At 41.6% G+C, this 59,526-nt stretch overlaps 1 protein-coding gene across 1 annotated transcript; it reads right to left on the bottom strand.

Moving 5' to 3' along the window:
* Positions 1-12,915: 12,915 nt before the first annotated feature.
* Positions 12,916-57,982, bottom strand: LOC311314346 (meprin A subunit beta-like; the record flags this gene model as incomplete). The annotated part of the gene is made up of 14 exons (XM_084444683.1): positions 12,916-12,960; positions 13,129-13,375; positions 23,404-23,412; positions 23,693-23,791; positions 24,602-24,700; positions 37,863-37,985; positions 38,844-38,916; positions 41,213-41,386; positions 41,555-42,007; positions 55,072-55,290; positions 56,117-56,275; positions 56,427-56,645; positions 56,757-56,935; positions 57,867-57,982. 14 exons carry the CDS (start codon positions 57,980-57,982, stop codon positions 12,916-12,918), a joined length of 2,214 nt encoding a protein of 737 aa, XP_084300809.1.
* Positions 57,983-59,526: the final 1,544 nt, after the last annotated feature.

The following is a 59,526-nucleotide window of genomic DNA, read 5'->3' as shown; positions in this document are numbered from 1 at the left end:
AACAGGCATGCTCTATGTAAGCACAACTAGCGATTCATCAAGACAGATTGTATGAAAACTGTTTCGCGGCAGAAAATAGATTTTTAGAAACTGCATTCTAAGTGCCCCGACCACCGCCATTACATGGATATACTGGTTCGCGCTGGATTTAAAATTTCTTCTACATGCCTCCGAACTACACCAAAGTGATCTCGGTGAGTCAAACGTCTTATAATATGTCGTAAATAAGGTCCAGGTTGTCAAAAACGAGCATTGTCCTTTAACACCTTACAAGGCAGAGTTATGGTTAATGTCACAAATGTAATGCTTCCTTTACCTAGGCTGCTATCCAAAACATAGGGTACTGGAGATGTCCAAAGCTGTGACGTGTCCACAATGCCATTCCTTTGGATTCCCGGGAGCTAGACCATAAGCAGAAAACAGATACAGATGTGGGAAGTTAAAAATCCCCCCTCCTGCAGCATTTCACCATTGCGGTATTTGGCAGGGAAATCCCGTTGGAAATCCTGTATGTGTAATGGTAAGACGGTAACGAGCTCAGAGGCCTCTTGTAAATGTAAAGACTATAAAGAAACATTACATATGATGTGAGCTGTCACCTGTAGTATGTCTCCATCAGGCAAATTCAGCTCTAAAAGACCAATGGACAAATAGTTCTTGAGAAATATTGGGGCATTATTGTATGTATAAATTACATTTAAAAATGTTTTGTTATTGTTGGTGGAAATTGAACTTTACCTTTGTTTATGTCACTTATGTCCTTTTCTTGATCAATATCTGGAAAAATAAGAGAAGAGAAACTTCACAATGTGCTGCCAGACAAGGTAAGACTTTTATATATAATAATGTATGAGAGTAGCACTTTGATTATAGACCATATTTTTGCGTGGCTGGAAGCCAGCGCACCATAGATAGCATTTATCCGGTTGTCACTCCCTCCTTCCCTCCTTCCCTCCCTCTGTCGTGTTGTTGACCTGCAGTTCTATGTTGCCACCACAAGAAGCAGTGGTCCCAGCACACCAAAATAAATATACTGTGACACCGCACATTTGCCAGATCCTCTGCGGTGTAGTGGATAAAGCGCCTGAGTCCCATGCCAAAGGTCAGGGGGAGTGTTTCAGATTTTCCCGGATTTAGCCAATTTTAATTCCTGGGAATTTTCTGACCTCTTCCCGGGTCATCCCGGGATTTCCCGTAGAAATTGGAAGTGCTTTTTAAAATTGTATTTATGCTATGTAGACAAATAAATGCAACAGAATAGTGATATTGTATAATAATGTATCACATTAAATGTTTTATTTATAAAAATCAACATGTGAAAACGAAAAAGAGCTCAAATTCGCAATTTAAAAATAGGCTATGTGAAAAAAAAAATCCCTTGCGCTTACATTGTAGGCTACACTAGCCCTAAGCCTAAACATTTAAATGAACCAAATTCCTATCCCATCTCGATTAGGCTATTTCACTTTCCTCTGTTTGATAAAGTGGGACTTGAGGAAGCAAAGAGCATTGATGGAGCGGTCACTCAGCCAGTTTCTAAGCTTAGTGACAAACTGTCCGCACACTGAGAAGGCTCGCTCGGCTTCTAGCCTACAAACGTTGGCTGAATAGTGCCAAGAGCCGCGTAGAGCGCAGTTGTGTTACCTTGAAGAGTGCATATTCCTTTGACACAATATTCTGCAGGCTCATTCCCACACTTCTCCTTTGGCTCGGGACTTTTCATGCACGCATCGATTGCTTGCTGCAGTTCAGCCTGCAGGCTCAGGGTAGTTTGAGTCTGTTCGGTTGATTCCGTTTCCTGATCTGGTGGTGGTTGGACTTGGGAAGGCTCCTCAGTGGCAACAAAAAGTCGCTCGAACAGACTGAGTGCCGTCTTCGGTAGCCTAGCATAGATCTGGAGACTGGAGGGCATAGCCAAGAGCTCATCTCCGGGATTGACTAGGCTATCACCAGGTTGTGGAGATACCTAGAATAGGCTATATAATGCGCTATCATGATATTTCTTAACCTGTATTCATAAGCAAGCTATTGGTAGGCTATTATTGTTGTACATTTATAATTAGATCATGGTTAATATGCTACAGCTATTCTAATAGTCTAGCCAACATTATTATTATTATTATTATTAGCCTATGTGAGACAGTGACACTGCACACTATGCAGTACATGTTTGCCTCTGATCCACCGCTGTAGTTGGCTAATGCCTATGATCCACCGCTGTAGTAGGGCTTAAACTAACCGGTGCTTCATTTTTTCAGAATCGGCGCGCATAACTTTTAACAAAAATTAACATAACTCATATGCCCACTTATTTAATAAGAAAATAACACACAATATATTGAGTGTTTATTAATTGTTTTAGGCTACTAATGGTTAAATTTCCAGCCCAAAAAAACAACCTCCGGGAAGGCGTGTCCCGATGCCATTTCCCGGGAGGGAAATGACAGGTGCCCTACCCGGGATTCCCGGGATCCCGCCTGAAACACTAGTCAGGGGTTCAAGCCCTGGTGTGGGAGACTTTTTTTTTTTGTCACTGGATGTTATAGAAGCTATGTAAAAATGTGGTTACCTGGTGGTGCTAGGTCAGTTATTGAATTCATGTGCAGTAATTGAACATTTGAAATACTCCTGTTTTACAGTATAGGTGTCTCAGTAATTACCCATTATATATTAGGCTATACTTTGCATGTATTTACCAGGTAAATGTTTAGTTTTTTCAGATGGATGGGAGAGATCCCATTTGAACAAAACGTTTTTATTTTTTATTTTTAAGGAAATGTACAGTCTGTTTTGCAGATTAATTAACTGTGTCAAAATAATTTTGCCACCACAAGAGGCAGTGATCCCAGAACATCAAAACAAAAACACTATGACACCACACATTTTCCAGATCCTCGGTGGTGTAGTGGATAGGGTGTCAGCCTCCCATGCCAAAGGTTGTGGGTTCAATCCTTGGTGTGGATGATATTTTGTCATTGGATGTTATAGAAGCTATGTAAAAAGCAGTATCAAGTTCCTTGGTAGTATATGCAAATGGCCAGGAATCCATTCGGCCAGAGGTCCACCAGCTCATCCATCGGGGACCCGCTGTAGGTCCGCTAGCCTTGTGTTATCTGGGTTTATCACTTACGTTTGTCCAGAAACAGAAGTTGAACCAATTGCAGCAAAAAATCTAACGTTACAGGAATCATCAATGTAACTGCTTTAACCACTGACCGCTACCATTAATGTTATGGAAGCTGCTGCTAGTTGTTGTGAGCTAATGAGCTAACTGGCTCTCCCGCTTTTATTGTGCTGGATTAGCACTGGAAGCATTGGAACTGATGTGTCCAGGCGACAAGACCTATCTTAATTTATTAGACATTATTTCATGTCATTTCAATTCACAGCTATTTCAGTGGCATGACTAGCTTCCATCCTACCACTCCTGAACAGAAACAAGCCAGCCATGCACATAAGCCAGGCTAGACCTGGCCTGGTTTCATCCAAACAAGCTGTATAATCACTTAGATATGTGTGAACCTGAAATCTGTCAAATTCCTGTATTTTGGATTGGAATTATATTTTTTAAATAATCTAGTAACATCCTAGATCCAGATTAAGGATCGTATTATAGAATATTATATTTTATTTTGATCAATTGAGAACTTGAATGTGCTGGAAAGGCAGTGGGCAACATTATTTTAAAACATGCTGTGAAATATATATATATATATATATATATATATACAGTAGGACCCCACTTATCCGAACCCAACGGGACCGAAGGTCGTTCGTATCTCTGAAATGTCCGGATGACTGAAATTTATGTTAAAATGCACCAAATTCAATAAGTGGTATACTTGTTTCATATAGACTCATAATAGACCAATGAATACCCTTAATTACTTGTGAAAATGCATCAAAATTGCAATCAAATAGCCAACTAAACTCATATAGCCTAGCCTATAATAGACCTACAGTAGCCTATAATAAAATAACCGAATTTCCACTTGAGTGCGTGCTTTGATCAAATACAGTACTTTATTCTCAAATGAGGCTTACGCTGCATCGATAGGCTACTGTATTCGCAGAGCAAAATGGTATAGCCCAAAAACAACCCAACATTAGAACAATTAGAGCAAATGATAATCAAGAAATAAATGAAATGAAATGACAGACAAGTTGTCGTGTCTCTAAGTCAACCGATGTAGGCTAACGTGGGCTGTAGGCCATTATTTAACAAATACAGTAGGTCTAGTAGGCTAATCTACATGCCCACAACACGTCTGTGTTCCTGAAGTCCATTAACTGGGAACGAAAAATGACTTGATGCTGATTCAGGTTGCTGATGCGCTTTCTGGCTATAGGAATGCAGCTCTCGCGCAGCAGACTCGTTTGCGTTTTGCGCTCGACATTAGAGTAACAAAGAAATTAAACGTGACAGTAGGCTACAGCCTTCAGGCAACATGTAGGTCTACATACAGTTCTGTTTTTTTTTCACAGTAGGATACAGTACTGTAATGAAAATCCCACCAGTAACCAGATAGCAGGCAAAAAAACACAACGTTTTTTAAGCCTGTCCGGTAGACCAGGAGGTTCGGATCTCTGAAGTTCGGATGAGTGGGGTCCTACTGTATATGTATATATATAATTGGTAGAGTGGTGCCAGAGTATATCCTTAGGTCATTTGAGAAATATCAAGCAAATTGGCCACAGGGTGGCACTATGACAAGCAAAATGGCTGAAATTCAATCGATTGCTGTAGTGCCCGCTTTATGTAGAAGGGATGTAGGGATGGGAGGAGGTGTAGAGGAGGGGGAGGTGTAGAAGTTGGAGGAGGTGTAGTGTGGGGAGGTGTAGAGGAGGGTGGATGTGTAGGGGTGGGAGGAGGTGTAGATTAGGAGGTGTAGGGGAGGGAAGGGGTGTATTGTTTTTATGCAACAACACCCCCTTGCACTTTCATTGTATTTTCATTGACACCAATGGCCGCGTAGCTCAAATGTGGCTATGGCGTGTTTCGCTTTTTGTCTTTGATGCGTAAGGGCCTGGCCCCATTCATTGCTGCTTGCAGCTATATTTATTATTATTATTATTATTATTATCCATCCATCCATCTTCATCTGCTTATCCGGGGTCGGGTCGGTATATTATTATTATTATATATTTAAAAACATAGTCATTTTCATTATGTAATTTTTGTCCTACGTAAAGTTAAAAGTTGGGCCAACTTATTTTTGGATAAATGCTTACATTTTAGACTAAACAAAAATATTACGGGCCTATCATCTGACATTCAATCCGCTAGACGTCCTTTGTGTGCCTGTCTGACACTGTCTAGATGAAGTGGCCTATAGCTCCCTTTGGGCTGTCTTGTCTGATCGAAACCTGTTGATTGGCTAATGTCCTATAGCGTCCTATAGCGTACTAGGCCGAAACATACGATCTGCGCATTAAATTACCATCTTCAGGTATACTTTTGATATCATGTACAGTAAAAGATAAAGATTCAAGTAAAATACAGTGTAAGAATGCCAAATAAGCCTAATAAAATGTGGTACTGGAGATGTACATTTACATTTAAAAAATATAAAATAAAAGAAAAAGAAAAAGAAAAAAGAAAGAAAAGTACAGTAGCCCTCAAGTGCAAAGGGAGCTAGTTAAAATCTTAAGTGAAGCGATACCTTTTTAGATTTCTTTTAAAACTATTCAGAGAGCTGGCTTTCCTGATGTCTATAGGTACAGTATTGTGTTCCATAGGTTTGGGCCATAATTCTTACCCTTGATCATGGGTCCAGGCTTTGGAAAAAGAAAATGTAGACATTTTATTTTTTGCTTGATTATGTTCAAATAATGAAAATTGGTAATTGATTAATTACAAATTAGTTAACATGTATTCTAATTGTTATTCAAATATACCATAAGCAATTCATATAAAACTCTTACCAGTGGTAGCATTTGTGAGACACCCAGGCTCACCACAAGAAAGGTAATGATATACATGATCTTCTCCAGAAGTGGTGTGTCCCTTATTATTTACACAGAAATGTACACACCATTTGTTGAAATGCAATAATATTTGAAATGACATAATTCAAGAACAACAATTAAAAAGATCACTGCATCTAATCTGTAGTGTACAGGTAAAAGCAGTCACTACCAAAAATAGTTGTCATCTAATCATTTATATTAGAGCAATCCTTCCTATTTGTTTGTCTTGCACTCATGTACATGCATTCCACGCGCACAAGCGTTGTCCAATTAAATGATTCCAACAACTTCTCGCTTAATAATAATTAATAATTCAAACCAGAGACAATAGTAAACTACATATAAATCAACAGTGCATAATCAACAAAGTAAATAATTTGGATCCAAACCACAATATTTACTAATAATTCATAATTCAATTCATAAATTTCATAAACTTCAACTCCATCAATTCATCATAATTCAAATAGGAAATAGGATCAAGAAATCAGTACGTTCAACAACTTAAATTGGCTCCAACAATTCTTATACCACAGTACCACAATATGAACCATACTCTTACCTCAAAGATCAAATGCTGGATAAACACCCCTGATCAGCGAAAAGATTACACTTGTACTGTTTTCCTCTGTGCCTCAAGAAGAACAGGTTCTCAAGCCACATTCTAAAGATTATGATGGTGCATTGCTGCATGGCATTGCTATGCTTTACCCGAATGGGACTAATTGTAGTTATGAAGTCTTGCATGACTGCTGGAACCATACTTTTGAAATCAGTGCTCTGGAATAATTGTACTATTTGCTATTTCACACTCATTTACCCATACCATGTACAGTACATATGACTAATAAACCTACTTGAATTTGAACTTGAATACAATGTGAAGAGGGGGCTCTGGTGCTATATTAGCACTCCTACTCTGATAAATTCAGACCCACAGTGATATCAGGTGCACTATTCTAGCCTTGTGAGACAATCCTGATTTCGCGAGCTCACATTCTGCAGCAGCGAGAACAGTCCACAGCCTGGGTGGCTGTTACATTACATTACATTACAGTCATTTAGCAGACGCTTTTATCCAAAGCGACTAACAATAGGCTGTTGTCTTTTACCATTTTCCGTGCTTTCTTAAGACATTCTGTGTGATAGATATCTTGTATTACTATACAGGGAAGTGGATGTATACCCATTTATCCCTAGCCAGAATGTTCCATAAACACTATAGATCGATCTGCAGAGGAAAATAACAAACAGGAAAGAGTTGGCAGTTTGATGTAATCAGTAAGATAAAGACTATATTCTCGCTCCTCTGTCCTGTGATTAGCCTTCCATTCACCACTTTCCACATCCGTACAGCAAATTTAGCTTAAGGGCATAATTGACGCTCGTATCCAGATGTTGACCAATCACATCCTTGTACTTTGGGCCATCACCATTGCTGAAGCTCTTCTTTGAGTAGTGCATCAGGTGTAGTCATGGAGTTCGCAGGGTGGTAAATATGCTTATTTATTCATATAATATTTAGAAGATATTGCTGCGGACTAGATAAGGTGTGTTTATTAAGGCATTTCTTAATAAGCCAATAAGTTGAGTTGTTAATGGTTCATCAGGTTGTTCATAATTTGGAAGTTGATGACTGACAAACTATTTATTCATGCATTTATAAACAACCTGATGAACCATTAACAAATCAAGTTGTTTGTAATTGATATGATACGTAATTTACAAATGGTAAATAAATTGTTTATTAAGTATGAAAAGTGCATGGTCTTGCTATGATCTACCTGGATATAGATATATTAAGACACCGTATTATGAAAAAAAGGGGTTGGAACAGATAATTGCTCATGTCAAGTCAACTGTACATATTGTTCAGTCTGCAGCAACCGGTTTCAGATCTTAACCTGGGGACAGGTACAGTAAGAACCAGTGTTGGGGGTCGTTACTCAAAAAAGTAATGTATTACATATTACACATTACTTAAACAAAATAAGTAATGCCTTACTTTACTTGATTACTCCCTGGAGAAAGTGATTAGTTACACTACTCGTTACATTACTCGTTACTTTTTTTTTAAAAACTTACTGTGTAAGATGCATTGTCACATAATTTGATGTGGTTCAGGAATAGACTTCTCAGACAAGCCAGGAAAATGCAAATGACTAGCTGTCGTCACCTGCTAGCCGTCCTTACTAACTAGCGAACCCCATTTGCTACTACAACAATAATTTATACTGTACCATTAAACTACATACAGTATACCCATATGAAAACAAATCTCTACCGTAACAAGGTCTTCTTTAGGCTCTTTAATAGGGCTCTCCTATGGGCGAGGCGCATGCCGCTTGTGTAGGCGCTGCCATCTTTATCCCTTGGCGTGATGACTCTGCCTGAACCTAACCAATTGGCAATCGTTATCATCCCTTGTGCCTAACCCGAACCAATCACTGCTCTTCCCCGTCCCTCCCATGGATGGGGAGGAAAAAAAGTAGAATCAATTGTGCAATAGTCAATCTTGGTGCCACAACTGCACTGTCTTTTTTTTTACTGAGTATTCAATCCAATCATATGCTTTGTATAGCTGGGTATTGAATCTTCTCCCATTCCTAATGGGAAACTGACATAAAGGTTGTACCGGAGAGGTGTTTTTGGAAGTACTAATGTCCATGCCTTCATTGCTACACTGAACTGGACTGGTCTCATCATGGTCACTGGCACTGTCACTGCTGTTGCTACTGCACTTGCTGCAATCTGTTTGAGCAGGTGGACCTGGTTCAGTCTTCTTAGAAACAAATTATCAACACAAAACATTATAGATTTAGCTACTCAAATCCATAAATTAGGCTACTCACACAAGTTAGTGGGGGGGGGGGGTCATTGATTGAAATGATTGAGAATAGAGGCAACATGGTTGACATAGACCTAGCCTATGTAAATTAGCGATTGATTACCCTAACGTTAGTTAGATAGCTCGATTCGCGCGTGACGTTAAGTCAGTTTTTTCACTAAAATAACACGTGTTCTTATAATATAGTGACAGACAAAACATGACATGGACTTGTTCATGTTACATTTTAATCAACCCACCTGAGAATGACAGACGAACACTCACGTGGATTTGTAGTTATGTTTGGTGAGGTCGGACTGTAGACTATTCTATTCACGCACTACTCGCCCACAATACTAATGAGTCAGTTGGAGGTGTGGTGCAAACAAATGTATGCCTGTATGTGTAGAGCGGATAAAATCCCATAAAATGACAAAACATATTTCAGATTAAAAATTTAAATTTGTCTAGAACTCAAGGTATAGCGAATGCCATAGCTTGCCATACCCAAACGACGCCCCTGTCACTGACGTTCACACCCCATCGTATATTCTATTATTTGGTTTGGTTTAGTTGTTTCAGTTGTTCTACTTTACTTTAATTTCTGTTCAGCCCACGGCTGTACTCCAGGTTGTGTAGGAGCTATTTTGGCCTGGCTCTGCGTCTGGTGTCTGGTCAGTATGATGACCTGCTCCAGTGGCCTTGTCCTTGGAGGCAGGTGACCTTCCTGTCTCTGGACCAGAACTCCCAAATCCAGCTGCAGATGTCCAGGCAGTTCAGCTTGACCACAGACCCCTCTGAGACAGAATCTGATGGTGAGCTTCATGAGCAAATAGGACGTCAGAATAGTAATATTACAGTCCAATAACAACATTACATTTCTACTGTGCAACAGTTATTATGCATAGTATATGCATGTTATATATGCATAGTTACGCTATGCAAACCCCCTAATGCACATCATGTATTCCAGGGGCTAATCCAGATTATGATCCAAACATTAGTGGTGCCAGAATGTTAATAGGGTCAATATGAAAATATTAATACATGATAACCTCTCCAGCCTTGTAGCTTCATTTCAATTCATTTTATTTATTTATTTGAACAGGGACAGTACATATTAATCAACCACAGGGGTAAAGGTGTCAGTCTAAGCAAAAAAGCTAAATTTCAACTGCAGTCCATGAGGCCAGAAATAATAAGACATTGCTAAATGGAAAAAGGTTATAGTTCAAAACATAGCACACACTATAAAGTTTAATGACTTTTGTAAAATTCAAAATCGTGCTTTACTTGGAATTCACACAGGAGAAAAGCCATATGAGTGTCATGTGTAACGAAAAGCGTGTACAGTGACATTAGGGCGCCAATACTTAGAGGCGGCAAATGTCAAAAATATACTGGTGATGCATCACCGTTGCAGTTTATGAGCAGCTTGGTTTGACACAGCTGGGGTCAGCTGAACGGGTGCTCTTTGGCTCTGCTCTCTGAGCTACCGAGCTAGCTAGATATGACAGAACCAACAGCAGTATTCTAGCTAGCTATGAGCATACAGTAACTATCTAATTCAAATCCATGATTAAACAAGTCCAAATGAATGGAGGTGAGTGGGCAGCCATGTGTGGGCGGCTCTGAATGGGTTCTAAATTGGCCCATGCAACGATCTGACTCCCAAATCAGAAACCTGAGTTTATGGCCCAGAGGTGGAGTGCCTTTGGGTTATCTTAACTAAATTGACCAATTGTGCTGTTGTTTAAAGTTTGTGTGTTAAAAGATGTGCTGTGAATGAACAGAAGAGAAATTGGGAGGATAAATGCTCAGAGTTCATCCAAATGACAGGTGAGAGTATCAAAGCACTGTGTGCCTGTCTGTCTGTCTTATGTGTCAATAAAACGAAGGATTCATCATTTTAACTCCATTCCCCTGTTCTCTTTTTTTATGTTGGAGATACTGTATCTATGGGTTCGCTTTCAAACAAACACTTCTGAAGATAGAAACCAGATACCAGCCTCTCTACTTCCTTTTTGATCTTGTCATCACCTGTTGTGACCTTTCATTCCTTTGGGTTTAGGAATGTCTCATGAGGTACTTTTAGGTATGACACCATTTTAGATATGAGGAACTGCATTTGATCATAATGTCATCTGTCAATCATATCTAACCTCAACTCCTCCCACTGCTGCTTTTACCAGTTGGTCCAGTTTGTTACATTCCTCACATATAGGGCTTCTGTTAGCTTGTTTTGGTTACTGTAGTTCACATTACTCCTAATTCCAGTGGATTAAACATTGATTATTCTATATTGTATTTTGCTCTGTTGATATTTGTGTATCTGTGTGAACTCATCAACCCTGTAAATGAGGGAAACCTCAGTGCTTTATGAGTATAAATAAACGTTTGAAATTAAATTCCATGAGGTAGGTTTTTAATATATGGATGGAGCTAACGTTTGTTAACATTTAGTGCTAGTGCCTATTGTAGTGAAGGTGGGATACTGGGGTGTGGGTGTGTTGAGATAATGTATTTTGATCCAGCATTAAGCTACTAGATAGGCATGGTTATCATACCAAAATATAAACTACAGACATGTTGGAAAACAGAAATACCAATATTCTTTGGTCACCTTAGATAGGTGGTACCAAAATCTGTATTGGCTCTGGACTAAATAGTTAGTTTGTAAACTACCTGGTCAGCCTTTTCTATTTATTTTGCCTCTTTCAGAATTGCATATTATGCAAATTAGTTGATTATGTCATGTAGCTACTTTTAGCTACTTTTGGGAGAACCAACAGCTACTTCTCTTAGAGGAGCTTGAAACACTATCGGTATGACACATACAGTATACCCGAACCGTGCGCTATGACACAGCGATTCGTCAACTGTACATAACTCTACACAGGTGCAGTAAGGACGGCAAGCAGGGCCACTAACAAAGAAAATATGTCCGACACAATAATCTCCACAGTGACATTTGTGCCTTTGTTAAGTGGTGGTAAGATGATAAGGAAGTTTAGTGATAGCGGTTAGATGTTTGATCTTCTCTTTCATGTCATTGGCTGTTGTGTAATGACTGAGCACAATACAGATTTTAGATTACTTGTATATTGTTTTTTATAATATTTATCATTACTATTTTTGCAGTTTAAGTACTTTCTGTAGCCTACTCCCACACTTTCTGTACTTAAATCTCAGAAAGGTTTGTTTTATATTTAAGCTGGCTGTGCTAATGTTTTCACATTAAATTCCACTCACTTATCAGCTAAAGCAATTTAGGTTCCTGAGTTGAGTGTTCTAAGACAAAATCACAACATGTGTAGATCCCTCTGTGTTGGCCCTCTGTGGTGCCATCTAGGGACATGTTGCTGGGTGTGAGTGTTGACCATCTTAATTACTAATCTGCCTCTCATCCCCGGCAGAGCCAACCCGGTGCACCTGGCCCGGTGCATTGGTGGGGTTCAAAGGCCACGCCCCAGGCTCACAATGGGTCTCTCACGCTCTTGCTGCCACTCTGCTTCTCTTTTGTTCTACTTTACAGGCACCTGTTTGTTTTGTTTAAACATGGTTGGAGGTCTGCTCGAGGGCACATTCTGTAACCTGGTGGGGTTGCCAGTTACCAGAGAACCAAGCCCCCAGGGTTCGAACTCAAAAGTGAAGGCCTATTGAACTGCGCCATCTTGTCAAATTTTCATTGTATGACGTATGTCCGGTGCCTTTTGTACTTGCGCAGTTGTGCTTTTCTGGCCTACGCGCGTCCACGAACAGATTCACTATCATGTGTAATGTAGATGGGCGTTCCCGGTTCTCCCCGCGTTGAGTTAGCAATGAAAACCGGCTTGCATATTAACCTGTTTTTGTCAAATATATCCATTGGAGACATTCTTTTTTTTATCCAGGCAAAAGGCACCGGATATACGTCAAACGATGAAAAATTGCCAATATGTTGCGGTTCAATAGGCCTTCACTTTTGATAGCGGCCAGTGAATGGAGTGGCTGTATCCAGTTCTATTAATACATCCATGCAGAGAACTGACACCTGCCTGTAGGAAGGGCCTTGTTGTGGGCCAAGTTCTTTGGTCAGTGCATAAATAACCGCCATTAACAACACTTCACTCCACAAATCATACAGAGACGAATCCTCCTTCTGAGCCTTCACCCAATCTTCCCTAGAAACAGATGGAGGAAGATCAGGCAGGGAACCGACATACTCCGGCACCATACTGGAACCATCCCCCAAAACAGGCAGGCCAGGGGCAGACAGTTCGCGGCTCTGTGCTCGTGTCACAGCGCAGGCTGGAAAACCCTCTGGAAAACCTAGACCACTTTCATCCCACCCTCCGGACGGCAGCGGCCTGGACACAACCACTGTTGGTTGGTGGCACATCGGCCCACACGGCGTTAGCAGCCAGATCATTGCCCAGAATCATATCCACTCCTTTGAGTGGCAACGCAGGGTGCACCCCGACAGGAACAGCACCCTGCACCAGCTCCCAATCCAGCACCACAGTATGATGCGGCACAGGAGTCAAGCCCATCTCCATCCCCTTCGCTTCCCATATATTTAAGCAGGTATTACGGCAGCTGGGGGTGAAGCATTACCATGCCTCAGTATACCTGAGGGAATGTTTCCCCCGTGGACCCCATTTGGATAGCACGATGTATTGACCGTGGACAAATGTGGCCTCAAATGAAATGAGGTGTCCGCTTCCACATGCGTTGAATGGTACACTTCGGGAAACTTGTGTCCATTTTGTTTACTTACTTGTACCGAAGTGTCAATTCCAGTAGATGGCAGTCTCGTATCATTAATCAAATGGGAAACTTTCAGTTCATTCCAGAAGGGAGGTTTACTGTTCAATGGCCCAAATGGGAAACTTGTCCATTTAAGTAGCAATTCATTCCAGAAGGGGGGTTTACAGTACAATGTCCCAAATGGGAAACTTGTTGTCCATTTGAGTAGCAATTCATTCCAGAAGAGGGGTGTACTGTACAGTCCATCCCTGCTGTCCATATAGGGCGGAGTCTCACCAGATTTGTGGGGTGGCGTGCTCTAGAGGGGAGAGGCCCCTCACAGGTGTTAGGTGGTGTTCTTAGTTCACCTCTTTTGATTAGACTTATAGTCTTTCAGGTGGATGGTCTACCCATTGCTGGATGGCCTACGGGTTTCTTTGGCCAATCAGAACACTTGATTTTTAACTTTCTCCGATCGGCATGAAAATCGATGAGCACCTAGGGGGATGCTCCCTTAAGACAGCCATGTTGTTTGCAACAGCCAATCAGGAGGCTTGATTTTAAACATGCTCCGATTGTCACGAAAATTGGTTTACTACTTAAAGGAGTAGTAAAGGTAAAATGCATGTTTAGCCCTGTTTTAAGGTTACTTATGATCATATACAATGATTCAGATCAAAACATTGACAAACCTAGCATTTTCGAGAAAGTTGATAATTGCTCTACCACCGTTTTGGTCATACAATGGATGTGGATGGGCATCTTGAAAAATCATTCAAAAACATGTTAAACTCTCGATTTCAAAGACAAGAAGCTCACCGAGGGGGTAATTGGTGTCCGTTGGTGTTTTGACATCAAATTTGCCACAACGTATGAATCCTGTAGGGTTTTATTTATCATTTTATGAAATCCATTGACTTGTATTGACACGATCGTTGTAGATGTGTAGATCAATCCGCAGATGGGATTCAGGAAGCGGAACTACTTACGGTAGCTATTGTTGTTGTTAATGGTTCATCAGGTTGTTTATAACGTGGAAGATAATGATTTGTAAAACTTTAAGTACTTTATGCATGCATTTATCCATGAAATGAATTAGACATGCACACATGGTTAGTAAGTGGGTTAATAGATGCTTTATAAACACTTAATAATGCTGTAATTCGTGATGAATTCAAGTAGTTATGAAGCATTTACTAGGCCGTTGGTAAAGTATTTTGTGGGAGTTGATTTAAAGTGTAAACTATCTATGCTTTACACAGCATTTACTAATGTAAAATGTGTTTAATTCAGTGTTTCTTTTCATACTTCATAAACAATGCATTTACCATTTGTAAATGACGTATCATATCAATTACAAACACGTTTTTCATGAGTTGTTAATGGTTCATCAGGTTGTTTATAACGTACTTTAGATTGGTATTCTTGCACTTTGCCTTCAGCACTAGATTATGCTTTTAGTCACTTGTTTTAGAAGGAAGATGCACTTGTGAGTTCTGGCAAGTAGTAGTACATTGGCTTTCCCTACGTTAAATGCAATTATTGTTAGTCGCTGTGGATAAAAGTGTCTGCTAAATGACTGTTATGTAATGTTATGTAATGTGGAAGTTAATGATTGACAAACTACTTATGAGTACTTTATGCAGACCTGCCAACATGTACGCATTTTGCGTAGCGGGCACGCATTTTTACTGTATGGTACGCTGGTACGATTTGTCACTGTAAAGTACGCAAAAAGCGGTGGTTGTTTGTGTTTTTATTTTTTAGTCGGCTTCTCAAATCTATGCCAATAAGCATTTAGCCTCATTTGAGTCGTTTGAGTTGGACCAATCATAGCGTCGGGTGATTTTTGCAAACGGGAATGCAACAGTCAGTCAGCAGTTGCCCAGCTCGCAAGCGCAAATCGTTCCTAGATCGTTCCCCCTCATCGCTGCGTCTGGCTGAGGATGGCTCTTGCAATTCTGCTTGGCAAAGGTAACGTTAAACGGACTGGGGGAATGTGTAGCCTACAATTCACGTTGAGGTAGCTAGACGTTACCAGTGTTTCCCAGTAAGTTAATGTCGGCAGCACAGATTTAGCTATGTGTCTACCGCCACAGTTTCATCAAATATGGAAAAGTACAATCTCAACACCACTAGCTAACGTTTTATGCTTTGCATCAGTGCACCCTGTTATTTCAAGCTGTCTCCCCTCACTAGCTGACAGCCTCGTTAGTTAGCTAGACTAGTCCCACTTGCTACGCGCACAACTTCTATCACTGGCTAGCTACCAGTGTTTCCCGGCAGCTAAGTTAAACTGTCGGCAGCACAGTTAAGCTACGAGTCTACCGCCACAGTTTCATCAAATATGGAAAAACACAATCTCGATACCGCTAGCTAACGTTATATGCTTTGCAGTGCACCCGTTATTTCAACCTGTCTCCCCTCACTCTAGCTGGCAGCCTTGTTAGCCCCCCTTGCTACGCGCACAACTTCTATCTCTGGCTAGCTACCAGTGTTTCCCAGTAAGTTAAACTGTCGGCAGCACAGTATAGCTATGGGTCTACCGCCACAGTTTCATCAAATATAGAAAGGTACAATCTCGATACCGCTAGCTAACGTTATATGCTTTGCAGTGAACCGTTATTTCAACCTATCTCCCCTCGCTCTAGTTGACAGCCTCGTTAGCTAGCCGCGCGCGCGCGCACACACACACACGCACAACTTCTCTGGCTAGCTAGCGAATGTCTTACAATGGGAAACACTGGTTATGTAGTTATGTAGGCTATGTGTTTGCAAGCTTAGCTAGCTTACTTATTCACTAGTCATGTAAAGGCAAAAAAGTAACCAGCAGAGTGGTGGGACAGGTGAGAGAGGAGAGGATAGAGGTTGTTGAGAGGAGAAGGAAGGAGACAGGAGAGAGTGAAGATGAGAGATTAGAAAGACAGTCTGATCAGGGGTGCAGATTTGACACCTTTAGGTGAAAAAAGCCGTTTTTAATCCAAAATAGGTCATTTGTTTGATCTATGTATGGGTTTGCATGTTTGTCACCTTTTTCACCTGTGATCGGTTTGCACCTCTGCTGATGATTTAGACGGTATGAGTATGCAGTTAAGCATCAATGGGCATCAAACATACATTTTTATTAAATAAAACATTCTATCTATTATTCTCACCCCATAACTCAAAATTAAAGAAAGAATATTTCATGTAAACATGCTGTTTCAGAATACTGTTGGCCTACGTTTCACGATTTTGTTATTTTCGTTCTTTAAAGGTCACCAGAATACAGGAATCTTTTTTTCTGGGGGAGGGCCCCCAGATCCCCGCATTGATATAGAAATCCTCTCTAATTTGGCGTTCTTGAGCTTGGCACCACCACACCAAGAGATCAATTCCACAGGAAACACTGAGTCAGCTATCCGAAATATACTATGTGTTATGTACGTTTTTGGCCGTACAACATGTACATGCGCTGAAAGGTTTTTCGTGATAAAGTGGTACTCAAAAACATTCTTCAGGGTTGGCAGGTCTGCTTTATGCATGCATTTATCCATGAAATGAATTATACATTGTCATAGAATTTACATCTGGCCTCAAGACCTTTCTATTCCAAACACCTTAAACCTTTGTTCTCTCTCTCCTTTTGTAATTCACCACCTCCCTCAACTGTTCACATAGACAGGGTGGCCTCCAGGAGGTCCACACACCTAGAAATGTCTACTCCAGAATAACCATCCTTTGTCCCTTTGTCTCCAAGAAATTGCCGCCTTTTCTCATGTCACATGTCTGTATACTCGGCCACGCCTGCCATTTCATATGACGTGCAATGAGTTAGCCAATCACATCCTCAAAGCCCTGTACCTGTGTTTTGCTTGAATATAAGACTGTGCATGACAAGCTTTGAATTCACTTCCTTGGATGAACCACTCTTGTTGCGTTGTCCAGGAAGTCCTTGCGCTCGTATTGTTTTCTCAATAAACCAGACTTAACCTTTTGAGCGAATCTTGGTGAATCCTTTTTGACTAGATCAGTTAAAATCCATTACAACATGCACACACGGTTAGTAAGTGGGTTAATATATGCTTCATAAACACTTAATAATGCTGTAATTCGTGATGAATTCAAGTAAAGCATTTACTAGGCCGTTGGTAAAGTAGTATGTGGGAGTGGATTTAAAGTGTAAACGATCTATGCTTTACACAGCATTTACTAATGAGATATTAAGGCTGGCAATGCAATTGCGATTGATTTCAACTAGTCTGCAGTGTTGTTGTTTTTTATTGCACATGGGTCGTTTTGATCCCTGATCTACTGCAGTGCAAACACCTGTCGAGACCATTAGGCCACCGAAAACAGTGATGCAACTTGACTTTATTTAGTGCCTTTATACAATCCAATTGGTTGCGCAATATCGGAAGCAGGCTTGAATTTTGGATTTTGACCATTGGCATGTGTTACGTCCCCTAGAGGGTGTGGTGTGCTAGGCGTAGTGAGGCAGGACACAGGAGGCAGTAGACAGAATAAATATATAAAAAATATATTTATTACTAACACAAAATACCTACTCCACAGGGAACAAAGGGACTAAGAACGGTGCCAAACAAAAGAACACAGTAAAATCCACTTCCCTAACCCCCCTAAACAAAAACCTTCCCTAACTATGAAAACTTACACAGGTGGCACACGCTCCTAACCTGGTGTACATAACAGGAGGTAAACTACTTGAGCTGTGTATACCCATGGGTAGCTTACCTGTCCTTTGCCCCCTGGGCGAGTGACGACACTAAGGAATAATTAACAAACTTAACAGAAAACTAATATACAAGTATAAGGACCATAACATAGACAAACGACTAAGAAAAAATATAAAAAGTACAAGGATAGTGTGGCTACTAACTAAGATTAACAAACAGTCAACTAATTTAACAAATAGATGATGGGCCGAAGCTGGCTATCTGCTCTAGTTTCTGAAAGTATCGAGATTCGCCAAGAGTAGCTGATTTTTTCACATAAAGTACGTGGCTTTTAAAAAAACATGTTTCCGTTTGTTGGCAATCCCAACTCGATTATAGTTTTATGAAAATTACATTTAGCCTTACGAAGTTAGGATGTACGGCGGACTACAACGAAAGGGGCCTGGCTGTAGAACCAACCAAAATTCACTAAAGTGTCACGTGACTTGACACTCACCAATGATATTCCTCTGAATCGAAGAGTAGGAAGTTAACACCGGTTCTTTCGTGTCCTTTAACTTGTAGTTGTGGCTAATTATATCGATCTTCTTCAATGTTCCATCCACAAGATGAAGATCAGCGTTCAAATTCAGCGAACACAGCAAACGTTTGCGAACGTTAGCAAAGTATTTTCCGTTAGCTTTGTGTTAGCCGCAAACGTTTGCTAACAGAAGCTAACAGTCTGGAGAGGTAGTTCGCCAGTAACAGAACGAGGATCACAATGGACCCAGGCTTACTGGAGATGTGCTCCCATGGAGATTGTTGCGTTTATGCAAACTATTTGGAACGTTCATTAAAAGCCGTTCAAATGTGACCGTTTGGAGAAAACATGTTTGCGACGAACGTTCACCTCTGTTAGCTGAATTTGAACGCACCCAAGGCTTGTCTGCTTTGAGTACTATCTCCCAGCCTCTCACTTTGAGTACCTTGAGGTTGCTATGTCATTGAATATGTTTCGTTTCCTCTTCTTCATTGGAGCAAGAAATTCAAGGGTTCATGACATGTTCCTTCCATGCGGATAGCTAACGTTGTGACTACACTCAGGTAAGGTTTCGCTTAACTGTAATATTAATTATTGATATATGATCTGTTGTTAGTCCTAACTGATCGTTGATGCAGTATATTTAGCACTAGTATAAGTTTTGGTTGCTGAGGCACATCCAGGTTAGCTAACAAGAAGCAGTCTAATAGCTAGGCTGTAGCAAGATACTAGAAAACAACAAATGTCATCACTAATTTAAGTTGCTGCCTATTCCTGCCCGGTGTAGCATGTTGTAGTTGGAAGTGGTGGTGGAAACCAAACCACCACAAACATACAACACCCAAGACTGTACGTTAGTGTTGTCACATGCCTAGCCTATAATTGACCACACCACTAGACATAGATTGGCATAGAAGAGAACATTTATTACATAACAGGTTAGAATCATTGCTGTTTACAAGCCTTATAAAAAATAAAAACAGAAATAAAAATGTGTGTATGGGTCTTGATCCACTGGTAGCATGTCAGGGGTAGCCTACTTTTTGTAGTGATAATCATGCAGTGCCTAGGTAATCATCCAGATATGCAGGTACTTCAGCCTGCTTTACTACACCTACAGTAGGTAACAGTGTTTTGGTAGTCCAAACAAAGACACATGTCGGTACATGGTAGGTCGCTGGATTTACATGTGCATCTTCCTTTCACACATTGTGTTTTTTTGAGGAGCAGTACACAAGCTCCAAGATTCCAACTGGGGCTGGAGGAAGTGACATCCAGTCGATCTCAAAGACGTCTCCCTCTATCTTCCAGCCATAGTTCATTGGTGGAGGGATGTATGGCTGGCTCTACAGGGACCTCCTGTATATGGCTGCCTGGTAGTTTGCCCGCTGAGTGTGTTCATGCGATGCGTCCTAATTTGGAGGTAGACTTCTGTCATTGCACTTTCCGCTCTTAAACATTTGACACCTTGCAAAATTGACATCCCCTACAGCCTTTAAGGTCATATGGGTCACAGGTTAATGCCTCTGTTTGTTCAAACAGCTCTTCTGGTAGTTGGAAAGCTGTTCCCAATGTTTGGAATGTGACACAATGCTCTCTGCTGGACTCAAGTATCTTTACTGCCTTGACTTTTCCATTACCATAGAACACACTCACTGCATCACAGCCTGTGAAACAGTGGAGGCCAAGCAGTGCATTACAGACTTCATCACCAAGGTGGCTGTGTATCCTATGGACAGATATGGTGCGTGCGTTTGCCCCTTTCCCTGTGTGAAAGAACAGGTTTGCTCCTATTTCCTTGCAGAGAGCGATGGCTAGTATGAACACATCAGTGTCGGGACTGCTGATCACAACATGTGAACTATACTGTGAGGCATTGGCACAGTGAAGCAACAGTCGGGTGTCTGCTTCCTCCTGTATTGAGAACAGTGTTTGTAGTGGGAAAACCTCAAGCTCTGTGCCACTGCTGTTGACTCTGATCACATGACACTCAGACCCATGTCCAACTATCAAAGTGATGTCTTGAAGTTGCTCTTTGCTGGACTTAGACCATGTCTCAAAGAGAAACTGTTGGAGGTTTTCTTTGTTGTCACCACAAGCCAAGAAATGAAATGATCATGTATCATGTTTATGTAATAAGATTAAATTTGGTACAAACCTCTGGTCTTCTGTATTGTCTTTTCTTTCCTTTCGCAGGCTCTTTCTATGTTTCTAACATTAGCATATTGCATGTAGCATTCTCTGTGGTACCCTGCATTTGCTGGCCCATCTGGAATTTGACTGTCCTCTTGCAAATTATTGTTTTTAACAGCCCTTTCTGCAATTTCACTTTCTGGGCACTGTATATTAACCCACTGTAAAGAACTATTTACACATTAATTTTATCCAACTTGCCTCTGAAAATGTTATAATTTTGGACTCTCTACAACCATGAAAATGCATGCAGCACTCCATATTTCTCCTTAATGACAATGGGGGGGGTTGAAGAAGAGGGCACCTGACTGGGATGTTTGAGAGACGTAAGTTACCAAGACTTGCCAGTTGACACTGATCTGTTTTATAGAGGTGGGCACCTGTGGGGCAGAGAATAAAATGGTGCCAGTTTGGATAAAAGGAAGACTGCCCTCTTGACATTGCTTCATGCTTGCTAGAGCTTTATAGAGCGATATAGCACTCAATGGTTCAGTGCTAGCAAGCTTTTAGCATCACAATATAAAGACATCGGGAAGAGAAAATATACCAACATCAACATAAATACAACAAAATGAAAACATTACACCGGGAGTTAAGAGTTTTAATAGTGTCAAAGAGTAGAATTTTCGACTTTTCGATCTCAATGTGATGGCTTATTTATGTAAATTCCCTGCCACGGCTTATATAACCTTTATTACCAACTCTCACCAGGTTTTATTGTTATCCGTGGTTCATGAAGCTTATATGTTACTGCTTTAAACTACCATCACATGAGTCAAACAGTCATAGCCTCTCTTAAAATGCATCTCCCACATGAGTTTGTCCTCTAATGCTCTCTCTCTCTTTATCAGAGCAGTACCATTTAATTCAGACCTCTGTTCAAGCTTTTCTCTCAGCTCAGAGGTGAATTCTTTCAAAGACAAAACAGACACAACCTTCTCCATAAGCCTGGCTCCTTGTAGCTGGCTTCGGCTGGGGCCCAATTGCCCTGCTGTAAAACCTGTTATCTACATTTCAATCATTACTTCAATTACTCAACCAAAACATTTTGACACTCACCAAATCAATAAAGGCAAGAAGAAAATATCTGGTGTTGAAGTAAGAATCTTTATAAAACTTTGTGAGGTTATACAAATAATCCAGTTTACATGGAAAATACATCCCAGGTTCTCAGCTGCTGACTTCTCCCAATCCTCTGGTGATGGAAAGAAAAAGTGCCTCCTTCTCCTTCTGCCCCTTTTAATCCCATGTTTAGCTCTCACTTTCCTTTCGTCACTCTCCCCTCCTGATTGGTTAACACTTCTTGCATTCAGGTTATCTCTCTCACACCCACAGCATGGAAAATACAAGTTACCATTCATCAAAATGAATTGTCTAACTAACAACTTATTAAACTCTGGTTTTAAGCATTACTTATATATCCAGACAGTTAATACATGAATACATTTTCTAACTATTACATGCTTGTCATATATTTCTACAAAGTTACATAGTTGATTTTTGACTAACACATACATGTTGATTAATAGTCAGTTCTGTCTTGTCTACATTTCCAATAAATGATATTCAACTGTATTTTTACTAATGGATTATACTGTTATTGTCATCATTACACATTAAGGACAGTTAGTTCCCTCTAAACATAGCTTCTTTGTCCTCTTCTGATAAACGCCAGACCTATCCTATTAAGGGGGGGTCACAGGGGCTGCCTCTCACCTTCCCAGGCTTAGAGGCTGATAAGGAGACTTAGCTAAGAAGGGATCCTTTCATATGTCTTATTGCCATCTCCCTCTGGTATGTGGGGAGGTCACTTCGTATCCGCTATGTCTCAGCATATCAACCATTGATTTAGTGGACTGCCCTCCCTCTCTACTCCAATCTCTCCCATATACTCTTCCTTGGTCCCTTGGTTTATGATGATAACCACCCCTCCCCCTCCTGTATGGCGTCCAGCTGGACCCAGGCCTTGCTTCCTCCGTCTTCCTCCTATCATTGCTGGCCCTAACGCCTCTGTTCTGAGACAGTCCATCATTATGAATCACATTCGGGATTGCTACAAATAGCATTTTAGTTACTGCCTTTACCAACGATCTTGACATCCTAGCTTGCATTCTTAGGTTCCCAGCGGCACCCATGCTGTCTGGTGTTTACATTTTGGGGGCCTTAGTAAGCCGTATGCAAATTCTGATTGGTTTATCAGCGGGAGCTGTCCCGCGATGTGCCAGAAGAACAGACGATTAAAATGTAAGTTTCCGGAAAACTATGATCACATCAGAGCTGCCAACAAATTTTATTAGACTTATTAGAAATACTAGGTATCACACGCAAAAAATCGTGTACTCTGTCGATACAGGTCAATCAACTAAACGAAAAACACGGTCGGCCCACTGTCTAAAAGGGTCAATACTAAACAATACTAAGGTGGTGAGGTAGCAGCTGATTGGTCAACCGCAGCTGGATGGAATGAAGGATGATTGGACTGGACTCACCAACGGCACCTGAATGGAGTGAGAGTGGGGGGAGGGAACAGAGGGAATGAAACAAACACACACGCACACACAAACCCAAGCCAGACCAAGGGCCGTAACAGCATGCGTTACTTAAATCAGACATTTTAATCAGTAGCCCTGTGCATACCATTTTGATATCTTACAGAACATATTACAATTAATGAAACCAACGTCTGTATACTAGGGAGATTCCTTCCAAGAGTTTCTCAGAGTTTGTCTATTTATGTGCAAAACTAGTGGCTGGCAATAATCTGGAGGTTGTCAGTACCCGTTATCTTCATCAGTTGTTGTTGTAGGGGGCAGCTTGGTGGTTGTTAGAGGAGGATGAGTGGTGGTTGTTGGAGGAGCCAGAGTGGTGGTAGTGAATCTACAATGAAGGATAGAGGAATGTTAACAAGATTACCAAAAGTAGGTTTAGGGTCCCCATACTTAGAGGCGACATCCAACATATACTGGTGGTGTATCACCATTGCAGTTTATGAGCAGCTGTGTTTGACACAGCTGGGGTCAGCTGAACGGGTGCTCTTTGGCTCTGCTCTCTGAGCTACCTAGCTAGCTAGATACGACAGAACCAACAGCAGTAGCTAGCTATGAGCATAACGTTTACACTTTATAATAAGTGCACACTATAAAGCATTTATTAATACTTAATTCATCATTCATAAAGCGTTATTCATTCATTATTACACATTATAACGACATGTATTCATACATTTATAAAGGTTTTATTCTTCATTAATAAGTTAATATTAAATGTGTTTATTCACTGTTTTTTCCTACTTCATAAACAATGCATTTACCATTTGTAAATTACGTATCATATCAATTAAACAGGTTTTTCATGAGTTGTTAATGGTTCATCAGGTTGTTTATAACGTGGAAATTAATGATTTACAAACTATAAGTACCTTATGCATGCATTTACGCATGAAATGAATTAGACATGCACACAGCTAGTAAGTGGGTTAATAGATGCTTTATAAACACTTAATAATGCTGTAATTTGTGATGAATTCAAGTAGTTATAAGGCATTTACTAGGCCGTTGGTAAAGTATTATGTGGGAGTTGATTTAAAGTGTAAACTATCTACTACGGAGCTTCCTTCCAAGAGTTTCTCAGTTTGTCTATTTATGTTGCAAAACTAGTGGCTGGCAATAATCTGGAGGTTGTCAGTACCTGTTATCTTCATCAGTTGTTGTTGGAGGGGGCAGCGTGGTGGTTGTTAGAGGGGGATGAGTGGTGGTTGTTGGAGGAGCCAGAGTAGTGGTAGTGAATCTACAATGAAGGATAGAGGAATGTTAATGAGATTACCAAAAGTAGGTTTAGAGCGCCCATACTTAGAGGCGACATCAAAAATACACTGGTGGTGGATCACCATTGCAGTTTATCAGTAGCCAGTACATGAGCAGCTGGGTTTGACACAGCTGGGGTCAGCTGAACGGGTGCTCTTTGGCTCTGCTCTCTGAGCTACCTAGCTAGCTAGATACAACAGAACCAACAGCAGTAGCTAGCTATGAGCATAACATTTACACTTTATAATAAGTGCACACTATAAAGCATTTATTAGGGCCCGAGCACAGGCGGTGCGAGGCCCTATTGAAACTCGAAGGATTATTATTATTATTCTACCTTCTTGTTAGGGCCCGAGCACTGGCGGTGCGAGGCCCTATTGAAACTCGAAGGATTATTATTCTCCTTCTTCTCCTTCTCCTTTACTCCAAACAAATGCCTTTTAGGCGGCCTGAACATCGATGAAAACGGATGAAACTTTGCAGATACGTCAGTCCCGGTGAAAAATTTGATAATTCATGGGTGACGGAAATGGGCGTGGCAAAACGGCTCAAGAGCGCCCCCTGGAAAGTTTAAAATGGCGAGCCCCACCTTTCAGTTTGATGTAGGCTAACGAAATTCGGTGGGCATATGTATTTCATCGAGCCACACTTAAATGTCTCTTGGAGCTATACCCAACATGCAACAGGAAGTCCGCCATTTTGCTCTTAATGTGCCATTTTGTCCTTGTTTTGACCATTTCCATGCCTCGTACTTCAACGAACTCCTCCTACAGATTTCATCCGATCAACTTCATATTCGGTCAGCTTCATCTTAAGACCCTTGTGATCAAAAGTTATCAAAAAATTGAGTTTTCACCACACACCCTTGCCGTGGCGCCCCGCCAAAGTTTGACATTTCGCCAAAAAACACGAAGTCCTCATAACTCCTCCATACATTATCCAATTTGTCCGATATATCTCACGCTTCATGACGGTTCTGTCCTGAACACATCTATGTGTCAGTATTGCGTCATACTTATAGCGCCACCTATTGGTGAAACAGGAAGTCCTCATAACTCCTCCATACATTATCCGATTTGTCCGATTTATCTCACGCTTCATGACGGTTCTGTCCTGAACACATCTATGTGTCAGTATTGCGTCATACTTATAGCGCCACCTATTGGTGAAACAGGAAGTCCTCATAACTCCTCCATACATTATCCAATTTGTCCGATATATCTCACGCTTCATGACGGTTCTGTCCTGAACACATCTATGTGTCAGTATTGCGTCATACTTATAGCGCCACCTATTGGTGAAACAGGAAGTCCTCATAACTCCTCCATACATTATCCAATTTGTCCGATATATCTCACGCTTCATGACGGTTCAGTCCTGAACACATCTATGTGTCAGTATTGCGTCATGCTTATAGCGCCACCTATTGGTGAAACAGGAAGTCCTCATAACTCCTCCATACATTATCCAATTTGTCCGATATATCTCACGCTTCATGACGGTTCTGTCCTGAACACATCTATGTGTCAGTATTGCGTCATACTTATAGCGCCACCTATTGGTGAAACAGGAAGTCCTCATAACTCCTCCATACATTATCCAATTTGTCCGATATATCTCACGCTTCATGACGGTTCTGTCCTGAACACATCTATGTGTCAGTATTGCGTCATACTTATAGCGCCACCTATTGGTGAAACAGGAAGTCCTCATAACTCCTGCATACATCATCCGATTTGCACCAAATTCCTGATGCTTCATGAAGGTGACATTCTGAACACATCTATGCGTCGGTATTGAGTCACACTTACAGCGCCACCTACTGGTGAAACAGGAAGTACTGATAACTCCTACATATGTTATCCCATTTACTCCTAATTGCTCAGGGTTGATGAAGGTCACATCCTGAACACATCTGTAGGTCAGTATTGAGTCATACTTATAGCGCCGCCTACAGGTCAAGCAGGAAGTCCTCATAACTTCTACATACGTTATCCCATTTACTCCAAATTGCTCAGGGTTGTTGAAGGTCGCATCCTGAACACATCTGTGCGTGAGCATTGGGTCATACTAATAGCGCCACCTACTGCTTACAGGAAGTCATCATAACTCCTACATACATTGTCTGATTTACACAACATTTCTCACGCTTCATCAAGGTACTGTCCTGAACACATCTATGCATCGGTATTGAGTCACGCTTAGAGCGCCACCTACTGGTGACAGGAAGTTTCTCTCAGTACTGGACACCGAAATAGCACACCCTTTGACGGCGCCACACCCCGACCCGCATGGGGTGCGAGGGCCCGCTCACTGCTGCTCGCAGCACTAGTTAGGGCCCGAGCACTGGCGGTGCGAGGCCCTATTGAAACTCGAAGGATTATTATTATTCTCCTTCTTCTCCTTTACTCCAAACAAATGCCTTTTAGGCGGCCTGAACATCGATGAAAACGGATGAAACTTTGCAGATACGTCAGTCCCGGTGAAAAATTTGATAATTCATGGGTGACGGAAATGGGCGTGGCAAAACGGCTCAAGAGCGCCCCCTGGAAAGTTTCAAATGGCGAGCCCCACCTTTCAGTTTGATGTAGGCTAACGAAATTCGGTGGGCATATGTATTTCATCGAGCCACACTTAAATGTCTCTTGGAGCTATACCCAACATGCAACAGGAAGTCCGCCATTTTGCTCTTAATGTGCCATTTTGTCCTTGTTTTGACCATTTCCATGCCTCGTACTTCGACGAACTCCTCCTACAGATTTCATCCGATCAACTTCATATCGGGTCAGCTTCATCTTAAGACCTTTGTGATCAAAAGTTATCAAAAAAATTGAGTTTTCACCAAACACCCTTGCCGTGGCGCCCTGCCAAAGTTTGACATTTCGCCATAAAACACGAAGTCCTCATAACTCCTCCATACATTATCCAATTTGTCCGATATATCTCACGCTTCATGACGGTTCTGTCCTGAACACATCTATGTGTCAGTATTGCGTCATACTTATAGCGCCACCTATTGGTGAAACAGGAAGTCCTCATAACTCCTCCATACATTATCCAATTAATCCGATATATCTCACGCTTCATGACGGTTCTGTCCTGAACACATCTATGTGTCAGTATTGCGTCATACTTATAGCGCCACCTATTGGTGAAACAGGAAGTCCTCATAACTCCTCCATACATTATCCAATTTGTCCGATATATCTCACGCTTCATGACGGTTCTGTCCTGAACACATCTATGTGTCAGTATTGCGTCATACTTATAGCGCCACCTATTGGTGAAACAGGAAGTCCTCATAACTCCTCCATAAATTATCCAATTTGTCCGATATATCTCATGCTTCATGACGGTTCTGTCCTGAACACATCTATGTGTCAGTATTGCGTCATACTTATAGCGCCACCTATTGGTGAAACAGGAAGTCCCCATAACTCCTCCATACATTATCCGATTTGTCCGATATATCTCACGCTTCATGACGGTTCTGTCCTGAACACATCTATGTGTCAGTATTGCGTCATACTTATAGCGCCACCTATTGGTGAAACAGGAAGTCCTCATAACTCCTCCATACATTATCCGATTTGTCCGATATATCTCACGCTTCATGACGGTTCTGTCCTGAACACATCTATGTGTCAGTATTGCGTCATACTTATAGCGCCACCTATTGGTGAAACAGGATGTCCCCATAACTCCTCCATACATTATCCGATTTGTCGGATATATCTCACGCTTCATGACGGTTCTGTCCTGAACACATCTATGTGTCAGTATTGCGTCATACTTATAGCGCCACCTATTGGTGAAACAGGAAGTCCTCATAACTACTACATACATTATCCAATTTGTCCGATATATCTCACGCTTCATGACGGTTCTGTCCTGAACACATCTATGTGTCAGTATTGCATCATACTTATAGCGCCACCTATTGGTGAAACAGGAAGTCCTCATAACTCCTCCATACATTATCCAATTCGTCCGATATATCTCACGCTTCATGAAGGTTCTGTCCTGAACACATCTATGTGTCAGTATTGCATCATACTTATAGCGCCACCTATTGGTGAAACAGGAAGTCCTCATAACTACTACATACATTATCCAATTTGTCCGATATATCTCACGCTTCATGACGGTTCTGTCCTGAACACATCTATGTGTCAGTATTGCATCATACTTATAGCGCCACCTATTGGTGAAACAGGAAGTCCCCATAACTCCTCCATACATTATCGGATTTGTCCGATATATCTCACGCTTCATGACGGTTCTGTCCTGAACACATCTATGTGTCAGTATTGCATCATACTTATAGCGCCACCTATTGGTGAAACAGGAAGTCCTCATAACTCCTCCATACATTATCCGATTTGTCCGATATATCTCACGCTTCATGACGGTTCTGTCCTGAACACATCTATGTGTCAGTATTGCGTGATACTTATAGCGCCACCTATTGGTGAAACAGGAAGTCCTCATAACTCCTACATACATTACCCAATTTGTCCGATATATCTCACGCTTCATGACGGTTCTGTCCTGAACACATCTATGTGTCAGTATTGCGTCATACTTATAGCGCCACCTATTGGTGAAACAGGAAGTCCTCAGAACTACTGCATACATCATCCGATTTGCACCAAATTGCTGACGCTTCATGAAGGTCACCTTCTGAACGCATCTATGCGTCGGTATTGAGTCACACTTACAGCGCCACCTACTGGTGAAACAGGAAGTACTCATAACTCCTACATACGTTATCCGATTTACTCCAAATTGCTCATGCTTGATGAAGGTCGCATCTTGAACACTTCTGTAAGTCAGTATTGCGTCATACCTACAGCGCCACCTATTGGTGAAACAGGAAGTCCTCATAACTCCTCCATACATTATCCAATTTGTCCGATATATCTCACGCTTCATGACGGTTCTGTCCTGAACACATCTATGTGTCAGTATTGCGTCATACTTATAGCGCCACCTATTGGTGAAACAGGAAGTCCTCATAACTCCTCCATACATTATCCGATTTGTCCGATTTATCTCACGCTTCATGACGGTTCTGTCCTGAACACATCTATGTGTCAGTATTGCGTCATACTTATAGCGCCACCTATTGGTGAAACAGGAAGTCCTCATAACTCCTCCATACATTATCCAATTTGTCCGATATATCTCACGCTTCATGACGGTTCTGTCCTGAACACATCTATGTGTCAGTATTGCGTCATACTTATAGCGCCACCTATTGGTGAAACAGGAAGTCCTCATAACTCCTCCATACATTATCCAATTTGTCCGATATATCTCACGCTTCATGACGGTTCAGTCCTGAACACATCTATGTGTCAGTATTGCGTCATGCTTATAGCGCCACCTATTGGTGAAACAGGAAGTCCTCATAACTCCTCCATACATTATCCAATTTGTCCGATATATCTCACGCTTCATGACGGTTCTGTCCTGAACACATCTATGTGTCAGTATTGCGTCATACTTATAGCGCCACCTATTGGTGAAACAGGAAGTCCTCATAACTCCTCCATACATTATCCAATTTGTCCGATATATCTCACGCTTCATGACGGTTCTGTCCTGAACACATCTATGTGTCAGTATTGCGTCATACTTATAGCGCCACCTATTGGTGAAACAGGAAGTCCTCATAACTCCTGCATACATCATCCGATTTGCACCAAATTCCTGATGCTTCATGAAGGTGACATTCTGAACACATCTATGCGTCGGTATTGAGTCACACTTACAGCGCCACCTACTGGTGAAACAGGAAGTACTGATAACTCCTACATATGTTATCCCATTTACTCCTAATTGCTCAGGGTTGATGAAGGTCACATCCTGAACACATCTGTAGGTCAGTATTGAGTCATACTTATAGCGCCGCCTACAGGTCAAGCAGGAAGTCCTCATAACTTCTACATACGTTATCCCATTTACTCCAAATTGCTCAGGGTTGTTGAAGGTCGCATCCTGAACACATCTGTGCGTGAGCATTGGGTCATACTAATAGCGCCACCTACTGCTTACAGGAAGTCATCATAACTCCTACATACATTGTCTGATTTACACAACATTTCTCACGCTTCATCAAGGTACTGTCCTGAACACATCTATGCATCGGTATTGAGTCACGCTTAGAGCGCCACCTACTGGTGACAGGAAGTTTCTCTCAGTACTGGACACCGAAATAGCACACCCTTTGACGGCGCCACACCCCGACCCGCATGGGGTGCGAGGGCCCGCTCACTGCTGCTCGCAGCACTAGTTAGGGCCCGAGCACTGGCGGTGCGAGGCCCTATTGAAACTCGAAGGATTATTATTATTCTCCTTCTTCTCCTTTACTCCAAACAAATGCCTTTTAGGCGGCCTGAACATCGATGAAAACGGATGAAACTTTGCAGATACGTCAGTCCCGGTGAAAAATTTGATAATTCATGGGTGACGGAAATGGGCGTGGCAAAACGGCTCAAGAGCGCCCCCTGGAAAGTTTCAAATGGCGAGCCCCACCTTTCAGTTTGATGTAGGCTAACGAAATTCGGTGGGCATATGTATTTCATCGAGCCACACTTAAATGTCTCTTGGAGCTATACCCAACATGCAACAGGAAGTCCGCCATTTTGCTCTTAATGTGCCATTTTGTCCTTGTTTTGACCATTTCCATGCCTCGTACTTCGACGAACTCCTCCTACAGATTTCATCCGATCAACTTCATATCGGGTCAGCTTCATCTTAAGACCTTTGTGATCAAAAGTTATCAAAAAAATTGAGTTTTCACCAAACACCCTTGCCGTGGCGCCCTGCCAAAGTTTGACATTTCGCCATAAAACACGAAGTCCTCATAACTCCTCCATACATTATCCAATTTGTCCGATATATCTCACGCTTCATGACGGTTCTGTCCTGAACACATCTATGTGTCAGTATTGCGTCATACTTATAGCGCCACCTATTGGTGAAACAGGAAGTCCTCATAACTCCTCCATACATTATCCAATTAATCCGATATATCTCACGCTTCATGACGGTTCTGTCCTGAACACATCTATGTGGCAGTATTGCGTCATACTTATAGCGCCACCTATTGGTGAAACAGGAAGTCCTCATAACTCCTCCATACATTATCCAATTTGTCCGATATATCTCACGCTTCATGACGGTTCTGTCCTGAACACATCTATGTGTCAGTATTGCGTCATACTTATAGCGCCACCTATTGGTGAAACAGGAAGTCCTCATAACTCCTCCATAAATTATCCAATTTGTCCGATATATCTCATGCTTCATGACGGTTCTGTCCTGAACACATCTATGTGTCAGTATTGCGTCATACTTATAGCGCCACCTATTGGTGAAACAGGAAGTCCCCATAACTCCTCCATACATTATCCGATTTGTCCGATATATCTCACGCTTCATGACGGTTCTGTCCTGAACACATCTATGTGTCAGTATTGCGTCATACTTATAGCGCCACCTATTGGTGAAACAGGAAGTCCTCATAACTCCTCCATACATTATCCGATTTGTCCGATATATCTCACGCTTCATGACGGTTCTGTCCTGAACACATCTATGTGTCAGTATTGCGTCATACTTATAGCGCCACCTATTGGTGAAACAGGATGTCCCCATAACTCCTCCATACATTATCCGATTTGTCGGATATATCTCACGCTTCATGACGGTTCTGTCCTGAACACATCTATGTGTCAGTATTGCGTCATACTTATAGCGCCACCTATTGGTGAAACAGTACGTCCTCATAACTCCTCCATACATTATCCGATTAGTCCGATATGTCTCACGCTTCATGACAGTTCTGTCCTGAACACATCTATGTGTCAGTATTGCATCATACTTATAGCGCCACCTATTGGTGAAACAGGAATTCCTCATAACTCCTGCATACATCATCCGATTTGCACCAAATTACTGACGCTTCATGAAGGTCACCTTCTGAACACATCTATGCATCGGTATTGAGTCACACTTACAGCGCCACCTACTGGTGAAACAGGAAGTACTCATAACTCCTACATATGTTATCCGATTTACTCAAAATTGCTCATGCTTGATGAAGGTCTCATCTTCAACACTTCTGTAAGTCAGTATTGCGTCATTCCTACAGCGCCGCCTGCTGGTGAAACAGGAAGTCCTCATAACTCCTACATATGTTATCCGATTTACACCACATTGCTCAAGCTTGATGAAGGTCGCGTCCTGAACACATCTGTGGTTAGTATTGAGTCCTACTTATAGCGCCGCCTACAGGTCAAGCAGGAAGTCATCATAACTCCTACATACATTGTCCAATTTACTCAACATTTCTCATGCTTCATCAAGGTACCGTCCTGAACACATCTATGCATCAGTATTGAGTCACGCCTAGAGCGCCACCTACTGGTGACAGGAAGTTTCTCTCAGTACTGCACACCGAAATAGCACAGCTTTTAACGGCGCAGCACCCCGACACGCGTGGGGTGCGAGGGCCCGCTCACTGCTGCTCGCAGCACTAGTTAGGGCCCGAGCACTGGCGGTGCGAGGCCCTATTGAAACTCGAAGGATTATTATTCTTCTCCTTCTTCTCCTTCTTCTTCTCCTTTACTCCAAACAAATGCCTTTTAGGCGGCCTGAACATCGATGAAAACGGATGAAACTTTGCAGATACGTCAGTCCCGGTGAAAAATTTGATAATTCATGGGTGACGGAAATGGGCGTGGCAAAACGGCTCAAGAGCGCCCCCTGGAAAGTTTAAAATGGCGAGCCCCACCTTTCAGTTTGATGTAGGCTAACGAAATTCGGTGGGCATATGTATTTCATCGAGCCACACTTAAATGTCTCTTGGAGCTATACCCAACATGCAACAGGAAGTCCGCCATTTTGCTCTTAATGTGCCATTTTGTCCTTGTTTTGACCATTTCCATGCCTCGTACTTCGACGAACTCCTCCTACAGATTTCATCCGATCAACTTCATATCGGGTCAGCTTCATCTTAAGACCTTTGTGATCAAAAGTTATCAAAAAAATTGAGTTTTCACCAAACACCCTTGCCGTGGCGCCCTGCCAAAGTTTGACATTTCGCCATAAAACACGAAGTCCTCATAACTCCTCCATACATTATCCAATTTGTCCGATATATCTCACGCTTCATGACGGTTCTGTCCTGAACACATCTATGTGTCAGTATTGCGTCATACTTATAGCGCCACCTATTGGTGAAACAGGAAGTCCTCATAACTCCTCCATACATTATCCAATTCGTCCGATATATCTCACGCTTCATGAAGGTTCTGTCCTGAACACATCTATGTGTCAGTATTGCATCATACTTATAGCGCCACCTATTGGTGAAACAGGAAGTCCTCATAACTCCTCCATACATTATCCAATTCGTCCGATATATCTCACGCTTCATGAAGGTTCTGTCCTGAACACATCTATGTGTCAGTATTGCGTCATACTTATAGCGCCACCTATTGTTAAAACAGGAAGTCCTCATAACTCCTCCATACATTATCCGATTTGTCCGATATATCTCACGCTTCATGACGGTTCTGTCCTGAACACATCTATGTGTCAGTATTGCGTCATACTTATAGCGCCACCTATTGGTGAAACAGGAAGTCCTCATAACTCCTCCTTACATTATCCGATTTGTCCGATTTATCTCACGCTTCATGACGGTTCTGTCCTGAACACATCTATGTGTCAGTATTGCGTCATACTTATAGCGCCACCTATTGGTGAAACAGTACGTCCTCATAACTCCTCCATACATTATCCGATTTGTCTGATATGTCTCACGCTTCATGACAGTTCTGTCCTGAACACATCTATGTGTCAGTATTGCGTCATACTTATAGCGCCACCTATTGGTGAAACAGTACGTCCTCATAACTCCTCCATACATTATCCGATTTGTCCGATATATCTCACGCTTCATGAAGGTTCTGTCCTGAACACATCTTTGTGTCAGTATTGCGTCATACTTATAGCGCCACCTATTGGTAAAACAGGAAGTCCTCATAACTCCTCCATACATTATCCGATTTGTCCGATATATCTCACGCTTCATGACGGTTCTGTCCTGAACACATCTATGTGTCAGTATTGCGTCATACTTACAGCGCCACCTATTGGTGAAACAGGAAGTCCTCATAACTCCTCCATACGTTATTCCATTTACTCAACATGTCTCACACTTCATCAAGGTACCGTCCTGAACACATCTATGCTTCGGTATTGAGTCAAGCTTAGAGCGCCACCTACTAGTGACAGGAAGTTTCTCTCAGTACTGCACACCGAAATAGCACACCCTTTAACGGCGCCACACCCCGACACGCGTGGGGTGCGAGGGCCCGCTCACTGCTGCTCGCAGCCCTAGTTAATACTTAATCCATCATTGACAAAGCGTTATTCATTCATTATTACACATTATAAAGACATGTATTAATACATTTATAAAGGTTTTATTCTTCATTAATAAGTTAATATAAAATGTGTTTATTCACTGTTTTTTCCTACTTCATAAACAATGCATTTACCATTTGTAAATTACGTATCATATCAATTAAACACGTTTTTCATGAGTTGTTAATGGTTCATCAGGTTGTTTATAACATGGAAATTAATGATTGACAAAGTATAAGTACCTTATGCATGCATTTACGCATGAAATGAATTAGACATGCACACATGGTTAGTAAGTGGGTTAATAGATGCTTTATAAACACTTAATAATGCTGTAATTCGTGATGAATTCAAGTAGTTATAAAGCATTTACTAGGTCGTTGGTAAAGTAATATGTGGGAGTTGATTTAAAGTGTAAACTATCTATGCTTTACACAGCATTTACTAATGAGATATTAAGGCTGGCAATACAATTGCGATTGATTTCAACTAGTCTGCAGTGTTTTTTTTTATTGCACATGGGTGGTTTTGGTCCCTGGTCTACTGCAGTGCAAACACTTGTCGAGACCATTAGGCCACCAAAAACAGTGATGCAAATTAACTTTCTTTAGTGCCTTTATACAATCCATCTGGTTGCGCAATATCGGAAGCAGTCTTGAATTTTGGATTTTGACCATTGACATGCGTTACTTAAATCAGACATTTAAATCAGTAGCCCTGTGCATATCATTTTAATATCTTAATGTAACATATTCAAATTAATGAAACCAACGTCTGTATACTAGGGAGCTTTGTAGGCGCATGTGAAGAAAAAAGAAAGAAAAAAAAGTCGGAGGCCTACACTATGGCCTACAAACCTACACTAGGGCCTACAAAACATGTATTTACCCCTTGTAATGAATGCAATTTCAAAGATAATGAGTTGGGGTGATAGCCATGCTTCGACAAACCAATTTGCACATGCAAATGACACTGCGCTCAACTTCGCAGGTGCTGAAGCCTATTCTTCCCCTCTATATAGTGCCTTTGTAGGGTAATGGTATCTTAGAGCGTCTAAACAGTTCGATTCCTACCTGGAACTTATTTTGACCGTAAGGGGTCCTTTCGGGTGGACTATCAGATAGTAGCAATGTCATCCCGAAGGGACATTTGTTAACACACAATAACAACTATAGTAATATAACTACTAGCCTACAACAACAACACACAGGCTACCTACCATCAGTCTCAAGTAAGTACACCAACACGTTATCTCTCCTATGAAGCTATACATGGACTCCTCATTCTAACTGTGAACAGGTGCGCTGGCTTACAGCCATGCACAAAAAAAACAGTGCCTCTTGTGGTAGCAACATAGAACTGCAAGTTAACAACCCGACAAAGGGAGGGAGGGAGTGACAACCGGACATTTGCTATCTTTGGTGCGTCACCAGGCACAAAAATGCAAAATTTACTTTTTTCTCCACATGCGCCTAGGAAGCTCCCTAGTAAACAGACGTTGGTTTCATGAATTTTAATATGTTACATTAAGATATCAAAATGCTATGCACTGGGCTACTGATTAAAATGTCTGGTTTAAGTAATGTGTGCCCATGGTCTAAATCCAAAATTCAAGCCTGATTCCGATATTGCGCAACCAGTTAGATTGTATAAAGGCACTAAAGAAAGTCAAGTTGCGTCACTGTTTTTGGTGGCCTAATGGTTTAGACAGGTGTTTGCACTGCAGTACACCAGGGTTCAAAACCACCCCTGTGCAATAAATAAAAAAAATACTGAAGACTAGTTGAAATCGATCGCAATTGCATTGCCAGCCTTAATATCTCATCAATAAATGCTGTGTAAAGCATACACTTTAGATCAACTCCAACATAATACTTTACCAACCGCCTAGTAAATGTTTTATAACTACTTGAACTCATCATGTATTACAGCATTATAAAGTGTTTATAAATCTTCTTCTATAATATCTTAAAAATCATCGATTAACCCACTTACTAACAATTTGTGCATGTCTAATTCATTACATGGATAAATGCATGCGTCAAGCACTCATAAATAGTTTGTCAATCATTAACTTCCACATTATAAACAACCTGATGAACCATTAACAACTCATGAAAAACTTGTTTGTAATTGATATATGTAGTTTACAAATGCTAAATACATTGTTTATAAAGCATGAAAAAACAGTGAATAAACACATTTTACATTAGCTTATTAATGAACAATAAAAGCTTTATAAATGTGTTGGTACATTTTAACTAATGTGGAATAATAAATGAATAATGCTTAAAAAATGATGAATTAAGTATTTAATAAATGCTCTATAGTGTGAACTTATTATAAAGTGTTACCAGCATGACTAGCTAATTCAAAGCAGTTGATCTTCGCCATGATTAAACAAGTCCAAATGAATGGAGGTGAATGGGCGGCCATGTGTGGGCGGCTCTCTGGTGCATGCCTTGGGTCAGAGCCGGCGGGGCAGTTTGGTACATTGCGGGCTCTCTCCCCACATCCCCCACTCCAAACCCTGTGTCTCTAGAGCCCCTAAACTAAATTGACCAATTGTGCTGTTGTTTAAAGTATGTGTGTAAACAGCTGTGCAGTGAATGAACAGAAGAGAAATTGGCAGGATAATGCTGAGAGTTCATCTATTTATGTGCAAAACTAGTGGCTGGTAATAATCTGGAGGTTGTCAGTACCTGTTATCTTCATCAGTTGTTGTGGGAGGGGGCAGCGTGGTGGTTATTAGAGGGGGATGAGTGGTGGTTGTTGGAGGAGCCAGAGTGGTGGTTGTTGGAGGAGCCAGAGTGGTGGTAATGAATCTACAATGAAGGATAGAGAAATGTTTACGAGATGACCAATATTAGGTTTTGCCTCCAAGAAGGAAAGAAAAACTAGAAAAAATGTGTAGCGGCTAAATGCCTACACCCAACAATGCAAGTTGCAGTTAACCTAACTAACCCTAACCCTAACGAACTGCTAACCTAACCTAATGCTAATGCTAGCTAACTAATGCTAACTCTAGCATTAGCTAGCTAGTGTTAACATTAGCGTTAGCTAGCATTAGCATTATCGTTACCGTTCAAAAGTGCCTAAAATTTGTCACAGTGACCTTGACCTTTGACATTTGAATACCAAAATCTAATCAAATTAATCTAATTAAGTCCAATTGGACATTTTGGCCAAATATGTACAAATTCTGTCAAGCCGTTCTTGAGATATCGTGTTCAGCAGCCCAAAATCATCTTTTTTGAGGTCAGTAACCCTTGACCTTTGACCTCCACAATGTAAACAGTTAATCCTTGAGTCCAACTCAACATTTTACCCAAATATGAACAAATTCCGTTAAGCCTTTCTTGAGATATTGTGTTCAGCAGGCCAAAAACAAATTTTGTGAGGTCATAGTGACCTTGAACTTTGACCTTTGACCCCCACGATCTAAGCAGTTCATCCTTCAGTGCCAGTGAACATTTCTACCAAAGGGGAAGAAATTACATCAATGTGTTCACGAGATATTGCATTAACAAACATCGGACGGACGGACGGACAGACAACCTGAAACCATAATGCCTCCGGCCAGGTTATTTGTGATTCACAAATAAATTCTTGTTTCACAAATGTTTTTTTGTGGTTCACAAATATATTTCAAACTCACAAACATGTGCCCCGCTTGTATTTACTTGCACCGCTTGTATTTACTGGCACCTGGGCGCTTGTATTTACTGGCACCTGGGCGCTTGTATTTACTGGCACCTGGGAGACACGAACCAGAAAGCGAATTATGAAACGTTTAGAAAAAATGTACCCTGCCTCATCTCCAGCCAATCAGATTACAAGGCAGCTCTGACCAATCAGTGTGCGCGTTTTGTTTTGGTTCCGTCACTCAGCTTCGGTTTCTTATTTTGTTAGGGGATTAATTGAAGTCCAGAGTTTAGGGAAGGGACCTTACATTTTCAGTCACACTTTCGATTCCCTTTTGTCTTTTTTATTGCCCTTTTTTATGAAGTAGGCTAAAGGACATTTTGATCACACCATATAGGTTCCCAATACAATTAAAATAAATAATGGGAGTCAAATGTATCTTCTACAACTACCGTAGATGCTCAATTCACCTTTACATGGGCACCTTCTAGCCCAAGTATGGCTGATGTGATGTCAATGCACTCTGAATTTTAGACTTGTAAAGAAAATTTCCCCTAAATTCTCAGCTGATACATTTACACTCATTCTAAGGGTGTTAGAAGCATTTTACCGTGAGGAACACCATGCTTGTGGTCTCATCTGTGCTGTTGTCCTCCAGGGTTGCAGAGTGCAGTTGAGGAATGGATGGTGTGTTGACTTGTTCAGACTAAGATTTGCAGGTGTTACTGGAGAACCTACCATGATATTAACATTTATGAAACAAGAATTTATTTGTGAACCACACAAATGTATTTGTGAATCACCAAAAAACATTTGTGAAACATGTGGTGTATATTGACAAGTATTGAAACAGATCTAACCCCATACTGGTGGTGGGCAGAAGAAAGTTAGCTTGGAGCTAGAAGTATTAGTTGGTGGTCTTAACGCCCACACTCGGGAGTGGTGGTCGTAACGCCCAAACGCAGTGACAAGACTGATTTCTGGGCTTGTGCTAGTGACATTTTCAACTGCAACGGAAAATTAACCCACTCTCCTACAATTACATATCATAGAGAGTCTACCTTCATATTTTCAGCTTATGTGCATATTTAGCAATATAAAAACGACCACAAATCATCACTATGAATTCTGTGAAGTGTCGCCCTGAAAACATTGCTTGGCGATGCCTCGTCATTGTATTAGAATTCCATATTACTTTACCAACGTTACTGTACATAGGAGTTGGTGGAATGGGAGTTAAATTTGGAATGGATATAGGAGTTGGTGGGATGGGAGTTAAATTTGGAATGGATATTTGGAATCCCCCTCCAGGATTCCAAATTAGCAACCCAGTTTAAAACCGACTCATCGCCGCTAGATTTGAAAACCGGAATTGTTTAGAGGACACTTTGAGCTACAAAGAAAGCTAAATTGTTATCACCAAACGTTGCCTGGTTTTATACATTTACAGTTTTTGTGGTGTTGTCGCCTCAGAGTGGGCGTTAACATAGCCACTTCCACTTAACTTTCACTTTCTGTTTACATACCGGTAGGCCTCTTTGATTTGTTTTGTTGGATGACATAGGGCATACTTTTTGGTTTGTGCAACATTTTTGCAATAAAAGTCCTCAAATTAAGTATTATATCCATGAGAGTTTAATTTTAAGAAATAAAGGCCTGCCTCTTATATAGGCCTGCCTCCAATAAAGGCCTGGGGCTCTCTGCAGCTCAGTAAATAAAGGCCACAGCCACTATTAGAGGATTTACGGTACTTTCAAAAACAGCTTCGCATAAGAACTCTATGTCATACCTGGTGGAACATGGACCCTCATCACGATTCCCTAGTAGCTGAGAGAACCTCACAGGTGGCAACGTTGGGCATGGGAGTGAGTTGTTCTGAAGGAGAGGGGAGATATCTGGGAGGAGAATAAATAAGTTGCATAAATGTTGCATGAGTGGATACCTTCAAGACACTGATGACAATAGACACAATTCAACTCTCTCCCTCTTAAAGCAATGGTGGCTATGTTTAAGGGTTGTCTAACATTCAGTTTGTTTGAGATGCTTAATTTTACCAATCATATCACTAAAAGAACCTCAGTAAAGGAAAGACCTCAGCGGGTCGAGGAGGAAAAAAGGAACGACTTATGAGCGGGTCGTCCAATGATCGTAGGGTTGGCAGTTTGAATCCCGTCGCCTCCTGTCCACATGTCGAAGTGTCCTTGGGCAAGACACTGAACCCCAAATTGCTCCCAATGAGCAGGCTAGCACCTTGCATGGCAGCTGCCGCCATTGGTGTGTGAATGTGTGTGTAAATGGGTGAATGAGAGGCCATTGTAAAGCTTTGGATAAAAGCATTATATAAGTGCAGTCCATTTACCATTTACCTCAGTGCTACAGTGGAGTACTAAGCCTTTTGCCGGCTAACCTTGGAACGTGATGAGGAAGATGGCGTCGCCTCCCTTCAGGATGTGACTGGTCTTCATGTCTTGTAGCCCCCTGAATAATGCTCTTCCATACAGAGTGTTGGCAAGGAACTCCTCATTGTTCTCGTCAGTGTAGTTTCTTCCTACTTTACGAGGGTTGTCCCAAATAGAACTTCCTGGCAACAGTAGAGAATTGAATGACTCAATAGAACAAGAATATTTTGTAAATGTTGTCCATTTCCTTGAAATATGTTCTAACTGTTGCACAGTAGAGCTGTTGATGGACAGTTGTTGTTGGACTGTAATATTACTATCTTGACATCGTATTTGCTCATGAAGCTCACCATCAGAGTCTGTCACAGAGGGGTCTGTGGTGAAGCTGAACTGCTTGGACATCTGCAGCTGGATTTGGGGGTTCTGGTCCAGAGACAGGAAGGTCACCTGCCTCCAAAGACAAGGCCACTGGAGCTGGTCATCATACTGACCAGACACCAGACGCATGTAGATGCCAACATAGCGTCTAAACAACAATCTCAATGCTATCTGATAGGCATAACCTTCTCTGGAGTACAGCCGAGGGCTGTACAGAAAGGTGTCGTAGCTGGTTGTCAGACGGTTCTCAAAGTCCTTGATCTGCCAGGTAAAATGTGGGCACTCTGTCTCTGACAGGTTGATGTCATCGATGGAGAACCCTCCTGTAGAATTTCCTGCTCCCTTATGCACCTCAAACTCCACCTGGAAGCTGCTGGTGGCGTTCAGGGGTACATGATGAAGCTGCCAGTGGTGAGTCGGAGGACCTGGGAGAGACAAAGAGGGAGAAGATAGAAAGAGAAATATTTGATGTTGACATTGTGGGATTGTTCAATGCTCGCTTCCTGCGTGCCTCCAGGTGGCTGAGCCTGTGCGTGCGGTATTCACAGTGTTGCCAACTTGGCGACTTTGTCACTATATCTGGCGACTTTACAGACCCCTTGGCGACTTAAAGAAGTAGTAAAGGGAAAATGCATGTTTAGCCTTGTTTTAAGGTTACTTATGATCATATACAATGGTTCAGATCAAAACGCTGACAAAACTCGAACTTTTGAGAAAGTCTGATAATTGCTCTACCACCGTTTTGGTCATACAATGGATGTGGGTGGGCTCCTTGAAAAAGCATTCAAAAAACATGTTAAACTCTCAATTTCTCTAAATGTATTATAAAGAAATGAAATCAGGCATTTAAATTCCGTGAAGGAAGGAAGAACTTCCAACTTTAACTTGGACTGAATGTCATTCCAGGACTTTGGGGCTGCATAAGTAAATGCTGTCCTGCCAAGTCCTGTACTAGTCCGTGGAACTTTAAAGGAGTAGTAAAGGAAGGGAAAAATCATGTTTAGCCCTGTTTTAAGGTTACTTATGATCATATACAATGATTCAGATCGAAAAGTTGACAAAACTAGCACTTTTGAGAAAGTTGATAATTGCTCCACCACCGTTTAGGTCATACAATGGATGTGGGTGGGCACCTTGAAAAATCATTCAAAAACATGTTAAACTCTCGATTTCAAAGACAAGAAGCTCACCGAGGAGGTAATTGGTGTCCGTTGGTATTCTGACATCAAATTCGCCGCAAAGTATGAATCCTGTAGGGTTTCATTGATCATTTTATGAAATCCATTGACTTGTATTGACGCGACCGTTGTAGATGTGTAGATCAATCCTCAGAGGGGATTCAGGAAGTGGAACTACTTACGGTAGCTATTGTTATTGTTCAAGCGGAAGTTTACACACGTATGTGTTGCGACTAAATAGTTCTATGCTAAATATTTTAAAACGCCTTTCCAGATGAACTAGAATCTTACTTTATGGCGAATTATATGTCAGAACGCCAACTAACACCTCGGTGAGTTTCTTGTCTTTGAAATTTAACATGTTTTTTTTTAATGATTTTCCACAGTGCCCACCCACATCCATTGTATGACCAAAACGGTGGTAGAGCAATTATCAGACTTTCTCAAAAGTGCTAGTTTTGTCAACTTTTTGATCTGAACCATTGTATATGATCATAAGTAACCTTAAAACAGGGCTAAACATGATTTTCCCCTTTACTACTCCTTTAAGTGTGATCCAGTCACTAGAACGTGTTTGTTGGGCTGGAGCATTTCTGTCCAAAAGGGCAACTATATACGGTGGCTGTTTGCCGGTCAACGCCTTGAAAATGAACAAGAGCCAATGATATTCTCGGCGAGCTGCCAGGGATGGCCAGCCAACCTTACTGTTAAGGATACAATGGTGTGTGTCATACCCATCCCCAGTAATAAATCTACGTGCAGAATGGTACACAGAGTCCGATGGTTTCAGGGTGGAAGCTGAAGTGTGACGATAAATGACATCTCCATAATCAAGAACGGATAAGAATATTGATTCAACAACTTTTTTCCGACAGAATTGAGGGAATCTTGAGCGATTTCTGTACAGAAAGCCAACCATTTTGCGCAGCTTAGAAGCAAGTTTGTCAATATGAGATTTAAATGTTAACTTTTCATCTATCCACAGGCCCAGATATTTATATTCAGTGACTCTGCTAATTTGTGTACCATTTAGTGATGCTATCTGTAAACTATTGTAATCCACATTTTTTGCCCTGACAATATCATGAATTTTGTTTTATTAGAATTGAGAACAAGCTTAAGTTGATGTAGGGCATCTTGCAAAGCAATAAAAGAGAGCTCCAATACTTTTGCCAAACAGGGCAGCCTAGAGATCGGTCTATAGTTATCTAAATTAACTCTCTCACCGCCGTTATGTAGTGGGAGTACGCTAGCCGATTTCCACTCAAGAGGAAGCTTGCCAGTGGCAACAGAGATATTAAAGATGTAAGTCAACTGCTCAACCATAACTGGAGCAGCCAGTTTGATAAAGTAAGCCTCCAGGTCATCTTCACCAGTGGAACACTTATTGTCTAATTGTCTATTGGCTATTCCTGCGTGATAAACCTCATCAAGTGTAAATGGGATGAGAGAAAAATTAGGATGAGGAGACATTTGACCCTGACTATCAGTTGCAGCAGCTGACAGAGACCCAGTTATATTTCTGTCAAAAAGATGTCCTGCCTCAGCAAAATGCTGGTTAAATGACTGACAGATGTAATTCTTATCAGAGATCTCACGGTTGTTGATTACAATATGGGTGGGGAGGGAATTAGAGGATTTGTTTTTGTTTACATTTACTGCACTCCAGAATTTAGCAGGATTAGAATATGCATTAGTAACTAGATCAAGGTAATAGTCTGTCTTTGCTTTTCTTACAGCATTTGTACACTTGTTCCTAATCTGACGAAAAGCAAGCCAGTGTCGAGAGTCACCAGAGCGCCTAGCACAAGACCAAGAAGGTTTTATGCTTGGTTTTGGTTTGTGTACATTTGTGATTGATTTTCATGCTAGCTGCATTCTAGCTAGGCTACTGTTCTTGTTCTGCTCCAAACTAGCTACCAACTAGCTGTCTTCTCTGTTCTATTGTTTCAATGCTAGCTTTCAATGTGCTAGCTGCCTCATCCACATGTTGATTTACCCACGTGTTAGTTAGTTCTACCCTCTGTGCACACGTGGTTAACTTCCTGTTTTGCTGCTTGTGTGAAAAAAAAAAAAAAGAGAGACTTCCTGTTCCTCTTTTCCATTTGAGGATCGACCATTTTGGCTTCTGATGACTGCCATTTTGGGAAAAAAAAAAATATAACAGGATAAAAAAAAAAAAAGTATCTCAGCACAGCAGTAATTTGGTTGACTGAACGTGTTTGGTTTTTTTTCTGTAACTTTTTATTACATTGTTTGTTCTCATATTTTCTTTTAAAATGGGAGCTGCTTTTAGTACACGAAAGCATGTGTGTGAGAATAGTGAAGGGACGGATAGGGATGATCTGCTAGGCCCCCTTCCTGTTACACCTATCCAAACAAGAGTTTTGTTGTTTCAGGCCACGTACCCTGTTCCTGTCCAAACGTCCCTTCCTGTTGTTCAACCAACTGTCACCTCTACGCCTGCTACATCTCAGATAACACCCTTACCGTTAACTGGTACTATTTTTGGAACCCCCTTACCCCAAACAAGGATGTCTGAAATAACGGCCCCCCTAGGTTATTACTCTTCTGAGACACCTCCCTCTGGTTCCTCTTCCATTGATCATATGGTTGCTTCTCCTGTTTCATACCCTCCTGCTGTGTCTCACGCTCAAATTGGTGTCTCTGTGACCCCATGTCACCATTTTGAGACTTCACAGTCTCTGCCCCATCCCTTTGTTTCTGCTTCTAACTCACAAGATGACCGTCCAGGTTCTGCTGATTCTGTTGAACATCTGGTTAATGAGTTTGGTAAACTATGCTTGCCAATAATCCGTCTGCTAAGTGAACGATGTGAAGCTGAGATAAGAAGGGACTCGGTGAGACTACGAGCTGCACAGTGTAGGTATTTCAACAATATCGCTCGCACTAAGCAACTACCGATGGGGGACAGAAAAAAACAAGATGGAGGCTATAGAGATAATCAGAGATATTCACAACAAAACAGCAGGGTTTACCAATCTAATCAACGTTGTTATTTCTGCAACCGCAAAGGGCATTACCGGAGGGAATGTAGACAATACGCTAAATTTCAAAAGTCTTTTGTTAATACTCCACAGGGTGGTGGATTCTGACTAGATAAGATAGATATTTCAGTAGGGAAAGTCTAGGGAGAGTGAGAGTGTACGTGACACGGGGGGGGGGGGGGGGGGGGGGGTGGGGGGGGGGTGGGGGGGTAAAGGTAAGAAAAAAAAAAAAACATTCATATTTGCCAATATCTTAGTCTGATACATATTGTCTGACAACCCAATTTTGAGAATTTTGTTTTGTTTAAGATTTCATGTTTTACTGATTTCAGATGCACATTCATTGGTTTTGAGTTTTACAGAGAATTGACGTTCCTGGACTACCGGATAAATGCCAAACCGGTTGGAACCGCAAGTATTTTAATAATTTGAAATGACTGCCACTTAAAGTTGTGTTAGATGATGCTAACTTCAAACTCAATTCACTGTATTGTCATGTTAACTTAATATGCTCAGCAAACTAGTTTTCGGAGGTGTGACTCCAACGGGATTGATATCATCCAGCCCTTAACTAATTGGACATATTCTTGAAAAAAAAAAGAGAAAAGACATCACTCCAATTTATCAAAACTGCGTTCTATGATTTATTTTGTTATGTTTATGTGCCTCCGGCGCATAATTTCTAAGAATTGGTGTTACCCACAAGAGTGGTGAGAAATTGAAATGTCTTTTATTTTGTCTGTCTTTCATTTTGTCTGTCTTTTATTTTGTCTGTCTTTGATTGTATGCAAACTGCCCATGCAGCTCTGTCTGTGCGTCTGACGGCCCACAGAGACAGCTGCATGGTAAAACAAATGTGTCACGTATTATTTCTGAAGTTTGTTTACAGAGTAGACACAGGCACGGGACGAGAGATGGAGGCTGCTCCAAGAATTGGATACAACCGGGGTAACCGACTTCCCATTTAGATGGGCTGACACCTTGGTTCGTGGGGACGCTGGTCAAACGCCTCACGCCTCACGCCTCACGTTCACCCTCACGCCTCACGTTGCCCAACTGACTGTGGGTAAGAGATAGATATGATCTAGGCTAAATTTAAGAATAGTAACCAAGCGGTTGTCAGACCCAAGGAACCATCACGTCCTAAGCGTGCTCATAACTCTCTGTCCTCAAACGCAGAAATGTGGTTATTTGAAATTGAGCTCAACTTATAACACCCCTAGTGTTCTTTTGAGAACAGTTTAGATAATTATATTTGTTCAGGCTTTGAGAACCGCGTATGCAGCTATTCATTTAATGTTATTTTGGTTTGAATAATGCATTTTTTCCATTTGTTCACCCTGATTTAAGGGAATTTTAGCTTTTACCTTAGAGCGTTGTTTTACATAATGTGTTGGCGCTCCCCTTTTTAAATGATTATTTTGAATAACAATTTCTTGTTAGAAACAAGGACTCATGGTTTGATGAGACGGATGTATTGTTTTATTTTAGGAAATGGCCATAGAATTTCTAAGAACTAAATCTAATTGGTGCGTGAGCAGTTTAATTACCTTGGTCATGTAATAATGATAAATAAACAAAAATGCACTGCTTGGGACTGTAGGCTACTGCAGAGCCTATCCCTGATTTTTGCAGACATAACCCTCATTAGACAAAAGCTAGCTCCACTTGACAAGATTACATGGACTGACGAGCACGACTGGCTCTAACAATGACTACTACACCCTGTTTAAGTATTTCTGACTAAAAAGACTTGACTCTGTTAAAAGGACTTGGGTCCTACTTGAAACCAGTGGCAGCTACCACTGGTGCTGTTTTAGACATAGTAGCACTGCGCACGCTATTTTGTCCATGTCCTGAATGTTGTGTCTTCATCTTTTACATCGCACCTACACACAGCGTGGCTGCTGCTTTAATAAGAATGAACTGTTGGCCGTACATTTCAAAGATGCACTGTTCTTAACTCTGCTTCCTCCTCCAGAAGGCGGAGAGACATGACTCAACATAGTGAACGAGATCAATTAAGCCACGCTCAAACCTCTCAGATATTCTCCTCTCACTCTGATTTTGAATGTGGATGAATGCTCATTTCATAGTTAGCATAACCTATACTGCATCTTCCATGCTTTCATTATGTTTTCAAATTAGCACACTGACCAGATCATGTTTCAAAAAAGAGGGGGAGTAAAGGATGTTATCAAGTTAACTGGTCGTTGCTAATGAAACAGACTAGTAGTAGTAGTGAAGAAGGTAATGAAGAAGTTGGATTGAAGGTAGTGAGGAAGTTGAATTGAAGGTAGTGAGGAGGTTGTAGTTGAAGGAAATTAGAAAGTAGTTGAAAGAACAAGATGCAGAGCTGAAGAAGAAACTTAATGTGTAATATTTTAAGATGGTGGCAAAGGCCAAGCTCCTATTGAAACCTCTGATCCTGTGTCCATAGGTAGTATGGCTGCTAACTCCGCTGCTAAAAGCTGCGGTGCTATCCTGTTTTGTCTATGCTGTCTCTCATCTGTGGATTCACAGGTCTCTGCCGACCTGAGAGAGCCGACCTGCATCATTTCCAACCAGGCCAATGGGTTGTGAGCAGAGACCTGAAACCAGAGTGCCCCTTGGCTGGGCCCGTACCAGTTCCTGCTGCTAACCCAGACGTAGCAGAGAGGACTTTGTGGGTACACGCCAGCCACTGCAGGCTGGTTCCAAACCAGGACGAGGCACCCGGCCCGAGGATTCAACAACCAAGATGCAATATCCTGTGTCACCACCAGGGCGAAAGCTCACTCTCTGGTCTCCTCAGATGAGAAATCAGACAAAGAATAACGCACTACTTTTCCTCATTGCTGTCAGGATGACAACTCTGACCACCACTCCAGCAAAACACAATCATGGGCCACCACACTGTGGCTTCCTCTGAGGAGGAGCTATTGAAAGAAGTGACCTTGCCTGTCACCTCCTTCCCAGGATCGTTATGGCAACGTGGACAAGTGTTTGTCCTATTTGAATGTTGCACTCCACTTGACTGTTGGGTCTATACGGTAGACGAAGATGAATGGAAAATACTACATTCTACATATATAAGATTTGAAAGCAACAGAGATTTCCAGGTTATACTGTTGAAACTGTGACTGGAGTTTGGTTTAGAGTGGGTATAGAAGTATTGAAAATTCATAATTATAAAGTTGATCTTTGTAGAGCTGTTCCAGACTATTCTCAGGGGACTGTGTTTAACTGTGTTTAACTGCTATGCACCTAACTACATCAACCAAGTATTACAATGAAGCCTAACAGAATTGCATCCACAGGGCTGAACTTGAAAAGCGAGTTAAACAATTTGAAGTGACCTCTTCAATATATCACAGCATGTATTAATATTTTCAGATACAACACATAGATTAGGACAAATTAATGTTTTAAGCATATTTATGAGATGTGAAATTAAGGTTCAGAGAGCCATTCCAAATGGCGTATTTTTGAGCTATAGGGAAATAGCGTATTCAACTTTAAAGTGCAACAGGATCATATGGTTATCTTGCTCATGTAATGTCCAGGATTAAGAAGATTGATCACACTCAAATGCAGGGAATTCATCAGCAATCAAACTAGACACCATAGAGCTGTCTCGAATTTTCAATTTAGTTTCAGTATATTATTTCTCTCATGAACGCATGACACATGATCGCACAATACCAAGTAATTTCAGCCTTAGCCAAAGAAGTAAATCACATGAAAAAGATTGTGCTACAAAATAGACTTCCCTTAGAGATAATACTGGCTATATCTGCTGTTCGGTTAGTTCAGATCCAAATGCTACATTGAGTTCCATGAAGCAAACGATAAAGGTATTCAGATCTGTTCCTAAATGGAATGCTTTTGCAAGTCCTGGATATTCTCAAATATGTGTGTTTTCAGTTGTATGTATGTTCTTCATCGTTATTATTTTTTTTTAATATTCTTAAGTGTATGTTTAAATGTTGTTCCAGATATGCCTATGCTGCCTAAATAATGATAGAAAAAGTTAAATTTACTATTAATTCAATTCAAGATCTTAATGATGTCTGTGCCATTGACATTGACTATTTGGAATATTTTGATACATAATCTGTAGGTTCTAATTTGAATTTAAGGGTTTTCCTCTAAAACAAAGAGGTTTTTTCCCACTCAGTCATGAATATATGATGTCTTAGATTAATAATCATGTTATCTTTTTACCTTGCTTATGCCAAATTAAGGTGAGGAGTTTTGGTACGTGATTGCATATGGGAAGAAAATGATCTTGGTGTGTTAAATAACTTTGAGTTTGTTAATCTTTATTATGCTCCACCTAGTGGAGAAATAGATTACTTCCTTTCCATATGTGTAGAATAAGGTTTTTGCCAAAGATGTTGGATTATTTTTATGATAGGCCTATTTTATAATTTGATTCCACATTGTTGATTCTTTCATTTCTATTATAGTTGTGGATATTTAATCCACAAAGTGGGGAATTGTGAATGAATTTCAAGTCTCAACAAAGTGTTCTGTTTCCCCCCTTGACTGTTATTCTAAACTTTGTAGTTCGTTCTCATAGATCAGTCTGTTAGAACTACAAATCCCTCCCTGTGTGACATCACTTCCCTGTCTTCCCCCTGAAACTGTCACTTCCTCTTTCACTGTATAAACCAACGACCCCGTCCTCCCGTGAACTCACTCTTGCCTGGATTCACTTCCTGTGCGAGGGTCCGACTCTGCAGAATCGTAACATAGAATAAACTATTGCCTTTGTTTAAAACCAGCTTGAGCGACCACTCAGCGTGTTCTTTGACAATCTAACTAAACCAAGGATAAAAATCCTTCACAGACCAGGCCGAGCTCCTATTCCTAAACAACCAAGATAATTCAGCGCTATACCATGGTGTGACTCTGTCCTTAATGCGAACCCTCTTGAATGGAGCGTGTTTATTTAATACTGTATTAAATGAGCCTATAAGTGAGTTCAAGGCTACCAGAACATCAGGCTCTGACATGACATGACTCAAGTCACAGTCATTTATGTCACCCATAAACCTCTCTGCATCAAAGTTTTTAAGGCTGCGTTCCGAATCACATACTACCCTACTATATAGTATGCCAAAACAGGATGTAGTATGTCCCAATACATAGTATGCCACATGCAGTATGGCAAAAATACCAGGATGTCCTACTACATCCGGTCGTATTTTGCAGTATGCAAGCCAGCAGGCTTTTCTGGCTATTCTGACCCACAATCCTGTGCACAGCGGAAATGTGCGTCACATGAGCGAATTGTGACAGCTGTAGACGAATGTTGCGTTATGGACAGCGACGGATGTGGGCAAATATAAAGGTGCAATGTTATGACAAGGTAGTATGTCCCAATTGGATGCCTACTGCTTTCAAAGTACGTACTTTCTAAGGGCAGCTGTAGTAGGTACTGGTAGTAAGAAGTAGAAGTATGTGATTCGGAACGCAGCCTAAAATTCCTCTTTGAGACCACCTGAGACCCTGACTTCCTTACATGCACATCCCTTAAACAAGCAATAGGACAACGATCGCTCACACCTAGCTCAAAATCACCATTAGAAGGATATTTGTTGACCTTATTAGTAAAAATAAGGTCTATCAGAGTGGACTTAGAGTGATCTTTGAGGTTTGGTCTAGTTGGTGCTACTATCCATTGTCTTAAGTTTAGGCCACAGATTACGTCTTTAAGCTGCAAAGAAACATCACTCAGCTAATTCAGTTTCAGGTCACCCATTACAAGCAATTCATCAGCAGCGTATTCACAAAGCATGTTCACTAAAGTAGCAATAGTATCTGAATCTGCTGATGGAAGACGGTACACTCCTACCACAGTCATAGAATCAAGACCATGTTGAACCTTTAGAGCAAGAAACTCAAAGCACTTTGGGAGAGAGACAGCATTTAAAATTGTCACTGGAAGACTAGACTTGACATACATTTCTACTCCCCCACCCTTGCCTATATGATCCATTCTATAGAAATCATAATTACAAAGAGCCAAATCTGAGTTATCAATATTCTTACCAATCTAAGTTTCAAAATATCTGGGGTTGTCTGTTCAACTAGAATAGTTATATGGTCAGAGTTCTTAAGTAGACTTTAGATATTTAGATGGATTAATCCAAGGCCCTTTCGATTCTTGAAATTTAGTGGTGTAAGGGGAGGGACTGGGGTGGTGACTCGGAGTAGTCCTAACAAGGTGTGGAGGTTGAAGAGGTATTGTGACCAAATAACTCACAATAGTACTTGCATATTTAGTAGGCCTACTAATTATGACAGGGATGTTTTTGTCACTATTATTAGGTGATCCTAGCCCAATTGCAATACTACAGTACTGGAGGAACTATTGTGGTAGGGGCTGGGATCTGTGGGACGTCAATGGTTGAGGGACCTGTCATCTCTAGGCAGAGCATGGGCGAGTAGTACCACAGCCTGTGTCGGCTGAGAAACACAGGTGAAGGGAGGAGAACAGTGATGGATACAGTAGGAGAAGTTGGAGGAAAGTGCTCGGGCGCCTGCAAAGTTTAAATGGAGACCATCAACTGCAAAGAGATTGCTACGGTGCCAGAAGAGGTCAAAATTATTTATGAAGTTCACGTTGTGGGTACGACAAGTGGACCAGGTGTTTAGGCTTAGTAATCTAGAGAAGCGGCCGAGGCCGTGGCCAGGCGAGGGGGTGGGGTCAGAGATACCAACGCTGTAGTGAAGGTGTTTCAGTACACCAAACAGCTGGATAAAGTCACACTTTAACAGCTCGGACTGCTGTTTCCTGATGTTGTTTGTCCCTGCGTGCACTATGAGCCAGTCAGCAGCGGGGAAGGGTGTCATAACCTCTTCAATTTTATCTGTGATGACCGCCACTGTGGCACCTAAAAAGACCACGGCGTGGGCGTTATGGATTGACACATTGCTAACTATTGAGTCACCTATTATGATTGTCGACGGTGGAGACGGGGACAGCTGTTTTGAGAGACGTGGACTAACGTCAGAAGGGACGACGTCGGATGGACGAGGCCCTGGGGGTTCAAGTGATCGCGGCAAGGCTGGCAGGGAGACCTCCTCGATTGACTTGGGAGGGGGAGGGCAACCCGAGTGTCTTCTCACAGATAATTTTAATAGATTACGTCGCTCGCTCCCTTTACTGGAGGAGGACTGGGGAACGACCGAGGTAAACGTTGAGGTGTGCTGTGGACGCACAGGAGTTTCTTTTTTGTTTGGGAGAGGGGGGAAGTCCTCATCCAAGACTGCAAATGAGTTGTTAGTGGCTAGCGGAGGGGCAGACTGGTGGACACGGTGGGTACGTTTGCCATGTTTGCCTCGGCTAGCCATAGTCCATGGAACCGGGGTGGAACTTTCACGGGGCTGCTTTGATTTAGCTCCCTCCCGGATCCAATATTCATCAGACTGAACACATGGTACAGTATCTTCCAACTCCCCCATGGCTGATGTAGCAGCATCAGGGCAGACAAAAACAGTTGAGTCGGCACCCGCAGGGCCAGGGGCAGCGAGGAGGATTGGGCGGACAGAAACATCCAGTGGCGCAGGGATCGGATCCGAGTCTCCTGGACCTGGGGCAGTCGGATCCAGGTCTCCTGGAGCTGGTTCCTCGAGGGCTGGATCTTCAGGGGTCATGGAGTCAGCTGAATTCTTCTGATGGATCTTAGATGCATCGAACAAGGAGTCCATCAGACGCTCATCTTCCTGGATACTGTAGAGGAGGGATATTCTCCCTTCCAGGACGGATAGTTTCTGGGTCAGGCGGAGGCATTCGTCGCATCTGGAAGGTGAGGTGAGTACTGTAGGCATTGTGCCCACCGGGTTTATGATTACGGCGCAGGCCCATAAATTGGGCCTGCCGCGGTTGATCGGTTCCGAGTGCAGGATTTGCGGTCCAGATAGTAAAACAGGAAACGCTGTCTTGTAAAATCGCACAATTTTATAAAAGCAAAACAGGATTAATAAATGCCTCTGGGCAGGGGTGAAAATTAACTTTTTGGCTCACGGTGAGTCACCTGCCAAGGGGACTGTAGATGAAAAAACCTACCGGCCAAGTATCTTTTTTTCAGATAGCCTTACGAAATCTAGTCGCCAATTGGAAATTTGACCTGCATTTGGCCGGTGGCAGGTGTTAATTTTCAGCCCTGCCTCTGGGAGAAACTCCAATCGGTTATGTTAAAATGATAAAAACAACTTAAAAGTGCAAGCCGATAAGCGAGCTGTCAAACAATTAACTTCCTGCTTCGTGACGTAGCGATGACATGCTTACAAACAAACACTTCTGAAGATAGAAACCAGATAGCAGCCTCTCTTCTACTTGATCTGGTAATTGCCTGTTGTGACCTTAATTGACTCCTTTGGGTTTAGGAATGTCTCATGAGGTACTTTTAGGTATGACACAATTTTAGATATGAGGAACTGCATTTGTTTTTTTGTTTTTCTACATTCATCTTATGATCATATCTAACCTCAACTCCTCCCACTGCTGCTTTTACCAGTTGGTCCAGTTTGTTACATTCCTCATATATAGGGCTTCTGTTAGCATGTTTTGGTTACTGTAGTTCACATTACTCCTAATTCCAGTGGATTAAACATTGATTTTGTTCTGTTGATATTTGTGTCTCTGTGTGAACTCATCAACACTGTAAATGAGGAAAACCTCAGTGCTTTACGAGTATAAATAAAGGTTTAAAATTAAATTCCATGAGGTAAGTTTTTAAATATATGGATGGAGCTAAGGTTTGTTAACATTTAGTGCTAGTGCCTATTGTAGTGCAAGTGGGATACTGGAGTGTGCTGAGATAATGTATTTTGATCCAGCTACTAGATAGGCATGGTAATCATACCAAAATATAAACTAGAGACATGTAGGAAAACAAAAATACCAATATTCTTTGGTCACCTTAGGTGGAATTGGCCCCTGGACTAAATAGTTAGTTTGTAAACTACCTGGTCAGCCTTTTCTATTCATTTTGCCTCTTTCAGAATTGCATATTATGCAAATTAGTTGATTATGTCATGTAGCTACTTCTAGCAACTTTTGGGAGAACCAACAGCTACTTCCCTTAGAGGAGCTGGCAACACTAGCGGTATGACACAATTACCCAAACCCTGCGCTATAGCGATTGTGATGTAGTGTTGCATAAATGGCCTTAGCTCTCGCAGATGGATACATTTTTGCCTTGTTTAGAAATATTTTTACACCTGTGGAAAGGTATTCCTGCATGGACATTATATCCTTGATGACGTCTACGTGACCCAGAGATACCCTGAGATCTACCCAGAGATCACCTGTGATCTGTCCTATGAGATGCAGCTTTCCCTTGGAGTCCCTCTGATCCTGGAACTCTCTGATCCAGATGTTGAGCTGGTCTTGGTCTCCCCCACTGTGGTAGTAGTAGAACTGCAGACACTGGACACTGCAAGTCCTGCCGGGAGTCATCCTCCTGCTCTCCAGCCAGGCTGAGTCCCCCTCCTGCCCCGACGCTGTGCTGGAGTGCACGAAGAAACCTGCTCACAGAGAAGAAAAGGTTGACATATTTCAAAATATCTGTGGAGACTGTGTACTTTATTAACCAGTGATGAACTCTCTCATGCATTACATTTGTGTTGTTCAACCTCTAAAAACCTTAGCCTTCATAAGGCAGATGTGAAAATATACCAGACTGTGTCTATTAATGGGCTTGATGATGACTGTACCCTGTGATGGAGAAGGTGTGGTGAGCCCTGAAAGAAAAGAGAAGACGTTACTCTCCGTCCCAGTGACCGCTGGACGAGAGGTACTGTTTTCTGTGCCGTGTGTTCGTCCCTCTGTCCGCCTGTCAGCAAAATTGTGCAAAAACTACTGCACCGATTTTCTCCAAATCTGTTGAATGGGTGTACAGTAGCATGGGCCACTTTAGAACCTTTACATTTTGGAGCAAATCCGAATTATGGGGTGGGTCCACAAGCTGCCCAAACGCGGCCAGCCATTCACCACCATTCATTTTTTGGACTAGGATTACGCAAAAAGTACCAGACTGCTTTTCATGAAACTCGGTGGGGGGTGTGGGGGGTTCTGTGCTCTCTGAGCACCATTTCTAGTTTTTTTGTATTTTTATTTTTACCACATTTATGCTTATGAGTAATATGCATTCATTATATTACTCAACAAAGTATCATACTCTTTACATGACAGGATAGAATTGCCGGTAGTGCCTATGTTATTGTGTCAGTAGGTTTTAGAGCACTTTTTGTGTAAATGTTATGAAAAAACAGACAAACAGTGGATGTACAGTACTTTTGAGTATATTTCATTATATAGCAATTATCATTAGCATTATCATTCCCATCTTACCGTCTGGTCTGCTACTACCCAGGCTAGTGTGGTCGCTGTCAGGACCCCCTGCCACACGTGTCACTCTCTCCCAGCCTCCCTCTACACTTCTGGAGCAGCGGCCCATCCCACACATTCCGTCCGAGAAACTGCAATGTTCCATGAATGCAACAGTCCCATCTACAAGCAGGTGATATGAAGCACATCGAATAAGAATTTAAGATCCTCGTGAAATCTTAACATCTGGAAATCTGGATTTTCCAGCTCAAATAGTATATTTCACAAAGGCTATTTAGTGTATAGAATTAATGTTTTTGTATCCTCTGCTTACTGCAATTGTACAGTCTGTTCAGCTTCAGCACATCATTGGAGCTCATTTCCAAGCGTTGACCAATCACATCCTGGAACTCTGGTCGGATGGTGATAATGGTGAATCCGTTGCCATTGCTGAAGGCGTTTTGTCCGTAGTGCATGACTGAATAGTAGTCATATGGAGTACCCAGTGTGGTGGAGACTTTAGCAGATAGTTTCTTAAAATTATCCTCTCTACCTGTCGGTAGACGTACGTGTTGATAAAATCAGCAAAGAAACACCTACATATCAGAAGGCACAACTTCCTTAGTTTACTTTGTTACTCAAACAGTGTAGGACTAACTCATACCAGCTCTGATGTTTTCCCAGATTATTTTGACATGGTCGTCTCTGTCGTATCTGGACTGCTCATGATAGAAGCCCAGAGCGTGGATGAACTCATGCTCCACTATGGATATATCATCACAATATTGTCCTATGGAGAGGGGTTGTCCTCTGCAGATAGCTTTCCCTATGTAGGAGTAACACCTGCAAGGGAACAGTCATAAGAAAACCTGTCAATGAACCGACAGAAAACAAAGGAAACAGGAGGGCATATATACTCAGGGAGAACAATCAAGGAACAACGTACAGGTGTGCAACAAGACATACTGTAACGAGACAATCACCCAGACAAGGACATGGAGGGATACCAACAAGACACCTACACAAGGACAGAGGGAACCAGGACACAAGGGAAGGGGACAGGGAACGAGGCTAGGACTGGGAATGGGACTGGGCAGAAAACTAGGGGAAACTAGAGGGGGGAGCTAGAGGGACTGGAGTGACGTGGGACTGGTGAGGGACTGGTGTCTAAAGCTGGGGCTGGGAGGACACAAACCAACATAGAAGACAACGAACACAAGATGAAACACATGGAGGCAGAACAAAACTAGGTGACAATGTCAACAATGTGCCAAAGTCTCTAGGGGTAGTGCAGGGGCAGTCACTGGGAGGTGCTCAGGGTCCAGGAGGGTCCAGCAGGCGCAGGAGCTCAGGGTCAGGAATCCAGGCCGGGAACAGGTAGTGAGCAGGGCGAACCAGGGGTCTGGGGCAGGGGCGAGGGTCCAGACTGGGAGCAGGGGGCGAGCCGGGGCGGACGCGGCCCGAACCATAACACCTATGCTACAACATTCTTCTTGGATATTTAGTCGACATCCTGTATCTGGACAAATATCTGAATATATTGTATCACCATGGAATTATGTGTCCTACAATCTGTACTATGTCAAAGAATTCTACATTTAAACTAGATTGTGAAGTTACCCAAGTTTGCTAGTTTATTGGTGTTAATTCAAATAAATCCCTGTAATGACTTCAAAGAGCATTTTGGTGTAATTTATGTTACCATGTAATTAATTGCCTTCTTGTGAAATGCAATAACCAAACTGGTGTTGCAGCTAACCGAAGGATAACTTACCCTCCTAACTTCTGAACAGATATGTAGTAATCCTCAGAGTCTCTGGGCTTGAAATCAATGCATGTCTTCAGCCTGAACTGGTCAAATGCTCGAAGGATGATTCCTTTGGCATTCATCTCTTCATGAGAGATCGTTGTGAATGATTGGATGTATCAATGATATAATGGTGAGAGGAGAAGATTTCAAGATTTCAAGATCAATTAGCCATATATAGGGTTCATATGGAATTTCACTAAGGTTAAGGCATATGCTGTTGCAGATGACAGGACAGTGCAGGACAGGACAGTGCAAAGACACGATAGTGCAAATGCAATACAGAAAACAGTGCAAATACAAAATACAGTGCAAACAAAATACAATACAATATACACAATATGATAAAGATTAAAAAGGGAGGCACAAACGCAATTTACATAAAATATACAGAATGGAGTGTGGTGAATGTATTCAGTGTGCGTGCAGAGTATAGTGTGATAGATGAGCGATGTTACCTGTGAGTAAACATCCACATTAACACCTTACAAGGCAGAGTTATGGTTAATGTCACAAATGTAATGCTTCCTTTACCTAGGCTGCTATCCAAAACATAGGGTACTGGAGATGTCCAAAGCTGTGACGTGTCCACAATGCCATTCCTTTGGATTCCCGGGAGCTAGACCATAAGCAGAAAACAGATACAGATGTGGGAAGTTAAAAATCCCCCCTCCTGCAGCATTTCACCATTGCGGTATTTGGCAGGGAAATCCAGTTGGAAATCCTGTATGTGTAATGGTAAGACGGTAACGAGCTCAGAGGCCTCTTGTAAATGTAAAGACTATAAAGAAACATTACATATGATGTAAGCTGTCACCTGTAGTATGTCTCCACCAGGCAAATTCAGCTCTAAAAGACCAATGGACAAATTGTTCTTGAGAAATATTGGGACATTATTGTATTTATAAATTACATTTAAAAATGTTTTGTTATTGTTGGTGGAAATTGAAATTTACCTTTGTTTATGTCACTTATGTCCTTTTCTTGATCAATATCTGGAATAATAAGAGAAGAGAAACTTCACAATGTGCTGCCAGACAGGGTAAGACTTTTATATACAATAATGTATGAGAGAAGCAATTTGATTATAGACCATATTTTTGCGTGGCTGGAAGCCAGCGCACCATAGATAGCATTTGTCCGGTTGTCACTCCCTCCTTCCCTCTTTCCCTCCCTCTGTCTATTTTCTCAGAATCGGCGCGCATAACTTTTTAAAACAAAAATTAACATAACTCATATGCCCACTTATTTAAGAAGAAAATAACACACAATATATTGAGTGTTTATTAATTGTTTTAGGCTACTAATGCAAAATGGTTAAATTTCCAGACCAAAAAAACAACCTCCGGGAAGGCGGGTCCCGATGCCATTTCCCGGGAGGGGAACGACAGGTGCCCTACCCGGGATTCCCGGGATCAGTTTTAAGGAAATGTACAGTCTGTTTTGCAGATTAATTAACTGTGTCAAAATAATTTTGCCACCACAAGAGGCAGTGATCCCAGAACATCAAAACAAAAACACTATGACACCACACATTTTCAAGATCCTCGGTGGTGTAGTGGATAGGGTGTCAGCCTCCCATGCCAAAGGTTGTGGGTTCAATCCTTGGTGTGGATGATATTTTGTC

Source organism: Borostomias antarcticus, assembly GCF_949987555.1.
Source record: "Borostomias antarcticus genome assembly, chromosome: 10".
Taxonomy (NCBI): domain Eukaryota; kingdom Metazoa; phylum Chordata; class Actinopteri; order Stomiiformes; family Stomiidae; genus Borostomias; species Borostomias antarcticus.
Note: the sequence above shows the minus strand (reverse complement) of the source record. Positions and strands in the feature narration are given on the sequence as shown.